Raw genomic sequence first — 71,792 nt, 5'->3', positions numbered from 1 at the left:
ATTGGCAGGGCATCTAACTAGTGCATGTTCCATCCACAGTCAAATGGCGAAGCGGAACGTTTTGTGAGAACCTCCAAGCAGCAGATGTCCAAACTTCGCACCGCAGACACCAGGGACCAAGCACTGCAACTGTTTCTCGACTCGACCATCGCCTCGGGAACTGCTCCACAGCGGCCGCCATCGGACACTGCTCCACCCGCTGCACACTCCTGAGCATCCGGCGCCGAAGGAAGGATGCAACTATCGCTTCGCGTCACATGATAATGATTGTTTCAGGGATTTTAGAGGCAACAGACAGTGGGCGCGAGGTGAGATCCGCAACAGACAGTGGGCGCGAGGTGAGATCCTTCATGCATCCATGCACCTCATTTCAGGCCCTGACGGACTGCAGCGCCGACATCACAATCATGTTCGCCACTTTCAGGTGCACGATGTGGAACGTTATTTCTTTTTTAACTGCAAATTCCTTAACCTATACTGTAAAGGGAGTGGAAGGACTTGACCCATACAGTGAGCATTTGATTTCAACATATATTTGCATCATAGATATATCATAAATCAGATAATAATTTCTTTAAGAAACGCCACTCAGGCAAACTTTACAAACTGCTTGTTGTAAAACCACAAATGAATTAATCTCTGAAAACATTTATAAACCAGTCACTCAGCCTTCACTGCCAACCTTAGCCTGGCGTTCTCTCATGGTGTGGCCAGGGAGGAGAACCAGTTGGGGTCATATTTCTTAGAATTGAAGTTAGACTTTGCCCGCTTAGAGACTGCTGGTGGCGGACCACCAGCAGTATATTACCTACTACGCTTCGTAGCGTGTCATCCGCCCTGATGCCACCCACTCCGACCAGAGGCCCTCCCCACGGGCGCCACCCAGCCTCAGCAAGGGCCACCTGACAGGATGACCATTGCTGGGAGTCCCGATGCCCCAAGGAGATGGGCATCTACTCCATGGCATGCGTGGGGAGTTAACGGGGCAGGCATCAGCAGGGCGATCCCTGTCAGAGGTCTACAACCAACTGGGTACTTGGCGCTCCCAATGCAACGGACTGGATACCGTGCTGGGTATCAAGTGCTAAGAATTCCATGGTCATCGTCGGCGCAGAAACTGACACTGCATAGTGTGTGGTGGAAAACGCACCCAGGGCGGTGTCCTCGCCCAGGAGATGAAGAATGAGCGGTACTGCAATGCGACGACGAGAAAGTGGGCTATAGATCACAATGCATGATGGACACGATGCACTATGTAAGGTGTCCTTCCCCACTAGGCTCCCTCTTCGGTAAAATTTAGAAAGATGGAAGTCAAACCCGACATGGGTCCATCACATAAAGGCCAAAAAGTGTGAGACTCCTCCTCTTACAACAGGAGGAATACCTCAGGCCTATTCTAACCACCAGACCCGCTAGGTGTACCTTTCCAGAGGTCGACACCCATTGACTGTCGATACTTTTAGAGAGGTCGATGCATTTGTATTTGCTGATGCCTTTTATAGGTCGATACTTTTCGAAAAGTCTATGTTTTTGGAGCTGTCTATATTTTTCGAGTGGTCGACACTTTTCGAGAAAGTGTTATCCATTGAAAGATCGCCTTTTTTATGTGGCCCGTGTTTTCCGATAGGTCAGTAATTTTCGTTTTGTCGATATTTCCAGAGATGTCAATATTTTACGAGAGAACGTGTATCAGAGTCGATATTTTCTGATTTATTCTCACCCCGAATTCCTCTCAGAAATTTTAACATTCCAATCACTGTGTTTTCGCTCCATGCCAAGTAGGAGTCAGCAACTTTTTCACTCTGCTGCCAAATGTGCTTTCCTCTGTCATTTTATTCCCAATCTGAACTCGTATTTTCTGTTGTAGGTATAGGTTCTTAATCAGCCTTCAATCCCTGTAGTAGACACCATTCTTTCTTAAAACCTCCATTAATTCATTCCATTGTTCCCTATTAAAGGCTGTCTCCAAATGAATGAAAACAAATCTTCCTCTTAGTTCTAAATCAATCATCTTTCGAGAGGTCGACGATATTCGAGACACCGGTATTTCTAGAGAGACCATGTAGTTTGGGGGGCCAACGTTTTTTGAGAAAAGTTCCTGTTGGTGCGGCATTACATGTTGGCTTGTCGGTTGCAGTATGTACTTTCTGAGCTGCTATTCTTTTTCCTCTCCTTTGGGGGAACATGTCTGGGATGTTTTTGGGAATGTGATCTGCATATTCAGTAACCGATGTCAGAAAACTCCATCCACTGTTTATCGTTCCTTTTTTCTTCCTCCGTTCCTCTTCTCCTATCCTTACTCCGCTTCAGCGTTTTCTTCTTCCTCCCTGTGCGCTCCTCAGGTTGACACACAGAGTTTATTAGGCGAATTGCCGAATGGTCCCTCTGTCAAATCGCTGTTTTACGGGGGGTGAGTGCTTTTTGCGGGGGTTGGTGCTTTTCACGGAAGGTGGTTAGTTTTGTATAGGTCGACACGCCCCGACACGTCGACACGCCCTGAGACGTCGACACTTTTCCTGATCTTTCTGATCAGCGCCACTCTTAGAGATGTCGACATTTTACAAGAGTACGGCATTTTTCGAAAGGACGACGTTTTTTAAACGTCGGTTTTTTCAAGAAGTCTACATATTTCGAGGGGTCAAGTATTTGAGATTTCCATTTTTCCATAGATAGCGGCATATACAGAGATATCGTCATTTTTCGAGAGGTCGACATTTTTCGAGAGAACGTTATTTGTGAAGACCACATTATTTGAGATGTCAGTTTCTTCAAGATGACATTTTTCGTTATCCCCCGACGTAATACGAGGAGTGGACGTACGCCGAAAAACGGGCGTCCTCTGAAGAGTCGGCGTCCTCCGAAGCGTCAGCGTCCTCCGAAGCGTCGGTGTCCTCCGACGTGTCGATATTCCCCGACATTCTTCGACATGCCTACATTCTTAGACATGTTGACATTCGTCGACACGTCGACACTCGACGACATGACGACATTCTTCGAAATGTCGACATTCTTTGATATGTGACATCCCTCTAAATGTCGACATTCTTCAGAGTGTCAACAATTTTCCGCACGGTTGACATTTGCTCTGAGGTCGACATTTTTCACTGTCCCTACATTATACGTGAGGTCGACATTTCTAGACGTATCGCCTGATTCCGAAGATCGACGTTTTCAGAGAGGACGACATTTGTTCGGAGTCCAACATTTCTCGGAACTTCGATTTTAACTGAGTTGTCGTGTATTGGAGGTGCCAGTATTTGTCTAGATGGCGACGTTTATCGCAATATCGTCATTATTCAACAGGTATTTTTTTTAAAGGCCATTCTACGAGATGACGGCATTTTTCAAGACGGCATTTTTCGAGGCGTCCATATATTCTGACGGAACGATGGTTTTCTAGGGCTCCGTTTCATGAAAGGGCGATGTTTCTCGTGAAGCAGATATTTTTCGAGACATCGATGTTTTTAGAGATATCTGTTTTTTTCGAGGTTGTTTGTCCCCGATAGGTTTTCAAGAGGTCGTCTTTTTTTATATGTCATTATTTTTCGAGTTGTTGACAATCTCCGAGAGGTCGCTATTTTAGAGAGGTTTACCTTTACCATATGACCGACTTTTTACGAGAGGAAATTCCGGCATTACGACACTACAAAAACCAATTACAAAATGGTATGTTTTCTTAAGATTTTATTTGAAATTAGCACTGTTCGCATTTTGGCGTGTAACGTTCCTGGTGCACGTCGTCTCGTGACAAATATTACAGTCCTAGGTCAACTGATGGCACTTAAAACTGTCAATGGGAGAGTTTAAGATAACCAAATATGAGTTGTAATACGACATACTTGTCGATTGCATTAACATAGTAGCTTCTATTTTGTACAGAACGAAGAGCCCGGATACCTTAGTGTCTAAAATTTTCGAGTGGTCGATATCTTCCCAATGGTTGACTATTTTCGTGATGGTATCGTAACTTAGAGGGCGATGCTTTTTTCCAATTGGTCATATATTCCGAGATGTCGATGTTAACCATGTCGGTACTACTTTCAGGTAGGACGATATTTTCGAGAGATCGACACTTCCTCGGGGAGTCGAAAATACCGATGTGCCGTCATGTTTGAGGTACCTACAACTTTCGAGGTGGCGATACCTATCGAGAGGCTGATGCTCTTCGAAAGTTCGACTGTTTTCTGGAGGAAAATTCGCGACAAGACGGCATTTCTGGAGAAGAATGACGGCATTTCTCGAGAATAAAGATGATATTTTTCAATAAGACGATATTTTTAAATAAGTTGACAATTTTCGAGAGGTCGATTTTTTCATAGGGCTGCACTTTAGTGGATGGCGATAGATACAAATTACCTTTTAGTCATGTCATGATCAGTCATCACTGCCGGAACGTTTCGCGCTTCGATACTTTTCAACAGTCCGATGTTTTTCGAGATCACGTTAATTTCAATGAATCGATAATTCTGCAACTATCAACACATTACGAGTGGTTGCAATATAGCGACAAGTCGATATTCTTGGACATCTACGCATGCCGAGAAGTCGATACTGAATGTGAGGCCTATATTTCTCGAGATATAAACAACTGTCTAATGGTCGACGTTTTTCGAGACGTCGGCACATTTCGAGACGTCGAATTTCTTCTAGACGATAACATTATTCATGGCGACATATTTCGTGACATTGACACTCTTCGAATTGTGCCGGCCGCGGTGGTCTAGCGATTCTAGGCGCTCAGTCCGGAACCCCGCGATTGCTACGGTCGCAGGTTCGAATCCTGCCTCGGGCATGGATGTGTGTGATGTCCTTAGGTTAGTTAGGTTTAAGTAGTTCTAAGTCTACGAGACTGATGACCTCAGATGTTAAGTCCCGTAGTGCTCAGAGCCATTTCTTCGAATTGTCGACATTTCTCGAGATATCTTCATTTGTCGTGAGGGTTGCATTCTTCGAGTGAACGACATTTTTCGGAGGACGACGTTACTCGATAGCACGGCATTTTCTCTAGAGATCCAAATTTTTCGACAGCGCTGAATGTTTCCATACGTCGACATTTACGAGAGGGACATTTTTCGAGAGGTGGATGTTTTAAGGATGTTGATACCTACATATATTTCAATATTAGTGAGGTAACATCCTCTTTCGTGTGGTCGACTTTTCGCGAGAGCACGACATGTATCGAGTAGACATCATTCCTCGAAATATCATTATTTATCGTGGTGTCAATATTTTTATAGAGGAGCTTGTTCTTCGAGATGTCACTTACTTTGAGGAAGTCCATGATAGAGATGTCAGTTTTCAAGAGATCGATATTATTCGATAGGACTAATTTCTTCTAGGGGATGTTAATTTCCGAGGTCTATTTTTTGCAGAGGTCTATCTTCTTAGAACGGCAAAAGTTTTTCGATGACGTTTTTGAGAGGTCGATTTTTTGTGACACGCCGACACTTTCCAAGACAACGACATCTCCCGAGAGGCCGATATTTTTCCAGATATCGGTATCTTTCGAAGGATCGGTAACAGTCAAGACGTCGATGCCCTACGGGGTGTCGATACGTTTCGAGACACCGACACATTTCGAGGGGTAGGCATCTTTCGGGTGGGCTACACTTTCCGAGGCGTCGATATCTCCCGAGGCCTCGGCAGCCCCTGAGGCGTCGGCAGCCTCCGAGGCGTCGATATTTTTCGAGGCGTCGTTATTTTTGAGCGTTCGATATTTTACTGGATGTCTATCTTCGATAGTTCCTTGTTTCTCGATAAGTCGGTTTGTCGGTATGTACACTGTACTCGAGAGGTCGATATTTTTCTTGTAGTCGTCAATTTTCTGGATGTCGTCATTTTGGAAGGTTGATATTTTTTGTGGGTTGATGATTTTTTTTGGGGGGGGGGGGTCGATATTTTTCGTGGGTCGTCATTTAACGTGTGCACGACTTCTTTGAGAGGATGTTCTGGCATTACGACACTACAAAAACATATTACAAAAAAGAAACTTTTCCTTAAGTTTTTGTTACAAATTAATACTTTTTGCATTTACTCATATAACGTTGTTGTTGCACCTCGTCTCGTGCCAAATATTACGGGCCTAGGTAAATAACATGGCATTTAAAACTGTAAGTAAGCGAGTTTCCGATAACCAAAACATGATCCGTAATATGGCGTACTTATTGATTGCATTAACTTAGAAGCTTCTATTTTGTACAGAACGAAGAGACCGGATCCCTTAGTAAGTGACATACTTTCCACACATTAAATCTAACCAGTCTTGAGAGAAAGGCATGTAGTGGTAGGTTGGTTGGTTTAAAAGATGTGGGAGACGAGACCAAACTGCGAAGTCATCGGTCCCTCGTTCCAGGTAAAATAATTACGCAAGGGAAAGAAGAAAAAGGAGATGTACGGCACAATGACAGCAGAAAGGGAGAACCAAAAGAATGGCACAAGGACAACCAACATTACCATGGATAAAACAGGAAAAGAAAAGCACAGAACCAAGAAACAGGTAGAAGAAGTAAAAACATGAGAACAGATGACCGTGGCGGACCGACGACGAGAATAAAAAGGAAAAGCGACACATTAAAAGATCCACCCTAAAGGTATTGGAGTGGAGAAGACAAAGGGACAAAGGACACGCGCTAAAACTTATATAGCATGATAAAACCCACCGTCACGTATGAAACGTAAAACTAAGGCCCGCTTCACACTGGGACGCTGGTGGCAGTCGCCAGTGATGGTCACCGGTGACTGTGGTGAACACTCTACACTCTCGGATCACTGGTGTCCGACACTGCAGGTATTGTCAACTGAAGAGTTAATGAAATGGACACGTACTGGAGTAGCAACTAAATTTCGCTGGCCGTTTATGGTCCGAAAAATAAGGTAATAAATTTGAAAAAAGAACATATAACTTACCAATTTTGTGTTTCTTATCCATGCTCTTCTCATTGAAATCAGGCACAAACTTCGTTATAATTTCTTCCCACGGATTCCTTTCCATCACTTTGTTGCTATAGTCGTCACTTTTCACATCCCAAATAGCAGGACGGCTTTCTAGTTCACTTATAAAATCTTCCGTGCTAATCAAATCTAAACTCAATGGTACAGTGTGTACAGTATAATATACGAGGGTCACTCCAAAAGAAATGCACACTATTTTTTTTAAATCCATATTCTATTCTACATCTTTGAAAGTTTTACAGTGTGTAGATACATCCTGCAGGAACAATATTTTCAATTCTCCACATAATTTCCTCCCTCTGAACTGCCTTACGCCATCTTGGAACCAGCGCCTGTATACCCGCACGGTAAAGTTAAAATTCTGGACCAACCTGTTGGAGCTACTGTTAGGCAGCGTGCACAAGGGAGTCATCATCTTCAAACTCTGTTCCATGAAGAGAGTCTTTCAGTTTCCCAAAGAAATGATAGTCACATGGAGCCAGGTCAGGACTGTAAGGCGGGTGTTTCAGTGTTGACTGGAGTGAGTGCAGTACGAGACCTGCCGCTGTGAGGACAATCCTCAATATTGCCGTGCCCGCTTTCATCACATAACCTGCTTGCCCACCGAGTAACTGTACTGCGATCGACAGCAGCATCTCCATACACCTTTTTCAACCTCTTGTGGATGTTTCCCACTGTCTCCTTTTCACAGCTCAGGAATTCTATGACAGCACGTTGCTTCTGACGAACGTCAAGTGTAGCAGCCATCTTGAAGACATGCTACGACGGCGCCACTCACGGGAACAGGTTGAACTAAGTTTGAAAACAAGTGGGAAGGATGTATCTGCACACTGTAAAAGTTTCACACATGCACAATGAAAACTGTATTTTTACAAAGATAGTGTGCATTTCTTTTGGAGTGACCCTCGTATAATGAATGTTTCTCAGCACTGTCCTAGTAACGACTGCCTGTCTGTTGGCAAATCTGCAGCGCTGTGTCTGTGATCAGTGTTACAGTGAGAACACTCCAATTCAAACTAACGCATGTCTGGCGGTGAGTGCTGTAAACACAGTGACCTCGTCTGTCACATGTGGCGAGGCTGAGTCACTGCTGGCTCACAGTGGCTCGGTGAGGCAGTGTTCAAACGAATGTATCTCAGTCACTGAAAGTCGCTGGCGACCGTCACCAGTGTCGCTATATGAGCAGATGAGGCGTTGTTAGCTGAAATTAATGGCAACGAGTCTGGTAACTGGAGAGTCCATCGCAGGGCAGCCAAAGAATGACAGCTCACCAAGATAAGGGCCACTGTCAGCCGGGTGCCTGACCGAGGTGAGTCATCACAGCACAGGAGGTAGCCGTGTCACCCAAGCGTGGCCAATGCGGAGCCGGCAGAGAACCACAGAGTCCCTGCGAGGGGTCCTCATCAAGGACTTCCACACATTCGTAGTCTCCTTAATGGCACGCAGTTTGTTGTGCGCGCTGAGGTTATGCCATTTCGTCCCCCAAAGCTGCAAAACCTTGCAGCGATTTGTGTACAAAACAACTTTAATTTTTACTTTTGACGTGCTAACACGTCATTCATGTCAGAATCCCTGCATGGATTTAATGGAAACAATTTGTGTGTAGCTGGCACGAGAGTTTTCAAATGTTCAAATGTGTGTGAATTCCTAAGGGGCAAAACTGCTGAGGTCATCGGTCCCTAGACTTACACACTACTTAAACTAAGTTACGGTAAGGATAACAGACATACTAATGCTCGAAGGAGGACTCGAACCTCCGGCAGGAGGGGCCGCGCAATTCGTGAAAAGGCGCCTCTAACCGCGCGGCACAAGAGTTTTATAAGAATCTGTACGAAGATATGTTGCCATAGATTCCTCTATGGGTTAATCTGGAATTTTTTGCTAAACAGTTTGTAGCACGTAAATACTGTGTGCTGGACCGAGACTCGAACTCGGGACCTTTGCCTTTCGCGGGCAGTGCTCTACCAACTTTTTTTTTTTTAATCTCATTTTGTTCGTTTTTGTTCGTTGAATCTGATCGGTGCGGATGTCCTAAGACACCCTTTTAAGTCTTTGTTGATCTATTAACTCACTTTTTTTATTACAGGGGCAGCTAACCCTCTGACCGAACACGCTGAGCTACCGTGCCGGCGTCCAACTGAGCTACCCAAGCACGACTCAGGCCCAGTCCTCACAGCCTTACTTCTGCAGTACCTCTTCTCCTACCTTCCAAACTTTACAGAAGCTCTTCTGCGAACACTCCGCTGCACAGTGAAAATCTCATTCTGGAGTTCGTAGCACCTTTCGTAATGTTATTAAACATCTGATGATGGCAATATAGTTTTAGCGAAACAGGTCATCCGCTATACAGTGTTTTATTGCGATCTTGGCTCGAAGTTTTTCTTCTCCTAAGGAAGTAAATATGGACACCCTTTCACAGTCAGTATCAATAAACTAACAAATAACAATACGTTGGTCGTCCTTGGACACATATGGTAATAACGTCGCCTCAATTCACATTACCGCATTTGGCACTCGCACGTCGGGAAGACACGAATGTCACACTAATCCCTTGCTACATGTCAATGCTTATATACCAGCGCCAGCGTCTGTGACCGAGCGATTCTAGGCGCTTCAGTCTGGAACCGCGCGACTGCTACGGTCCCAGGTTCGAATCTTGCCACGGGCATGGATGTGTGTGATGTCCTTAGGTTAGTTAGGTTTAAGTAGTTCTAAGTTCTAGGTGACTGATGACCTCAGATGTTAAGTCCCATAGTGCTCAAAACCATTTGAACTATTTTTAATCGATAGGGTGACGGCTTCTCATGCAAGAGGTTGCGGGCTTGAGACTCATCAGTTGCATTAATTTGATTTTTATTTTTAAATCTTTATAAAAGTGACTTTGATCACCATTTTTGTTCAGTTAAATAATTTAAATGTAGCTTTTTATTTCCATTCCTTTACCGCGTCACTTTAATCATAATATCAGCTTCTTCATTTGCTCTCATTTTTCTTCCAATAATTCTTTTTCCAGTGAACACATAGTGCGTAGTGGGGCGATCACTCTGTTGTAGAAATAATTCAAAAGGTAAGACCCGATGAATGCACCTTGAAACCGGTTATCCAGTAAACAGTATTTAAGCGATCTCGGCTTTTGAATTATTTCTAATTCTTTTTCCACTTGAAACCGTTGTTCGTTCGTTTTTAATTAATTATATGTAATAATTTCGATATTATTTCCTTTCTTTTTATCATCTAACTTTTTCCGTCCAGGTTATTGCATTCACTGTATCAATTCCTCATTTTGCTTGAATTTCGATTTACTCATCAGTCCTTCCTTGGAGTAAATCGTTATCTGCCTTATTTTGTCCATAGTGAATTGGAATTTAGGCTATAATTCAAATGTTTCTATGACGATTACTATGCAAAAGAAAAAAACTACACAGCTTATATCGAAAAATACATTTTTCAAGTCATTGCACAGTCAGTATAAATACACCACTGGCCATTAAAATTGCTACACCAAGAAGAAACGCAGATGATAAACGGGTATTCACTGGACAAATATATTATACTAGAACTGACATGTGATTACATTTTCACGCAATTTGGGTGCATAGTTCCTGAGAAATCAGTACCCAGAACAACCAACTGTGGACGTAATAACGACCTTGATAGGCCTGGGCGCTGAGTCAAACAGAGATTGGATGGCGTGTACAGGTACAGCTGCCCATGCAGCTTCAACATGATACCACAGTTCATCAAAAGTAGTGGCGACGAGCCAGTTGCTCGGACACCATTGACCAGACGTTTTCAATTGGTGAGAGATCTGGAGAATGTGCTGGAAAGGGCAGCATTCGAACATTTTCTGTATCCAGAAAGGCCCGTACAGGACCTGCAACATGCGGTCGTGTATAATCCTGCTGAAATGTAGGGTTTCGCAGGAGTCGTAACACATCTGAAATGTAACGTCCACTGTTTAAAGTGCCGTCAATGCGAACAAGAGGTGACCGAGACGTGTAACCAATGGAACCCCATACCATCACTCCGGGTGATACGCCAGTATAGCGATGACGAATACACGCTTCCAATGGGCGTTCACCGCGATGTCGCCAAACACGGATGCGACCATCATGATACTGTAAAGAGAACCTGGATTCAACCGAAAAAACTCACGTTTTGCGATTCGTGCACCCAGGTTCGTCATTGAGTACACCATCGCAGGCGTTTCTGTCCGTGATGCAGCATCAAGGGTATCCGCAACCATGGTTGTCTTGCAAACGCCCCCATCTGTTGACTCAGGGATCGAGACGTGGCTGCACGATTCGTTACAGCCATGCGGATAAGATGCCTGTCATCTCGACTGCTAGTGATACGAGGCCGTCGGGATCCAGCACGGCGTTCCGTATTACCCTCCTGAACCCACCGATTCCGTATTCTGCTAACAGTCATTGGACCTCGCCCAACGCGAGCAGCAGTGTCGCGATATGATAAACCGCAATTGCGATAGGCCACAATCCGACCTTTATCGGAGTCGGAAACGTGATGGTACGCATTTCTCTTCCTTACACGAGGAATCACAACAACGTTTCACCAGGCAACGCCGGTCAACTGCTGTGTGTGTATGAGAAATCGGTTGGAAAATTTCCTCATGTCAGGACGTTGTAGATGTGGCCACCGGCGCCAACCTTGTGTGAATGCTCTCGCGTCTGTAGCACGTCATCTTCGTGGTGTAGCAATTTTAATGGGCAGTAGCGTAGATTATTTCGTCTTTTCTTTTTAAACCCATAATGCACCTGACGAAATTTGAACCCACTACCTCCAGTTTGTGACGCACTTATTCTCTCCATTACACCGCCCAACCGGTCTAATTAACACAACTTTTTTTTAACGCCATCGTGCGTCACGCAAAATTCCGAAACTCTTTTCGTCAGTTGCTTGCAAAGGAGGGTCACGAGGCCACGGTATGATACCTGGCATCTTAACCTACATCTCCGCTCATATGTTTCCAAAATGTCGATCCCGCCGTTGGGGAACTCTCCCCATGAGAACCGCTGGAGGCACCTTCCCCCCTTGGCTCGGGCTGCAGTTTGAAGCCCATTACTCCACACCGCTCCAGAGAGAGGCCAATCTAGTCTCTCAGGGGCCCTGACTGGTTCGTTGTCAGGTGAGCCTGTCAAAGAGCTTCTAAGTCAACAGAAACACAAGTGGATGACCTGTGCTCGGAATCGGTGTTGAGCACAGGAAATAAATATACACTCACGTTACACGATTATACAGTTTCACTACAAAACGTTTTTATTTTAGCTAAAGTTACATACACACAGTGTATAGAAACTAAACAAAGATGTACATGGCTGTTTATCTATTTACAACACCGCTATGTTGATCCGCGAAGAGCCGAAAGGTATGATGGCTGACTATGCAGAATGCGATGGTGAGGAAAGCGTGACGATGATGAAACATGAAAGTGATACGGGTGCATTAATGCCGCGACGTTAATCTTCAAGGATGTGGGACCCCGCAGATTCTGCTAGGTCTCGTCGTCGATCTGCAATAGAAATTTAAGTCTTAGTGTTGGTATTTCGCTTTTAAAAACATAAAAAATGACAAACAATTGTAGCACATATGGCAAAAGGCCATTTGTCATACACTGAAGCGCCAAAGAAACTGTTATAGGCATGACTATTCAAATACAGATATATGTAAACAGGAAGAATGCGGCGCTGCGGTCGGCAGCGCCTATATAAGACAACAAGTGTCTGGTGCAGTTGTGACATCGGTTACTGCTGCCACAATGGCAGGTTATCAAGATTTAAGCGACTTTCAACGTGGTATTACAGTGGGCGCACGAGCGATGAGATACAGCATCTTCAAGGGAGCGATGAAGTGTGTATTTTCCAGTACGACCAGTTCACAAGTGTACCGTAATGTCAGGAATCCGGTAAAACATCAAATTTACGACATTGCTGCGGCCGGAAAAAGATCCCGCAAGAAAGAGATCAACGACGACTGAAGAGAATCGTTCAACGTAACAGAAGTATAACGATGATGATGATGATGTTTGGTTTGTGGGGCGCTCAACAGCGTGGTTATCAGCGCCCGTACAGTTACCCAATCTTTGCTCAGTCCAATTGCGCCACTTTCCTGGATGATGATGAAATGATGAGGACAACACAAACACCCAGTCATCTCGAGGCAGGTGAAAATCCCTAACCCCGCCGGGAATCGAACCCGGGACCCCGTGCTCGGGAAGCGAGAACGCTACCGCGAGACCACGAGCGGCGGACAGAAGTATAACCCTTTCTCAAATTGTACAGATTTCAATGCTGGGTCATCAACAAGTGTCAGCGTACGAACCGTTCAACGAAACATCATCGATATGGGCTTTGGGAGCCGAAGGCCCACTCGTGTACCCTTGATGATTGCACAACACAGATTTACGCATCGCCTTGGCCCGTCAACTCCGACATTGGACTGTTGATGACTGGAAACATGTTGAATGGTCTGACGAGTCTCGTTTCAAATTGTATCAGGAGGGTGGAAATGTACAGGTATGGAGACAACCTTATGAATCCATGGACTCACATGTCATCAGGGGACTGTTCAAGCTGGTGGAGGTTTTGTAATAGCGTGGAGTCTGTGCAGTTGAGTGATATGGGACCCGCGATATTTCTAGATACGACTCTGACAGGTGACACGTACGTAAGCATCCTGTCTGATCACCTGGAGTTATTAGGTCCAGTGTGCATTCTGACGGACCTCGGAAGTTCCAGCACGACAACGCGACACTCCATAAGTTCAGAATTGCTACAGAGTGGGTACAGAAACACTCTTCTGGCCATCAAACTCCCCATACAAGAACATTTTTGAGCATATCTGTGATTCTTTGCAAAGTGCTGTTCAGAAGAGATCTTCACTCTGTCATACTCTTACGGATTTATGGACAGCCCTGCAGGATTCATGGTGCCAATTCCCTCCAGCACTACTTCAGACATTAGTCGAGTGTATACCACGTCGTATTGCGGTACTTCCGCGTGCTCGCGGGGGCCCTACACGATATTAGGCTGGTGTACCAGTTTCTTTGACTCTTCAGTATATTTAATAGTAAGAGGAAGTGAAAAAGCTGGCCATTATAAATGAATCTTTCACCATTCTAAAAGTTTATAACTCCTCCAGTGCGCGATATGATCTTGCCTGACATTCACAAAGTGGTGGCTCATTCTTTCATATCCGAAGCCAGTAACGTTACTGGTACAAATTTCTTGTGAACCTTGCCATAAACCACTGGCCCACTTTCTTTAAATAAAGAAAATCAACAATGCAACACTGGAATTTGCTTAATTTTTCAGCTCTTCCAGGAGCTCCTCGACAGAGTAGAAGGAGAGCCATGAGGAAACTCTTTAGTTTAGACTTGAAAGTGTTTGGGCTACTGCTAAAATTTTTGGGTTCTTGTGGTACCTTATTGAAAATGGATGCAGCAGAATACTGCACAAGAGTCAAGGAAGTGCACTCCACATGCAGATTTGATTTCTGCCTCGTATTAACCGAGTGAAAGCTGCTAACTCTTGGGAATAAGCTAATATTGCTAACAACAAACGACATTAAAGAAAATATATGCTGTGAGGGCAATGTCAGAATTCCCAGACCATTGAATAGGGGTCGACAAGAGATTCTCGAACTTACACCACATATAGCTCGAACAGCCCGTTTTTGAGCCAAAAATACTCTTTTTGAATCAGAAGAATTACCCCAAAAAATAATACCATACGACATAAGCGTATGAAAATATGCGGAGTAGACTACTTTTCGTGTTGAACTGTCATTTATTTCAGATACTGTTCTAATGATAAATAAATCAGCATTTAGTTTCTGAACAAGATCCTGAACATGGGCTTTCCTCAACAGCTTACTATCTATCCGAACGCCTAGGAACTTGAACTGTTCCGTCTCGCTTATAATATGTCCATTCTGTCTGATCAAAATATCGGTTCTTGTTGAATTGTGAGTTAGAAACTGTAAAAACTGAGTCTTACTGTGATTTAGCATCAAATTATGTACTCAAGATGGATATACCGGCCCCAAGATTCAGATGAAACTCACCTCCTGCGATGTGCACAGCTTAGGGCAGATTAAATTATTGGTGCATCTCATAAGGCCGGTACCTTTTGCGATATATATGCGGTAGACATCGTCGTATGCTCGGTCAGGACCTTTGCAGACAATGTAGTTGTGTGTAAGAAGGGATCAGAGCCGGAACACTGTAGCAAAATGCAGGAAGACCTGTAGATTGTCAGTGATTGGGGCAGGGAGTAGCAGCTGACCCTAAACGAAGACAAGTGTAAAGCACTGCACGTGAGTAGGTGAAGAGATGTACTACGGTACTGTTTGATTACGCTATTGGCCAAAAGTCAGTGGACAAAAATTATGTAGAGTAAGATACCTTCGAGTGACCACGTAGATCGACCTAAAGTGGAATGAACACGTAAAACAAATAGTAGGGTTATCAGATGCCAGAGTCGGATTGACTGGGAGAATCTGAAAGAAACGCAGTTCATCCACGAAAGAAGTGGCTAAAAACGCTCTCGTTGGAGTGGCAGACGCTACACGAGAGGTGTTGTACATCACGGAGAGTTTGGCACGTCTATATTTCTGAAACTAATAACCATACGCAATGAATTTTGCTGTTTGATGAACGGGAAATTCAAAAAGTTATTTTTTCATACCTTCTCACAGGTGTTCAGTATGACCCCCTTGAGATGCATGGCATGTGTCAGTGCGGTGCTCAAATTGCTCCCACACTGCAGCGAACATGTCTTGAGTTACAGCTTCCACAGCTGCTGTTATGTCATGCCTCAGAGCATTCATTGTTGTTGGTAACGGAGGCACATTAGCAGAGTCTTTTTATAAAGCCCCACAAGAAATAATCTCACACTGTCAGGTCAAGTGACCTTGGAGGTCGGTAATGTAAGGTTGAATCGTTTGGTCCAGTGCGACCGATCCATCGCTCAGTAATCCTATGATTTAAAAATTCACACACTTCCAGATGCCAGTGTACTGGTGCCCCATCCTGTTGGTAAATGAAGTCACTTGTATCAGTCTCCAACTGTGGGAAATGAAAGTTCTAAAGCATATCGAGATACGTGCTTCCTGTAGTAGTGTTATCCGCAAAGAAAATAAACCGAACACCTTTTCCAGTGAAACTGCACAAAACACATTAAATTTTGGGGAGTCCCTCTCGTGTTGTACTAATTCATGTTGTTGTTCTGTACTCAATATTCTCATATTATGATGGTTCACTTTTCCATTTAAATGGAATGTTGCCTCGTCACTAACCGACGTGGAAGGAAACTGGGAAACTGTCATCCTCCATCTTGCCGAGAACGAAGTTACAGAACTCCACACACTGTTGTTTTGCACCTTCACGAAGAGCTTACAGTTGCTGACTTTTATATAGTTTCATGTGTAAACGTCGACACAACAGACTCGACACGGACATCGGGGGCACGTTGAGTTGTCGAGTTACACGGCGAACGGATTTCTGCTGACTTCTCGTGAAAGTACGGTGTATGCGTTGGGCGTGTGTTTCAGACACCCGGCGACGGCCCGGCGATTTGCCTTTGCACAAACAACCTGTTTCTCGGAATTGATCATGCCATCGTCTAACGCTCCGTGTTAAAGGAGGATCCACACCATACTTAGTACGAAAGTCACGCTGAACAGTTATTACTGACCCGTACTGCGAGAAACGTAGAACACATTGTTACTAGAATTGAAGTGGACGAACACTGCTGCTACCTAGCGGGAATCATGTAAAGCTCGAGAATTTGTTCTTTCCAACAGTACGTTGTTCACACACATATCTCAAATGACATAATAATTACGATTTTTTAAAATCGGGTGATTCTTTTTGATACACCCTGATTTCCTCCCATATACACTGTGTGATTAAAAGTCTCCGCACATCGACAAAAACGTACGTTTTTCATATTAGGTGCATTGCGCTGCTGCCTATTGCCAGGTACTCCACATCAGTGACCTCAGTAAACATCGTGAGAGAGCAGAAGGGGGCGCTAAGCGGAACTGACAGACGTTGAACGTGGTCAGGTTATTAGGTGTCACTTGTGTCATACGTCTGCACGCGAGATTTGCGCACTTCTAAACATCCCTATGTCCACTGCTTCCGATGTGATAGTGAAATGGAAACGAGAAGGGACACGTACAGCACCAAAGCGTACAGGCCGACCTTGTCTGTTAAGTGACAGAGACCGCTGACAGTTGAAGAGGGTTATAATGTGTAATAGGCAGATATCTATCAAGACCATCAAACAGGAATTCGAAACTGCCTCAGAATCCACTACAAGTACTATGACAGTTAGGTGGGAGGCGAGAAAACTTGGAATCCATGGTCGCGCGGCTGCTCATAAGCCACACATCACGCCAGTAAATGCCAAACGACGCCTCGCTTGGTGCAAAGGGCGTAAACATTGGACGATTGAACAGTGAAAAAACTTTGTATGGAGTGACGAATCACGGTACGCAATGTGACGATCCGATGGCAAATTGTGGGTATACCGAATGCCTGGTGAACGTCATCTTCCAGCGTGTGTAGTGTCAACAGTAAAATTCGGAGGCGGTGGTGTTTCGGTGTGGTCGTGTTTTTCATGGAGGAGCCTTGCACGTCTTGTTGTTTTGCGTGGCACTATCACAGCACAGGACTAATGTTATAAGCACCTTCTTGCTTCCCGCTGTTGAAGAGCAATCCGGGATGGCGACTGCATCTTTCAACACGATCTAGCACCTGTTGAGAATGCACGGCCTATGGCGGAGTAGTTACACGCTAATAATATCCCTGTAATGGACTGGCTTGCACAGAGTCCTGATGTAAATCCTACAGAACATCACTGGGATGTTTTGGAACGTCGACTTCGTACCAGCCCTCACTGACAGAAATCTATACGTCTCCTTAGTGCAGTACTCCAAGAAGAATGGGCTGCCATTCCCCGAGAAACCTTCCAACATCTGATTGAACGTATCCAGAATGAGATTTTCACTCTGCAGCGGAGTGTGCGCTGATATGAAACTTCCTGGCAGATTAAAACTGTGTGCCGGACCGAGACTCGAACTCGGGGCCTTTGCCTTTCGCGAGCAAGTGCTCTACCAACTGAGCTACCCAAGCACGACTCACGCCCCGTCCTCACAGCTTTACTTCTGCCAGTACCTCGTCTCCTCCCTTCCAAACTTTACAGAAGCTCTCCTACGAACCTTGCACAACTAGCACTCCTGAAAGAAAGGATATTTGGAGACATGGCTTAGCCACAGCCTGGGGGATGTTTCCAGAATGAGATTTTCACTCTGCAGCGGATTGTGCGCTGATATCAAACTTCCTGGCAGATTAAAACTGTGTGCCGGACCGAGACTCGAACTCGGGACCATTGCCTTTGGCGGGTAAGTGATTGAACGCATGCCTGCAAGAGTGGAAGCTGTCATCAAGGCTAAGGGTGGGCCAACACCAAATTGAATTCCAGCATTACCGATGGAGGGCGCCACGAACTTGTAAGTCATTTTCAGCCATGTGTCCGCATACTTTTGATCACATTGCGTACATCTAACGAAACGGCAACAACGAGAAAATCAGTGGAGCTCATACTGATGCTAACAGATACTGATTCTTCCCTTGTGAGATTCATTAATGGAACAGGGAAGGGGTGATTACACAGGTAACAGAAGTACCCTCCACCATAGAACAACAGGTTGCTTTTGGAGTTAGATGTAGACTGAGTACAGGTTGCTCTCTAGTCAGACTTGGGGCACCAGTGGGGTGCAGAGTGGTAACGCACCTGGTCAGCCCTTGATCTGGACGGCCTGTGGGTGGGCTTGCTGCTGCAGCTGCAGCTGCTGCGCGCCCTGCGGCTGGTGCACCTGCTGCAGCAGCTGCTGCGCCGGGCTGAGCGTCTGCTGCAGGTAGGCCGCCAGCTGCTGCTGTGCCTGCGACTGCAGGTTGCTCTGGATCTGCGCCAGGTACGGCGACTGGTAGATCTGGACGCCGCGGCCCTGAGGGACCGCGCCGGCTGCCGGAGCGGCAGCTGCGGCGGCGGCGGGCTGGTAGCTGAGCCCCGCGGCGGCGTCCGGGATGTACATCAGCAGCGGCTGTAACACATGTACAGTTCCACAGTTCAGTCGCTGTGCTGGAACTTGGAACTCCGATCAGGCCAGGCATGGGCCCGAGGGGTCGGAACCTCCTCACAAAAAAAAGTTCAAAACTATTTATATTCATACACCACTGGCCATTAAAATTGCTACACCAAGAAGAAATACAGATGATAAACGGATATTCATTGGACAAATATATTATACTAGCACTGACACGTGATTACATTTTCAGGCAATTTGGGTGAATACATTCTGAGAAATCAGTACCCAGAACAACCACCTCTGGCCGCAATAACGGCCTTGATACGCCTGGGCATTGACTCAAACAGAGCTTGGATGGCGTGTACAGGTACAGTTGCCCATGCAGCTTCAACACGGTACCACAGTTCATCAAGAGTAGTGACTGGCGTATTGTGACGAGCCAGTTGCTCGGCCACCATTGGCCAGACGTTTTCAATTGGTGAGAGTTCTGGAGAATGTGCTGGCCAGGGCAGCAGTCGAACATTTTCTGTATCCAGAAAGGCGCGTACGGGACCTGCAACATGCGGTCGTGCATTATCCTGCTGAAATGTAGGGTTTCGCTGGGATGGAATGAAGGGTAGAGCCACGGGTCGCAACACATCTGAAATGTAACGTCCACTGTTCAAAGTGTCGTCAGTGTGAACAAGAGGTGACCGAGACGTGTAACCAATGGCACCCCATACCATCACGCCGGGTGATACGCCAGTATGGCGATGACGAATACATACTTCCAATGTGCGTTCACCGCGATGTCGCCAAACGCGGATGCGACCATCATAATGCTGTAAAGAGAACCTGAATTCATCTGAAGAAATTACGTTTTGCCATTCGTGCACCCATGTTCGTCATTGACTACACCATCGCAGGCACACGCCCGCGCGGGATTAGCCGAGCGGTCTGGGGCGCTGCACTCATGGACTGTGCGGCTGGTCACGGCGGAGGTTCGAGTCCTCCCTCGGGCATGGGTGTGTGTGTTTGTCCTTAGGGTAATTTAGGTTAAAGTAGTGTGTAAGATTAGGGACTGATGACTTTAGCAGTTAAGTCCCATAAGATTTCACACACATTTTTTTGCAGGCACTCGTGTCTGTGATGCAGCGTTGAGGGTAACCGCAGCTTCGGTCTCCGAGCTGGTAGTCCATGCTGCTGCAAACGTCGTCGAGCTGTTCGTGCAGATGATTGCTGTCTCGCAAACGTCCCCATCTGTTGCATCAGAGATCGAGAGGTGGCTGCACCATCCGTTACAGCCATGCGGATAAGATGCCTGTCATCTCGACTGCTAGTGATACGAGGCCGTTCGGATCCAGCACGGCGTTCCGTATTACCCTCCTGAACCCACCGATTCCATATTCTGCTAACAGTCATTGGATCTCGACCAACGCGAGCAGCAATGTCGCGATACGATAAACCGCAATCACGATAGACTACAATCCGACGTTTATCAAAGTCGGAAATGTGATGGTACGCATTTCTCCTCCTTACACGAGGCATCACAACAACGTTTCACCAGGCAATGCCGGTGAACTGCTGTCTGTGTAGGGGAAATCGGTTGGAAACTTTCCTCATGTCAGCACGTTGTAGGTGTCGCCACCGGCGCCAACCTTGTGTGAATTCTCTGAAAAGCTAATCATTTGCATATCACAGTATCTTCTTCCTGTCGGTTAAATTTCGCGTCTGTAGGACGTCATCTTCGTGGTGTAGCAATTTTAATGGCCAGTAGTGTAAATACCAGAAGGTTCGAGAACTTGTACAGAAACTGAAGGAGATGGGAAATGGATTTTAATCCAACGACATTGAAATACAGAAGGTGTTCAAAATGTTACGGCACAAGGTCAATCGCCGGCACGCTAGTCGGGAACGAGAGGGACGAGAAGGCCGTGACAAGAAGTCAGCCAATCGCACACTGAACAACCTCCCTTCCAGGACGACAACGCGACAGCAGCGTCCCCTACGTAAAGCCGATGAAATCGCCGCAATCTACTGGTGGCGACCAACTTCAAGATTAGCCGTCTAGATAGCAGCGTCAACGATAGCGGCTTGTACAGCAGTTCAGGAAAGACTTTTGTCAGTTAGAAATCAGCAGTCATTGCAAAGGCTGATTATTTTGTATATCGCCCTCTGCTTGCGACACATCTGTGTAATTGTCAAAGTTAAGTAATAAAACTCATTAATACGAGTTATTTGTCTTTTTTTCTAGCGAACCGAGTATGCAAGGCTTCCTAACTTTTTTTTACTCGCGTTGACTGTACAGTCTACAGAGATTTTTTATTTTTGTTTTCCTGTAATCGAATTTTTATGTTGTTCTCAAGCTGCAATATTTTCTAAACTTTGCACGTTAATTAATTTTCCGAATTTACTTCTGACCGAGATTTTCGTTCATCCCATCTGCCGAGTTCTTGTAGTGATACTTCCATGGAAACTTTCATACCTTAACAAATATTTATTTAGAAGCCAACAATAGATTGTCATAGATTTAGCTTTAAAATCTTTTAATATAACGAAATATTTTCATAAAAATTTTTTTTGCCGGCCGCTGTGGCCGAGTGGTTCGAGGCGATACAGTCTGGAACCGTGTGACCTCTACGGATGCAGGTTCGAATCCTGCCTCGGGCATGGGTTTATGTGATGTCCTTAGGTTAGTTAGGTTTTAGCAGTTCTAAGTTCTAGGGGACTGATGACCTCAGATGTTAAGTCCCACAAGTGCTCAGAGACATTTGAATCATAAAAATTTTCATCCTCTATTTCACCTGTATAAGTGTCGAATTTTCAATAACACTGAAACATTTTTTTTTCCTTAAAGAAAAAGCCATATACAGATTTTCATAGCCTTAGCTTAAGAAATTATTTCATTGTGAAATACTTTTATAAAAAATTCCGCCCCTATTTCACCCTCTTAGGGGTTGGATTACCAGAACAACTGAAAAACGTATTTCTTTTATTTCTAACACAGAATACCGTTATCAATTTTCAAAGATGGGGCTTCATAAATGCTTTATTAGTATATTAATAATTACTTATTTTTTTAAAAAAATTCAGCGGTTTCCTTAGTGGTAGTATCTCCAAAAACACTGAAGGAGCAATCTTTTATTTTTATTTTATTTTATTTTTCCTTCTGATTGCGAAACCAAATACCAGTTTTGGTACGACTGACTTCAAAATTACCTTAACAGCGTCATGCTTTTAACAATCTTCTAATCCCCTACTGCAGCCCTTCTGGGGTAAAATTTCGAAGTCGCTTACTAAACGATGCCTATACTATGAGATCAACACCCTCTACATATTTCTAGTTTTTAACCTTAGCGGTTTGGGCTGAGCGGTGATGGGTCAGTCAGTCTGTTCAAAATGGTTCAAATGGCTCTGAGCGCTATGGGACTTACATCTGAGGTCATCAGTCTCGTAGACTTAGAACTACTTAAACCTAACTAACCTAAGGACATCACACACATCCACACCCGAGGCAGGATTCGAACCTGCGACCGTAGCAGCCGCGTGGTTCCGGACTGAAGCACCTAGAACCGTTCGGCCACAGCGGCCGGCCAGTCATTCAGAATTTTGCCTTTCATGTACAGAGAAATATAAAAGGCTGTCCTAACAGTCTCCTCATCGTCCAACCAAGACCGCTAAGGATAGAAACCAGAAGTTTGGAGAGGGTGTTGATCTTATACTACAGGCATCGTTTAGTAAGAGACTGTTCGAAATTTTACCCTAGAGGGGCTGAAGTAGGGATTAGAAGATTTTTCAAAATATGGCGCTGCTCAGGTAATTTTGAAGTCAGATGGTTGAAAACTGGTATTAGGTTTCGCAGTCATAAATAAAAAAGAAACACCTGCTTCAGCACTTTTGGAGTTCAGCCACTAAGGAGGTCGAATAATAGCTGAAAGTGTTCTTTGAAAATGAGTATTTATTACGATACTAAAAAAGCATTTTTAAAGCTACATCTATGAAAACTGCTATTTGACTGTTCTTTTAGCTACAAAAAATACGCGTTTCAGTGTTTTTGGAAATTAATCCACTGAGGGGGTGAAATAATAGGGGACCAAAATTTTCTTTATATTAAAATATTTTTAAACCTAAAACTGTGACAATTTGTATTTGACTTTTAAGGAAATAAGGGTTGGGGGATGAGTTTCTATGGAAATATCACCACAAGAACTAATAAGAAAGGATTAACAAAAATCCCCGACTCTGCGTTTTGGTCGGATTTACATTCGGAAATACTTGTATGGCGTTAACTGACGTGCGAAGTTTAGGAGATGTTGCAGTTTGTGAAAAACATAAAAATTCAATTAAAGGGAAACAAAAAGATCAGTGCAGACCATACTGTCAAAGCGAGTGAATCGGCGGGAGCTAAGATAATTACTTACATACAAATGGAATAAAAAGAAAAAGTGCTTCACTTTTAGAAAAGTACACATTGGTCATTTGCAAGAAATTAAAACTGTAGATCAGCCAATGATCCAAATTGTAAAACAAGTTTTTGGTTATTGCCATTGTGATTCAGGGAAAGAACGTATGAACCACTTCCACAACTTGGGTGCCAGCAGTCTATCTCTCAAAGCCGTTGGACTGCAGCTAACCCTGTCTCCTCCCAAGGTTGCTTTAATAACTTCTGCAGGAGGATGTCCACCTGCCTAGCTGAGTGGTAACGTGCTTGCCTCCCATGTAGCGGGCCCGGGTTCGATTCCCGGCCGGGTTGGAGATTCTCTCCGTTCGTGGACTGGGTGTTCTCTTGTCCTTACCATCATTTCATCCTCATCCCTGGCACTCAAATCGCACAACTTGGCGTCAACTGACACAAGATTTGCACTCGGCGGCCGAACTTCCCCGTTGGATCCTGTCAGCCAAAACCGCCATACGCTCATATCGTTTTGAAGGAGGATTACGTGAAATCTGGAAACAGGAGCCGGCCGGAGTGACCGTGCGGTTCTAGGCGCTACAGTCTGGAGTCGAGCGACCGCTACGGTCGCAGGTTCGAAACCTGCCTCGGGCATGGATGTGTGTGATGTCCTTAGGGTAGTTAGGTTTAATTAGTTCTAAGTTCTAGGCGACTGATGACCTCATAAGTTAAGTCGCATAGTTCTCAGAGCCATTTGAGCCATTTGGAAACAGGAGAGAGGTACAGGCAGTATGTAAGTTTGGGAGGACAGGTCCATGACCTGCGCCTAGACAGCTCAGGTGGGAGAACCACACCCGAGAAAGGCAAAGTCTTGCTCCCCCTTTTGTAGTTTTACATACTGGTCTATTACTGTATGTTTAATTCTTCCGTGATCGGATTTTTAAGGAAGTTGACTTACAACAGATCACGTTCTGTTAGTGAAATATTTGTAATTAATAGCCATCAGGATCTGTTATTAATCACAATAAAAATTAATTTATTTCTTCCCCGGAATGAATCTTCGCAACTATGAATTCCACACTGAGACTACTGTAAACCACGCTGATAATTTGTCATTCTGGACAACCCACGATTTAACGGATGTTGTAGAATTTTAGAACATGTTTTTTTGCTCGAGTATCATGTCGTTTTTGGAAACCCAGAATCTACTCTGTAGGAATCAACATGGATTCCGGAAACAGCGATCGTGTGAGACCCAACTCGCTTTATTTGTTCATGAGACCCAGAAAATATTAGATACAGGCTCCCAGGTAGATGCTATTTTTCTTGACTTCCGGAAGGCGTTCGATACAGTTCCGCACTGTCGCCTGATAAACAAAGTAAGAGCCTACGGAATATCGGACCAGCTGTGTGGCTGGATTGAAGAGTTTTTAGCAAACAGAACATGCTGTTCAGACATGTCGTTATCAATGGAGAGACGTCTACAGACGTTAAAGTAACCTCTGGTGCGCCACAGGGGACTGTTATGGGACCATTGCTTTTCACAATATATATAAATGACCTAGTAGATAGTGTCGGAAGTTCCATGCGGCTTTTCGCGGATGATGCTGTAGTATACAGAGAAACTGCAGCATTAGAAAATTGTGGCGAAATGCAGGAAGATCTGCAGCGGATAGGCACTTGGTGCAGGGAGTGGCAACTGACCCTTACCATAGACAAATGTAATGTATTGCGAATACATAGAAAGAAGGATCCTTTATTGTATGATTATATGATAGCGGAACAAACACTGGTAGCAGTTACTTCTGTAAAATATCTGGCAGTATGCGTGCGGAACGATTTGAAGTGGAATGATCATATAAATTAATTGTTGGTAAGGCGGGTACCAGGTTGAGATTCATTGGGAGAGTCCTTAGAAAATGTAGTCCATCAACAAAGGAGGTGGCTTACAAAACACTCGTTCGACCTATACTTGAGTATTGCTCATCAGTGTGGGATCCGTACCAGATCGGGTTAACGGAGGAGATAGAGAAGATCCAAAGAAGAGCGGCGCGTTTCGTCGCAGGGTTATTTGGTAACCGTGATAGCGTTACGGAGATGTTTAGCAAATTCAAGTGGCAGACTCTGCAAGAGAGGCGCTCTGCATCGCGGTGTAGCTTGCTCGCCAGGTTACGAGAGGGTGCGTTTCTGGATGAGGTATCGAATATATTGCTTCCCCCTACTTATACCTCCCGAGGAGATCACGAATGTAAAATTAGAGAGATTAGAGCGCGCACGGAGGCTTTCAGACAGTCATTCTTCCCTCGAACCATACGCGACTGGAACAGAAAAGGGAGGTAACGACAGTGGCACGTAAACTGCCCTCCGCCACACACCGTTAGGTGGCTTGCGGAGTATAAATATAGATGTAGATGTTAAGTCTTTCATTCATACAGTTTTCGATTGTTACTACCATATTACACAGGTCGTTAAGCCACGTAATTTCTAATGAGTAACTTTAGTTGTACCCACACTAGCAAAACTAACGCTCACTCTTGTAGCTCAAGTTATACACTGAAGCAGCAAAGAAACTGCCATACGCATGCGTATTCAAACACAGAGACATGTAAACAGGCAAAATACGGCATTGCGGTCGCCAACGCCTATGTAAGACAAGTGTCTGGCGCAGTTATTAGATCGCTTATTGCTGCTACAAATAGCTCTGAGCACTATGGGACTCAACATCTGAGGTCATCAGTCCCCTGGACTTAGAACTACTTAAACCTAAGGACGTCACCCACATCCATGCCCGAGGCAGAATTCGAACCTGCGACCGTAGCAGCGCGGTTCCGGACTGGAGCGCCTAGAACCGCTTAGCAAACGCGGCCGGCTATTGCTGTTACAATGGCAGCTTGTCAAGATTTAAGAGACTTTGAACGTGGTGTTACAGTTGACGCACGAGCGGTGGGACATAGATTCTCCGAGGTAGCGATGAAGTGCGGATTTTCCATTAATAACATTTAACGAGAGTACCGTAAATATCAGGAATGCGATAAAACATCAAATCTCCGACATCGCTACTTCCGGAAAAAGATCCTGCAAGAACGACGACTGAAGAGAATCGTTCAACGTGGCAGAAGTGCTGCAGATTCCAATGCTGGGACATCAACAAGAGTCAGCGTGCGAACCATTCAACAAAACATCGGAGCCGAAAGCCCACTGGCGTGCCCTTGATGACTGCGTGATATAAGGTTTTACGCCTCGCCTGACCCGTCAGCACCGACATTGACGACTGGAAACATGTTGCCTGGTCGGACGTGTCTCGTTTCAAATTGTATCGAGCGGATGGACGTGTACGAGTATGGAGACAATCTCATGAATCCATGGACGCTGCATGTCAGCAGGGGACTGTTCAAGCTGGTGGAGGCTCTCTAATAGTGTGGGGCGTGTGCAGTTGGAGTCTAGAGACGACTCTGATAGGTGAAACGTAAGCAAGCATCCTGTCCGACCAGTTGTATTCATTCGTTCCCATTGTGCATTCCAACGGACTTGGGTAATTCCAGCAGGGCAGTGCGACACCACCCACGTCTAGAGTTCCTACATAGTGACACCAGGTACACTCTCCTGAGTGGCCCCAAACGCCCCAGACATGAACATTATTGAGCGTCATCTGGGATGCCTTGCAACGTGCTGTTTAGATCTCCACTCCCTCGTACTCTCACGGACAGCCATGCAGGACTCATGGAATCACTTCCCTCCAGCACTGCCTCAGACATTAGTCTAGTCCATCCCACGTGGTGTTGCGGCACTTCTGCATGCTCATGGGGGCTCAGGTGTATCAGTTTCTTTGGCTGTTCATTATATATATATATATATATATATATATATATATCAGTTTCTTTGGCTGTTCATTTTATATATATATATATATATATATATATATATATATATATATATATATTAATGGCCACGCGTAGTGGCCGTGTGTTTAGAGGCGCCATGTCACAGATGGCGCGACCCCACCCGCTGGAGGTTCAAGTCCTCCCTCGTTCATGGATTCTTGTTGTTGTTCTTAGCATAAGTTAGTTTAAGTAATGTGGAAGTCTATGGACTAGTGACCTCAGCAGTTTGGTACCTTAGGAATTTACATACATTTGAACATTTGATTATTACAGTAATCAATACTGCTCAAATCCTTAATACAACTCTTCCTCTCAACAACATTTTAGCTTTTACTGAAACCAATTACCATATTTACGATCCGACCAATCCTTATATCTCCAGACACGTGTGTAGTTGCAGGGCCACTCACTCACCACATACTGGAAAAATGCCAGTGTGGCTCGAGTTGCTTGTGCAACAAAAGATAGGCACATAACGTATAAAATATTTCAGATTGTAAGACTTTATGGCAAGTGCATGCTAACCGGAGAGTGCAGGTGTAACAGGCACAATACTCCTACACCGTTTGGCACACAGATGGTTCAAATGGCTCTGAGCACTATGGGACTTAACATCTATGGTCATCAGTCCCCTAGAACTTAGAACTACTTAAACCTAAGGACATCACACAACACCCAGCCGAGGCAGAGAAAATCCCTGACCCCGCCGGAATCGAACCCGGGAACCCGGGCGCGGGAAGCGAGAACGCTACCGCACGACCACGAGCTGCGGGCAGTTCGGCACACAGTTTTAACATAAAATGAATTACGAACTTCGATTCTATAAGTACACTATGTGTTCAAAGTATCCAGACACCAAAACCGTATGTTTCTCATATTAGGTGCATTGTGCTGCCATCTGCTGCCAGATACGCCATATCAGTGACCTCATAGCAGAATGGGGCGCTACGCGGAACTCACGGACTTCGCACGTGGTCAGGTGATTGGGTGTAACTTGCGTCATACGTCTGTAAGTGGGATTTCCACACACATAAACATCCATAGCTCCACTATTTTCTGATTTGATAGTGAAATGGAAACGTGAAGGGACACGTAAAGCACAAAAGCGTGCAGGCTGACCCCGTCTGTTGACTGACAGAGACCGCCGAGAGTTGAGGGGGGTCGTAATGTGTAACAGGCAGACATCAATCCGACCATCACACAGGAATTCCAAACTGCATCAGCATCCGCTGCAAGCACTATGACAGTTAGGCGGGTGGTGAGAAAACTTGGATTTCATTATCGAGCGGCTCATAAGCCACACACCACGCCAGTAAATGCCAAACGACGCCTCGCTTGGTGTAAAGGGCGTAAACATTGGACGATTGAACAGTGAAAAAACGTTGTATGGAGTGACGAATCACGGTACGCAATGTGGCGATCCGATGGCAAGTTGTGGGTATGCCGAATGCCTGGTGAACGTCATCTGCCAGCGTGTGTAGTGCCAACAGTAAAATTCGGAGGCGGTGGTGTTATGGTGTGGTCGTGTTTCTCATGGAGGGGCCTTGCACCCTTAGTCGTTTTGCGTGTGGCCGGCCGCTGTGGCCGAGTGGTTGTAGGCGCTTCAGTCCAGAACCACTCGATTGCTACGGTCGCAGGTTCGAATCCTGCCTCAGGCATGGATGTGTGCGATGTCCTTAGGTTAGTTAGGTTGAAGTAGTTCTAAGTTCTTGGGGACTGACGACCTAAGATGTTAAGTTCCTTAGTGCTCAGAGCCATTTGAACCATTTTTTGATGACCTCACATGGTAAGTCACACAGTGCTTAGAGCCATTTGAACCATTTATTTTGCGTGGGACTATCACAGCACAGGCCTAGGTTGACATTTTAAGCACCTTCTTGCTTCACATTGTCCTCGCCGACCGACATCGATACCTCTCCTCAGTGCAGCACCCAGTGAAGAATGGACTGCCATTTCCCAAAAAACCTTCCAGCACCTGACTGAACGTATGCGTGCGACAGTGTCATCAAGGCTGAGGGTGGGCGGCACTGTACTGAATTCCAGCATTTCCGATGGAGGTCGCGGTGAACTTGTAAGTGATTTTCAGCCAAGTGTCTGGATCCTTTTGATCACATAGTGTATCACACGTTATTCCACGGTCTCCATCCATTACATCTGTCCTCATTATCATTTTGAAGATGCCATCACACAGGTCTTCTCTGTGTAGGAAGACGGATGGCACAGAGTCCATTACCTGATGCTGGAAGAGGTTAGGGCCGAACACGGGAGACTGCTGCAGGCCAGCGCCGCCCAAGCCAGCCAGCTGCGCATAGGGCGAGACGGCAGCAGCTGAGGCGGCAGCTCCCAGGCCCAGCTGCGAGTAGTCCGGCGCCTGCAGCTGCGGCTGCACAGCTGTGGCCGCCACGGATGCAGGGATGCCGGGCCTCGGGGACGTCGCGTACTTGGCGTACAGCTGCTGTGGCGACAGCGCCTGTGGGTGATGGAGAGTGGCGTCATATCTGCACGAGATTTGCTACAGTCAGGAAATTTAGAATAATGTTGTTTCAACTTTTCAAGCTACATCTCTCCACTACAAAAACTCAAGCATTTGGTAACTACGAGGTGCATTCAAGTTCTAAGGCCTCCGATTTTTTTTCTCTGGACTGGAAAGAGATAGAAACATGCGCATTGTTTTAAAATGAGGCCGCGTTCATTGTCAATACGTCCCAGAGATGGCAGCACCGTATGGCAGATGGAATTTTACCGCCAGCGGCGAGAATGAGAACTGTTTTAATACATAAAATGGCGACCTTTTCCTTACTGGAGCAGCGTGCAATCATTCGTTTTCTGAATTTGCGTGGTGTGAAACCAATTGAAGTTCATCGACAGTTGAAGGAGACATGTGGTGATGGAGTTATGGATGTGTCGAAAGTGCGTTCGTGGGTGCGACAGTTTAATGAAGGCAGAACATCGTGTGACAACAAACCGAAACAACCTCGGGCTCGCACAAGCCGGTCTGACGACATGATCGAGAAAGTGGAGAGAATTGTTTTGGGGGATCGCCGAATGACTGTTGAACAGATCGCCTCCTGAGTTGGCATTTCTGTGGGTTCTGTGCACACAATACTGCATGACGACCTGAAAATGCGAAAAGTGTCATCCAGGTGGGTGCCACGAATGCTGACGGACGACCACATGTCTGCCCATGTGGCATGTTGCCGCACGAATGGGACTTTCTTTTCGTCGGTTGTGACAATGGATGAGACGTGGATGCCATTTTTCAATCCAGAAACAAAGCGCCAGTCAGCTCAATGGAAGCACACAGATTCACCGCCACCAAAAAAATTTCGGGTAACCGCCAGTGCTGAAAAAATGATGGTGTCCATGTTCTGGGACAGCGAGGGCGTAATCCTTACCCATTGCTTTCCAAAGGGCACTACGGTAACAGGTGCATCCTACGAAAATGTTTTGAAGAACAAATTCCTTCCTGCACTGCAACAAAAACGTCCGGGAAGGGCTGCGCGTGTGCTGTTTCACCAAGACAACGCACCCGCACATCGAGCTAACTTTACGCAACAGTTTCTTCGTGATAACAACTTTGAAGTGATTCCTCATGCTCCCTACTGACGTGACCTGGCTCCTAGTGACTTTTGGCTTTTTCCAACAATGAAAGACACTCTCCGTGACCGCACATTCACCAGCCGTGCTGCTATTCCCTCAGCGATTTTCCAGTGGTCAAAACAGACTTCTAAAGAAGCCTTCGCCGCTGCCATGGAATCATGGCGTCAGCGTTGTGAAAAATGTGTACGTCTGCAGGGCGATTACGTCGAGAAGTAACGCCAGTTTCATCGATTTCGGGTGAGTAGTTAATTAGAAAAAAAATCGGAGGCCTTAGAACTTGAATGCACCTCGTATCACCTGCCTGTATTTAAAAGTGGTGAATCTTCTTAACTGCTATACTTTCACCAACTGCGACATGATCGCTTATACAAACAGTGATCCAATACTGTTAAATGTCTTTTTTTATTCTAGTCTTTGATCACAAAATGAATTCTTTAGACGATGACCGGTTTCAGTCCGTAATGGTCATCCTCAGGTGTAAAAAAGATCTGAGGATGGTCATTACGGACTGAAAACGGTCATCGTCTAAAGAATTCATATTGTGATCAAAGACTGGAATAAAAAAAACATTTAACTGCTAGACTTACTATGCCGAATTCTCTTGGACAAGGCGATTTGTTTGCAAAGGTATATCCCTAGATATGCCACAGACCAGTCTTCCTTTTTTGTTTCTTGCAACCTGTGTGGCTTTTTTCAGTCTCGTGTAGTTCTGTATGCAACTGTGTTAATGTTGTTTCAGTCTATTCCTGAGCAATTTAACCATCTATTGTTTCACTCACCAACTCGACATAGCTTCCAGGTGGGTATAATTAAACTATCCCTATTTAACACGTTATAACACAGAAACTAATTACCGTGTGAGTACCACACTCGGTATCATTAATGTGGGACACATATCGAAGAGAAATAATGCAGAATCAGCTAAATTGAAAAACTTATGCACCAGTGTCCAGAAGCGTCTGAAAGTGCAGGATTGCATTCTGTACAACAGAACTGGCTACCTCTCTTGATGTGCTGCGTTTCAGATCAGCATACGTGTGGATATTCCCCTGGTTAATCCTGTCCTCCAGGTAGCCCCACAACCAGAAATCACAGGGAGTGAGATCAGATTATCGTTCCGGCCAAGCATTTGGAAACGATCGGCTGATAATTCGATCGTTTCCGAATGTGTTTGGGAGAAGCAGGTCAAATTCATGAGCGATGAACGGTGGGACCCCATCTTGGATGAAAATTCTGATTTCAATGCGCCTCTCCTCTGCAGGGCGGGTATGGCCTCCTGGCAAAGCATATCGCAGTCATGCTGGCCAGTCACACTGCAGGTCTTTGGGTCCTGAGCGCCACCCTGTCCAAAAAGGAATGGGCCATTGATGAAAGTAGCCGTGAAGCCACACCATACGGTTACACGTTCACCATACAGTGGAACTTCATGCACAGTTGCTGGAGGTGAAGATCCCCACACTCGGCAATTCTGTGTGTTCGTCTCTCAGAGAAAAATGAGATTCGTCTCTCCATAGGATGGTCCAGGGCCAGCCCTCGTCAACTTCAATCCTTGCGAGAAAGTGGAGAGTGAAGTCAACACACTCGGCAATTCTGTGTGTTCGTCTCTCAGAGGAAAATGAGATTCGTCTCTCCATAGGATGGTCCAGGGCCAGCCCTCGTCAACTTCAATCCTTGCGAGAAAGTGGAGAGTGAAGTCAACACGTCATTGTGCGTTCTGTGGTGTAAGCTGCTGTACGATATGGATCTTGTACGGATACCATTTGAGAATAGTTCAAAGCAGCTTCCATACAGTGGACCACGGGGTGTTCAAATGTCGTGACACAGCACACATTGTACCTGACTGTCGGGAATTTCTTTGTCTGCCACAGCAACAGCCATTTCATCAACCACCTGTCGTCGGCTGGTCGTCGGCCTCTTTCCAGAGCTACGCCAAGTTCTTCAGTTGATTTGAACTTCTTCATCATGGTCAAGTAGAGAAAGAGGACAATTCCATAATCCTTTAAGCTGGCGATATTCTCAAAGTGCAGCTGCAGTTTTGCTGTTGTTTTGATAATAGAGCTTCACCTGCTTCTTTCATCCAAGCTCGTGTTGTCGTGTCAACAAGTATACTGTGACTGTTCAGGTGCGTGAGACTATGAACTGTGGGCCATAGTTGGAAATGGACGTTGGCGCTGTGACGTTTGGAGATTAATGCTACGAGGTTTGGTACTTGTACAGTAATTGGTTTCCATGTTATAACATGTTAAATAGGAAAAGTTTGATTATGACCACCAAGTATTTTGACCTATTGCTACTTCAGTCTTGTAGAAAGAAGACTTACGAGAACCATGGGAGGGCTTTAACTATATTGTTTATAATTAGACAAAGCAATCAGTCACAAGTATGGTTTATGAAAGATTGTTTCAATCAAATCGTTCCCAATCCCAAATTTCTTTCAAATCCATCTTTATATCGATCATTTACACTTCCTCTCGTCACTGTTACGCCTTGTACTATAATCATGACAGGTTTTGTGCGCTGAGATAGATAAAGACTTTTCCTTTCAAATTTTATAAACCTACGAGAGAAATTTTCTGTTCCTTACACAAGGACACAAAAGGTTAATAAAGTATGAAATTTGTTGGCACACTTTCCATGAAAAACAGTGAACTATCAATAATATAACTTAATTAAAAAACCACAGTCGTGACAGAATTTAAGGTGTTGGTTTTAATTTTGTAGGTGACCGATTTCGATCTTCTAAGAGCTACAGTGTTCTCGACACCAGCACGACATGACATTTTATTGAACGATTAAGACATGTGTGTGAAAGGTAAGCTTAGGATAAAGAATATACGTACAAGGAACGACTTATAGACGAGAACTATGTAATGAGATGTTTTGTGTTATATGCTGTGATCAGAGAAAGTATGTGAACGTTTACAGAGAACAGTATTGGACATGGCAATAAATGGTCGAGAAAATGTAGAGTACATAAGAAAAATAAAATATGATTTTCTGTTCTAGCGACAAAAATGAGTCTGAAAATCGAATGTAAAGCTACAGTGTACAGTATAAATAGTGTATCACGTATTTTACTCACTGACCACTTATAATGTGACAGGTTATCAGTAAAACTCTATATATCGGTCAGAAATTCAAAATTGGCAACGGTTTGACTTAAATAAACTTATTTAAACCGTACTTCTGTCCAAGTGTACTATTGCCTGGGCTGTTCTCTGCCACAACTGCTCTGCCTGATGATAGTTACTGCTCTGCTATGTGGAGCTGAGACAGGGATAGCGAGGTAACTTCTGAATGGGACGGTCTAGAGTTCGTTTATAACATACGAACCGTCAGGAGGAAGTAAGTGATCTGTATGAACCATTACAAACTATAATGAAAGTGTAGCAAGTACCATCCCTCCATCCAGCTTCTGGATATCTCTCACACGTTCTACAGACCCTTCAGATAACAGTACGGTAATACCGGGAAACCATTCCGCTGATGGAGAAGGAATCCAACTACACGAAAGTGTGCATTGTTTGCTCCCATACAAGAGGATCTGATGAGAAATGTTAAGGAAAGAAACAAGGCTTTATTGTAAAGAATACGATGTTTCTTTGCAGGTAACACCTTGCGTCAGGAAATACTACTCTGGAAATAATGTGTATACGAAGATAATAAGAATAAAACAAATGAAAATATGTGTGTATAGCAGTTTTTCTCACAGACTGATATAGCTTTGGTTAATTTTATACTAACATTTTGCCACATACTACGAGAAATTACAGCAAATAAAGCGAAATATGGACGGTTATATAGTTTAGAAAGATATAAATAACATTGTAAAAGGCTTAAAAGCTTTTTGAGCAGTTCTTTTTATGAAGGTGATCTGTTAAGGTACTAAACCACTCTATCAGCATTGTTACAGCTGTCCGAGTCAACAGAGTTTCAGTTCATGTTCTCGTTTCCAGTACCAAAGCGGGAGATCAATGACGCATAACGTGCGGTTGTGTCTGATCCTGGACTAATACACATTATGGAATGCAAAAGTTGTGGGCACCAACTTGAAAATGTCGCCAGATACTGATTACAGGATTGCCATTGTGTCTATTATAAAGTAAAAATTTAATTCCGATTTTATACTGCTTCAAATTCTGGAAAATGGTACTCCAGGTAGCGACTGAGAGAAACTTTGGAGTCAGAGATACTAAAGTTTAACATTCTGTCAACACTGAGGTTATCAACTGTAAGTGACTACCTCGGCAGAAAGAGAATGTGTGAAAGTATTGGCGGCGTTTGGTGTTGAAAGAACAAGTCTAAAATCCCACAGTTGTCTTAATACCTGTGCCACCAAACTCAGTGAAAATATAATTCTTCTTATTCTACATTATTTTAATTCGAGTATCACATTCAGCAACTAGGGGACCACGTTCCAACCAGCTGAAACACAAACATTTGCACAGTGGCAGTTAACCGATGCCTTTTGCATTCAGGAGTTAACAGTGGAAAATTCTTTGGTCCTCTGACTTTAAAAAGATGTTGGTACAATTTATTCGCCATTAGATTCCATGTGGTCTATTAAAATAGAATCCTCTTTCTAATGCCTTCATATGTCAGGACGCAAGTAAACGCTTTCCTTGCCATTGCCAGTCTACATTTTATATCCTCTCTACTTCGACCATCATCAGTTATTTTGCTCCCAAAATAGCAAATCTCCTTTACTACTTTAAGTGTCTCATTTCCTAATCTAATTCCCTCAGCATCACCCGATTTAATTCGACTTCATTCCATTATTCTCGTTTTGCTTTTGTTGATGTTCATCTTATACCCTCCTTCAAGACACTGTCCATTCCGTTCAACTGCTCTTCCAAGTCGTTTGCTGTCTCTGAGAGAATTACAATGTCATCGGCGAACCTCAAAGATTTTATTTTAAGAGAGTTGTGTAGATTTATGATTGAGAAAAATTGTGACAGTGTCCCAATAGACAAAAAAAGTGCTTGCAGCCGCACCAGTGTGATTAAATATACAGTATCTCTTGGAAGAGTGCTCCCCATCCATTTTGAAGTGGTATGTAACTGCCGTATCGTTGACGCTTCCATCCTTATGTGAGCACTGTACCATCTGTTACGTCAATGGTGCACACTCAAGTGACATGTAAGGTAATGTTTCCATTCCACACCCACCACACCCTGTTCAGCTCTCTGATGGCCAGGTCCCAATATGGGCCTAGCTGCTGACTACCATCTTTACAGATCATGCTGTCAGATAATTTTACCTCTGTCGCTTCTTTTTTTTTACACTACAGCAGACACCATTTGTCATTTAATGGTAAAAGTCTCGTGGAATGCAGTTCAGAGTCCCTTTTCCAGAGCATGTCCTACTAGCATTGATTTATCTGGGTGATGTTGACAGAAAAACCTCTCATGTTGTCCGCCCCCGTTAGCTGAGTGGTCAGTGCGGTGAAATGCCACGCCAACGCGCCCGGGTTCGATTCCCGGCTGGGGCAGGAGATTTTCTCCACTCAGGGACTGGGTGTTGTGTTGTCCTCATCATCATTTCATCCCCATCCCCGACGCGCAAGTCGCCTAATGTTGTGTAGATCGTAATAAGTACATGTCCTCGGAACCCGAACTTCCTCGAATGGGGGACTCCCGGCCCACAATACCGTACGCTCATTTGCGCCTCTCATGTTCCGTGCAGCCCTATTCAACAATGTGTGCACTCTGATCAGCACAAAACTGACCTCACGCACACAGTATTTTGTACACTCCTGGCGTTCTGAGGGCTAGCTTTCGGAGGCATCGTCAGCTGTCGAAATTTTGCGGGAGGATAGAAGACAATCTATTTTATACCTTTTCTGGAGGAGTAGAACTGCCAAAACAGACTTACCCTCGTTGGAAGCCGTTTGCTTCTGTGTGTTGGGTAAATTAACTTGTGAAATCTGTCTTTCGGCCTCTAGCAGAAATTTCACAACTCATGAGACCACAGAATGTGCACAGTATACAAAACACCATGAAGGTGTGGACAGTTTTGTGTCATGCACTGTTGAACAGCACCATATCCAACATGAGAGGCACAGCTATATGAGGATCAAGCAATGACACCACTTAAGAGTGACCGAGAAACACTCATCTGAAGCCTGTTGGGTACTTTACCACTTTACACAGCTGGGAGACTGCGAATATGCTATTACTTTATACACTCCTGGAAATGGAAAAATGAACACATTGACACCGGTGTGTCAGACCCACCATACTTGCTCCGGACACTGCGAGAGGGCTGTACAAGCAATGATCACACCCACGGCACAGCGGACACACCAGGAACCGCGGTGTTGGCCGTCGAATGGCGCTAGCTGCGCAGCATTTGTGCACCGCCGCCGTCAGTGTCAGCCAGTTTGCAGTGGCATACGGAGCTCCATCGCAGTCTTTAACACTGGTAGCATGCCGCGACAGCGTGGACGTGAACCGTATGTGCAGTTGACGGACTTTGAGCGAGGGCGTATAGTGGGCATGCGGGAGGCCGGGTGGACGTACCGCCGAATTGCTCAACACGTGGGGCGTGAGGTCTCCACAGTACATCGATGTTGTCGCCAGTGGTCGGCGGAAGGTGCACGTGCCCGTCGACCTGGGACCAGACCGCAGCGACGCACGGATGCACGCCAAGACCGTAGGATCCTACGCAGTGCCGTAGGGGACCGCACCGCCACTTCCCAGCAAATTAGGTACACTGTTGCTCCTGGGGTATCGGCGAGGACCATTCGCAACCGTCTCCATGAAGCTGTGCTACGGTCCCACACATCGTTAGGCCGTCTTCCGCTCACGCCCCAACATCGTGTAGCCCGCCTCCAGTGGTGTCGCGACAGGCGTGAATGGAGGGACGAATGGAGACGTGTCGTCTTCAGCGATGAGAGTCGCTTCTGCCTTGGTGCCAATGATGGTCGTATGCGTGTTTGGCGCCGTGCAGGTGAGCGCCACAATCAGGACTGCATACGACCGAGGCACACAGGGCCAACACCCGGCATCATGGTGTGGAGAGCGATCTCCTACACTGGCCGTACACCACTGGTGATCGTCGAGGGGACACTGAATAGTGCACGGTACATCCAAACCGTCATCGAACCCATCGTTCTACCATTCCTAGACCGGCAAGGGAACTTGCTGTTCCAACAGGACAACGCACGTCCGCATGTATCCCGTGCCACCCAACGTGCTCTAGAAGGTGTAAGTCAACTACCCTGGCCAGCAAGATCTCCGGATCTGTCCCCCATTGAGCATGTTTGGGACTGGATGAAGCGTCGTCTCACGCGGTCTGCACGTCCAGCACGAACGCTGGTCCAACTGAGGCACCAGGTGGAAATGGCATGGCAAGCCGTTCCACAGGACTACATCCAGCATCTCTACGATCGTCTCCATGGGAGAATAGCAGCCTGCATTGCTGTGAAAGGTGGATATACACTGTACTAGTGCCGACATTGTGCATGCTCTGTTGCCTGTGTCTATGTGCCTGTGGTTCTGTCAGTGTGATCATGTGATGTATCTGACCCCAGGAATGTGTCAATAAAGTTTCCCCTTCCTGGGACAATGAATTCACGGTGTTCTTATTTCAATTTTCAGGAGTGTATTCATGTGAGACTACACATTCCTACAAAAGGAGTAGTGGATACATTCTACTACTTCATATGTTGTTATGTGTTAGGCATCAATGACACTGAAACCAGGAGGCAGGGACTTAACCCTGAAAACCATGGAATTCGGAATCGAGTCCTAGTCTGTCACTAATATTTTCAACTGTCTCGAATACTCTAATCAGCTTTACATGGAATAAAATTGCCACTAACAGGAAGAATCTCGTGCCCTGTGGAGTGCTGTATGTTACGAGGCTGCAGCAGGTACCTGGTGCGGCTGCTGCTGCGGCTGCTGGTAGTAGGTGACCACTGGCTGCTGCTGCTGCTGCTGCTGCTGCTGTTGCTGCTGTGGCTGGTAGAACAGCTGCGCCGGCTGCTGGTAGTACTGGGGCGGCAGGAATGCCAGCTGCTGCTGTGGCAACAGCTGCAGCTGTTCGGGCTGCAGGTACTGTACTTGCTGTGGCTGTGCGTCCAACTGTACCTGAAGCCACAAAGAACATTGCTTGCAATTGTATGCCACTGCAGAACCTGCAATCCTGACAGACAGTAAGTCAGACCACAATATGTTCAGTCACTAATACAGATTGCTGCAAAAAAACGAATCGAAATAGCATGAACGAGTATGAAGGGAATTTCTCCAATCCAATCTGCAGAATATGCTCTCATCAGTTGTTTAGCTAGGCTGATTACTTCATGAGATTTTGGCAGTGCATGTATAACTTCACTATTGGAAAGAATGCAATAGAGCAATACAATTTTCTTCCCTCTCTGTTCCATCTGCAGAGGAGCATGGGAGAACTACCTTCAAAATACATCAAAATTTCCTCTAGTCTTCCTGTTCGATGTCATTATTGAATATGTTCGCCCCTGGTAGTTGAGTGGTCAGCACAACAGAATGTCAATCCTAAGAGCCTGGCTTCGATTCCAGGCTGGATCGGAGATTTTCTTCACTCAGGGACTGGTGTTGTCCTAATGATCATCATTTCATCCTGTTCGACGCCCAAGTCGCCGATGTGGCGTCAACTCGAAAGACTTGCATGCGACGAAAGGTCTACCTGGCGGAAGGACCTAGTCACACAACATTTATTTATTGAAGATGTATGGTGAAGCATTTCTTTTATTTTTCTGTGGTGTGGTACTAAGTATAGAAGCCATGCTGAATTATGCAATTCTTCTCCAAATATTCTCTCTCTCTTATTAATTCAGTCTGGTAAGGTTCTCACAGGTACAGCATTCCAGAAGGGGTGCAATCATGGGTTTTTTAACAGTCTTCATTGAGACCCAGTTATCCTTCATAGAATTTTCCCGAATCTGCTGACTGGCATCTAACTTTTTCTCAACTAGATTAATCTGAACTTTTCACATTAAATCTCTTGGGACAGGCAATACTAGGTACTAGATGCTTGTCACTGAAAGTGTACCAAGTAGTCAAACACTATCTCGCTTTTTCGTCTGTACACATTCGCTATCCTACCATTATTTAATTTGAGTATCAGCTCTTACTCTTCCCGACATTCCCCGAGCGTCTTAAAGTTTTCCAACAATTCTTTGACCATTTAGCCTGTCTAGGTACCTGTGTGTCACAAATATAGCCTTACAGAGCTAAAAACGTCATCAACCATATAGTTTGTACAATGTAAGGGTATGTAAAACATAGCAGTGCTATCACACTTCCTCGATGTTCTACTAGTCTCCGTCATAAAGATACAGACTCAGTTCTGTTTTATGGCAAAAGACAAATACTTGTCAGTAATTTCTTTAAGGTCAGTACCGCCAATAGACTTTTTTATTTGCAGTGTTGGACACTCTGTCTAATAGTGTATTTTGAATACGACAGTATGCAATTTTAGGTACTGTATAACATGAAACACTTGATAATGGCACTTTAAAGCCGAAATCATGATCTTGTAAATGTAACACTGCAAATAAAAAACAGTCTAATGGCGGTACTGACTTTAAAGAAATATATTATGACTGTGGACCCACATTATTAAAAAATTATTACTTGTCAGTAAGTTCAGTAAGCACGTTTTGTTTCGACTGGATGCCAGCGATGAACTATACGAGACGCTTTTCATAAATAAAGGAAGTAGAATGAATTTAGGTCCCAGTGTCAAAATTCCATGAAACGTAGATGCGTAGGCTTTCCATGAAAAAATGAAACATAATTAATTTGGGTTCCAGTGTAAACACGCCCTTAAGCTCACGTAGTTGCTTCAAACTGCCCAACCACGTTCCTCTGGTGTTGACCATACCGGCCGCGGTGGTCTGGCGGTTCTAGGCGCTCAGTCCGGAACTGCGCGACCGCTACGGTCGCAGGTTCGAATCCTGCCTCGGGCATGGATGTGTGTGATGTCCTTAGGTTAGTTAGGTTTAAGTAGTTCTGTTCTAGGGGACTGATGACCACAGATGTTAAGTCCCATAGTGCTCAGAGCCATTTGAACCATTTTTTGTTGACCATGGGCTACTAGCAACAAATTGTGAAAACTGTATGAAAAAGTTGTCACAAAGCGACAGCTCCTGCAGGTCATAACAGATAAGTTTATGTGATATGACATATTTTTCTCCTGCTTTCTTTGTTTCCAAACAGCTCTGGATGAAGCTAGAGGATGTTTTGTGTCACTGCGAGTCAGATACATCCATTTGTTTCGTGCCTGACAACAGAACATATCTGTGTCAGAAAGTTTCGTGTTAGATTGCATGGACGAGCTTAGAGATGGGGAATCTCATGCAGCATTCCTCAGTCTAATGTACTGAAATCGTGGCACGTCCTATCTGTTCTATCCGCTCCACGCTTGACTGTAATTCTTTAAGTCTGTGGAAGGTCTGATCACATTCCAATCATATACCGGAACTCGAGGGAAAATAAAACTGTAGAGGGAAATTTTATTAAAAAACTTTTTACTGGGAAACCTACATTTCTAGTAACATAATTTTCCTCTACAATCTTCCTCAACCTTCACATACTTGGTACATCTCTTGACAAGATTCTTAATTCCATCCTAGCAGAAGCTTTGCGGCTTCTTGCACCACCTCCGCAATTTCTTGACGGTGCTCCTTCATCCAGCCAGAAAGTTTGCTTAGGACTGTGTAGTGCTTTCTCTGGAAACTCAGACCAGGGATTTAAAAACCACTTAAGTGTTTACCGAGCTGCGGGAAGACAGGGATTATCCTGAAGCAAAGATTCTGTCTCTTCTTCGTCTTCAATTCAGTTTTACGATTTCACAATAGCTCACAACAGCCATCAACACTCGCTGTTTGACTTTTAGAAGCATAATGAATCAGCACTGGAGCTTTCATATCCCAAACTTCCACTGTCCTATTCTTCCCAGAAAGATCTCACGAAATTTCAGTAGTAAACCTGTTCTTGATGCACAACGCCTCTCTTGTAGCGTCTGTAACTGTAGTTTGTTGAGCATCTCTGTAATTCTCTTGCTCTGACTAAACTTTGGAACAGAAAATAAAAATTGCCTTTGAAACTTCTTGGCAGAGTAAAACTGTGTGCCGGACCGTGACTCGAACTCTGGACCTTTTCATTTCGCGGGCAAGTGCTCTACCCACTGAGCTACCCAAGCACGACTCACACACATCGACCTCACAGCTTTACTTCTGCCAGTACCTCGTCTCCTACCTTCCAAACTTTACAGAAGCTCCCCTGCAAACCTTGGAGAACTAGCATTCCTGAAAGAAAGGATATTGCGGTGAGCCACAGCCTGGGGGATGTTTTCAGAATGAGATTTTTCACTCTGCAGCTGAGTGTGCGCTGAGATGAAACTTCCTGGAAGATTAAAACTGTGGCCCTGCACACAGTTTTAATCTGCCAGGAAGTTTCATATCAGTGCACAATCCGCTGCAGAGTGAAAATCTCTTTCTGGAAAATTGCCTTTATTTATTGGCTGGTGCTCCTATTTCAGTTGCTGTAGCGACAGGAGGACACTCTCTGGAAAGCAGACACTATCTGTAATTCAGTTTCTCACAAGTGTGTGACACAGTGTCAATCGATGTTCCAGAGGATTCTTTAAATAATGGCCGAAACTGCTGCACCTCATAGGCCACACCTGGAGAGGTCAACTGGATGGCTGCTGTATGCTGTTGTATCTGTTCGCCTATCGCTGTCTGGCTTCTGTACATACTGTACTTGTTCCTCCTATTGCACACTGGCTGCTGTTTGCTTCTGTTCCTGTTGCTCCTACTGCTGTCTTGCTGCTGTATGGTATTGTACTTGTTACTTACATTGTTGTCTGGATATTGTATGCTGCCATATCTGTCGCTATTACTGCTGTCTGGTTACTGTATTCTGCAGTACCAGTTGCTCCTACTGCTGTGTGGCTGCTGTATGGGAATGTACCTGTAACTTCCATTGCAGTGCGGCTGCTGTATGCTGACGTACCTGTTGCTGCTGCTGTTGTTGCTGCTGGACAGCGGAAGCGACGTATCTGGCGCTGGAAGCGGGAGTGGCAGCTGTTTTGGCGGTTCCCCTCTTCTCCTTGGCCACAGATGCCGCCTCGGCAGCCGACACTTGTCGTGACTGCGCTGCAGGCGATGACGTAGGAGCTGGACTCAGTGCAGTGCCGGCAGCTGCCACGGCAGCAACCAGCAGAGATACCACCAGTACCTGTCGCAGACCAGACAGCCACTGTATTTGTGGATCGTGTGGAGTAATCTATATTTACATCTATGCTGATACGCCGAAGTAACTGGCATAGGCATGCGTAATGAAATACAGATACAGGGTGAAAAGTATTTAAACCGACAAACTCTGAGAGGTTGTAGGGGGACATCAAAACAAATATTTTTCCCTAACGTCATTTTTTCCTATGAGGAGTATTTAAACCGGTGGAGGAAGACTTCCCTGGCGACAAATTAATTAAACCAACAAAAAAGTCCAGAGGGGACATATCTGGGGATCGTGCAGGCCATGGTACAGGACCACCTCTGCCAATCCACGTTTCTGGGAATCGTCGGTCCAGGAATCGACGCACACGACGACTGAAATGTGCCGGCGCCCCGTCATGTTGGAACCACATGCGTTGTCTTGTAGGGGGCGGGACGTTTTTCAGCAATTCTGGCAATGCTCTGGCGGGAAAATTGTAATAGTGCCTGCCATTTAATGGCCTAGGCAGCAGATACGGCCCAGTTAAACAGTCCCCAACAACGCCGACCTACACATTAACGAAGAACCGCACTTGATGAGCGCTAGTAACTGTGGCATGTGGCTTATCCTCACTCCAAATATGCGAATTGTGCACGTTGAAGACTCCATCACTCCCGAACGTTGCTTCATCGGTAAACAACACAGAGGATGGAAATGTAGGATGCATTTCACAGTGTCCCAGGTACCACTGCGAAAACTGTGCTCTGGGTGGATAATCAACTGGTTTGAGGTTGTGGACACGCTGTAAGCGAAATGGACGTAACAATTGCTCTCGAAGGACTGTTCTTACATTCGTCTGATTCGTCCCCACGTTACGTGCAATTGCACGAGTGCTGATTGAATGATGCCGCTCCACATGCTGCAAGACAGCTTCCTCAACTTGCAGCGTTCTTACCGTGCGACGGCGTCCCTGTCCAGGTAATCTGCTAAATGACCCGGTCTCACGCAGGCGTTGGTACACAGCAGCAATGGTCGCATGATGCGGGATACGGCGATTAGGATATTGTTGTTGATAAACCCGCTGTGCAGCTCGTCCTTTTTGGTGCGCTACGTAGTACGCACCAACCATATCAGTGTACTCACTCCAGGTGTATCGCTCCATTAGTAAACAGAGACAATCCACTACTACACTGGTGGACAGCAGTTACCTACAACTGAAGAGCGTAATACGTCGTCTAACAACTGAAGAGCGTAATAAGGCCTCCACCGGTTTAAATACTCCTCATAGGAAAAAATGACATTAGGGAAAAATATTTGTTTTGATGTCCCCTACAACCGCCCAGAGTTTGTCGGTTTAAATACTTTTCACCCTGTATACGTAAATGGGTAGAATAAAGCGCTCCAGTCGGCAACGCCTATAACGATAAGTGTATGGCGCAGTTATTAGAATGGTTACTGCTGCTACAGTCACAGGTTATCAAGATTTAAGTTAGTTTGAATGTGGTGTTATAGTCGGCGCACAAGCGGTGGGACACAGCATCTCTGGGGCAGCGATGAACTTGAGACTTACCCGTACGACCATTTCACGAGTGTACCGTGAGTATCAGGAATACACTAGAACATCAAATCTCTGACATTGCCGTGGCCGGAAACACATCCTACAAGAACGAGAACAACAACAATTGAAGAGAATCGTTCAGCGTGACAGAAGTACAACCCTTCCGCAAATTGCTGCAGATTTCAATGCTGTGGACATCAGCCGAATCCATCCCAAGTCGTGTTGCGGCACTTGTGCGTGCTCACGGGGGCCCGACACGTTATTAGACAGGTGAGCCAGTTTCTTTGGCTCTTCAGTGTACATCTACAAGTACATGACTCTTCTGCAATTCACAATTAAGTGCCTGGCACAGGGTTCATCGAACTACCTTCAAGCTATTTCTCTGCCGTTCCACTTTCGAATAGAAAATGGGGAAAACGAATACAAATCTTTCTGTACGAGCACTGATATCTCTTAATTATTACGATGATCATTTCTTCCTAGGTGGGGTGGCGCTAACAAAATATTTTTTTGTAATCAAAGAAGTTTGTCGTTTACATTTATGCTCTGCATCTCAGAATAAAGCTGAAGTTTTTGCAAAGCAGGAGAATATGTAATGGCGGAAGAGAACCTGAGAGGGAAGGTGGTGGGTCGTTGTTGGACGGCTCAGTAGGTAGAACGTTTAAGCATGAAGACATCGATCTAGCTCTGAGTCCTGGTGTAGCACATTTTTAATCCTCCAACAAGTTTCACTGTAGAAAGGGTTGGCAGCCTCATTTTTCTACTGTATGCTGTTGGTCCTTCCCCTTTCAGTCAGGAATCCAATGACCACAAGGGCTGGCCGTGCAAGTCGATTATATCATTCACGAGCTGGAACACAAACCAGGTGCAGACATAGAGTGGATGACCATTGCTGCGAAAGTATCCTACTGTAATGTTAAAACTACGGAAACTGATCTGCAGAGTTTTGCAGTGACAGTATAGCGAAAGTAAATATAGATTGCGCAGACACAGTCAGTAAGGATGCTGCGTATAGTAGGAATTTTTAGAAGTTCAACCACTAAGGGGGTAAAATAGTCGGTAAAGTTTTTTTGAAAAGAAATAATTACTAAAGGGTCTTTAAGGTTGCACCTGCGACAACTTGTATTTGAATTCTCTATTAGAAATAAAAAATTAGGTCTTTCAGTGTTAGTGCCAATTCAGTCCCTAAGTGGGTGCAATAAGCAATGAAAATTTTTAAGAAAATATTTCCTTACATTAAAATAATTTTGCAGATAAATTAATGGAAACTGGTATTTCACTTTTCGGTTAGATGCAAAAAAATATTTCTTAGGAGATGAAAGTTGCTGTGAAATACCAGTACAAGAACGCAAAAGGCAAGGTTAACAAAAGATTTGGACTGCAGCTTCCAAAACCGGTTTTTGCTCAGAATTGCATTCGGAAAATACTATGCTTACACGGCCTTTGGTGTTGCCGTTGTTGCCGTTTGTGAACAACATAAAAGTTCTATGAAATAAAAACAAAACAAAACAAAACACAAATCTAATGGCCATATAGTCTATGCGAGCGAAACAGAGGGTGCTAAGCAAGTATTACAAGTAAAATCAGTCAGCTCTACATATGGCGGAGGCTTCTTCACAGATCATGGAATTCTTTCAGGCTCTTCCCGGTACATCAAATGTATAACAGTGGATTTTGCTGCTAATAAACTCAATTTATATTGAACAAATATTTTACACTATACACATTACAGGACACAGAAATAACTTCCATGTTGACTTTGCTGTATTATCTATGGTTGAATAAGGATTCTGCATTCTGGTGTGAACCAAAAAAGTTAAAAATAGGAGTGTATTATTCACTGCCTCTTCAAACGTACATCTATAATCACATGACTACTCTGCTACTCACAGTTGAGTGCCTGGCAGAGGGTTCATCGAACCACCTTCAAGATACTTGTCTGCCGGTCCACTCTCGAACGGTGAGCGGGATAAACGAGCACAATCTTTCTGTGCGATCTCTGATTTCTCTTATTTTATCATGATCATCAGCTAGTGGATAGCATCTGAAAAAAGGGGGAAAGAAACAGCAGACCACTCTCCCAGCCATCTGGTTATCTAGATGCAGGGGGTTAACAGTCAATGTGGTTACATGATAAGAAATAACTACCGTGTTGCCACCGAGAATAGGCAGTTATTGCTCTGTAAAAAACATCAGTTAGCCGTGCAATGGGAGGTCAATAGAAGTAATTTAATATACGAGGGTTGGAACTTAAATAGTGGCAACTATTTATTCACAACCGAAACAAAATAGTTACATGTTTGCACCCGTTCCTGTCCTTCGGAGTAGTCACCAGTGTTGTGTATAACCCGTCGCCAGCGATGTGGAAGACGTAGTATACCGTTAGCAGAGCCTGTTCTGTTGATGGTGCGAATGGAGCGGTCTACTGCCTATCGAATCTCTGCAACAGTTCTGAAGTGAATGCCACGAAGCAGTTCATTCATCTTCGGAATCATATCAAAGTCACAAGGACTTAAGTCCGGGGAGTATGGTGGATGGTACAGTACTTCCCAGCCCCATCGACCGAACAGAGCAGCCACAGCTTGCGCTGTATGCGCCCGCGTATTGTCGTGTAAAATGATGGGTGGGTCGTGCAGAAAGTGTCGCCACTTCTTTCGCAAAGCTGGTCGCAGATGATGCTCCAAAAACGAACAGTAATACTGTGCATTGACGGTCTGCCGTGGAGGAACGTAATGTGTTAGGATAACAGCATCACAGTCGTACACGAGAAACACCATAACTTAAGACCGCTCCATTCGCACCATCAAAGAACAGGCTCTGCTAATGGTACACTACGCCTTCCACTTCGCTGGCAACGGGGTCTACACAACGCTGGTGACTACTTTGAAGGACAGTAGCAGCCGCATACATGCGACACTTTTGTATCGGTTGTGAATAAATAGTTGCCACTATTTAAGTTCCAACCCTCGTAAATGAGGAAGAAGTAACTTTTGCTTCTTCGAAATAACGGCCTTCTTTTAAATTTTAATACACTAAAAGTTACTTGTTTAAGTGCAGATAATTTGTAGCAAATTATCTAGAGTTAACTAGTGATACACTAACGATACACACTCCACTTTGTTAGTCTAAACATGGACTTGTAACACCTTCCTGAAGGTTGTCTATTACGATGGTGCCTCCAGAACATGCTGAATGAAATAAATGAACCGACGATGATGGTAAAAAATATACAGTCCCCGTATGTAAAATGTAGAGACTTGAAAGAACTCGTAGAGGATAGAACACGGGAATTCATATCAAATGACAAAAGTTATGGGAGAATCTCTCAATAAAATTCCCTTACACGCAATAGTATACCAAGTGCTCTGCATGAGGTCAAACTCTTTTAATATCTGGGAGTTTTCGTGTAAAAGGGCGCTTGTTGTACTAATCAAATCGGTTGTCCAACTGACGTAGCTGATTGGAATTACGACAGGAAGTACGCAGATACGTGGGGAGAAGTGTATTCTCAAGATCTCTGCAGGTTACTTAGACTGCTTTTAGGATGATGGAAAGAAAAATAATTTCAATAGTTAATATGAATGGCAGAAATTTGTACAGTAAGGAGTTTTTATAGAAAATGTTTAATAATATTTGAGTTGTGGTGCCGGTGAAGGCATCACGAAATCATTTAATAAATGATACAGATGACAGAAACAAATTGTCTTGATCTTCCTCTAAAACTGTTTCCCCCACACACAGTAAACAGAGTGACGATTCCTTCAAGTCTCGGCATGGGTTCAATCAAGCGAACTCTTCATTTAGTCAAGTTGTGTCACTTACATTCAGTACCTCTCCATTAGTTACTCGTTCTGTCCGTCAAATCATAAGCATTCTTTCGTAACGCCACATTTCAAGAGCTTCTGTTCTCTTGTTTTCTAAACTTCTTATCGCCCACATTTGACTTCACATAATGATGTAATATATAATTAATATTATACAGGGTAATTTAAAAATCATGTCCCATAGAACAAAGTCTACATTGGTAATTCACTAGTATTGGCTCATCGGACGTGGGGTCTAAAATGGTACCTGAAGAGCCACGAATGCTTATTCATCTTCGATACAGAACCTATTTTACTTCGAACTCTTTGGTTTCCACATTTCGGGAGGAGTTAGGGACCAAAACAAAAAATAAAAATTTCCTGGTAAACATCGGTCCTACAATGCATACCTCAAGTGGTATGAGAACAACTTGGTCAGTAAACGAGATGTATTGCACAGTAGCGAAGAGGAACAAGTTTTCATACCTGTTAGTGGTATGCACTTTAGAGCCCATGTTCCCTCGACTTTTTTCTTGTTTTTTTTCCATTTTACTACTTCTCAAAACTAATTAGATTGCAGCAGAAGAGATGAAGAAGTGCTCGTAACTCTTGACGCATGAAATTTAGAACCTTCTTTGCTCCGAATGATCGTTCCTGTCATATCCGTAAGGACTGTTTTGTAGTATGGGCCAAAACTATTGAGTTCTCAGCGCAGGCTTTGTCCTCTGGGGCTTGACTTTTCACTCACCCTAGCAGTTTATAAGGAAGGATGCATGGGAAATGCAGAACGGGAAAATGAACACAATCGATTGACGACTTGGAGATCAATAAATAATATTCACAGCTGATGGAAGTAATAGTAACTGCAGTTCATTAATATGTAAGGACCTCAATCTGAACCTGAGGAGGTATGGATTAACCGCTCTGACCGTCTAAGTACTTCCCAGCAAGCAGAGCACCGTTGATGACGACAGTGGAAACCAACTTCCAGTTTCGATCTGCGTGTACCATCACCAAACATATAGCAAGTGAGTTGTGCAGTTCTTTTACAAAAATTCATCCGATTGCTGCCTGTTCCTGTACCCCACTAAGCCTAAAACTATACTGTGCGTAAACATTTGAAGATCTGAAACTTCCTACCAGATTAAAACTGCGTATCAGACTAGGGTTCCAGGTTCAACCTCGTCTTTCATGAGCAATACAAGGCGTCACTCGTGCCTGGACTGTAAAAGTATTGCCGGCCGGTGTGGCCGAGCGGTTCTAGGCGCTTCAGTCTGGAACCGCTCGATCGCTACGGTCGCAGGTTCGAATTCTGCCTTGGGCATGGATGTGTGTGATGTCCTTAGATTAGTTGGGTTTAAGTAGTTCTAAGTTCTAGGTGACTGATGACCTCAGATGTTAAGTCCCATAGTGCTCAGAGCCATTTGAACCATTTGTAAGAGTATTACCCACTAAAGGCAGGATTCTGGACTTAAGCACCGGTCTTGCTCCGTAGTATAAATCTGTTTGGGAATTTCAAATCTTCATATGTATAATCAAAGTATTACTTTAGACATAGTAGCTAGAGAAAGTTCGGTCTCGAAAACCGTCATGCGGCTGGGACAACGGTGTGCTTACCACATGCCTCTAGATACCCGCATCCAATGACGCCTATTGGCTGAAGATGACACGGCGGTACCGTTGGGCGTTCATGGCCAGTTCAGGTGGAGTTTAGTTTTTTTAGCTAGAGAAATAGACAATACGCAAAACACCTTACGGAAAAGTGCACATCCAGCTACAGATATATAGACAGGATATGAAGGTTTCTTTCTGAAAGAAACAATCTTATCCAACTTTTTTCATGATTAACTTACAAGGGTAGTTTAGTAGATAAATCTCCAATTTTTTACACCTAAAAGCAAATGTAAGAAAACATACTTGAAGGAGTGTGGTATCTGACGTTTCTTCAGAACGTCGGCGGAGTTTCGAACTATTCCGACAGAGAGAAGAGTCGTAGTGAATGATCAAAATGATCTACGGAAGACGTTCATTACTAGAAACGTGCTGTAATTGAGTTGTTGATAGTGGAAAAAGAAAACACCGTGAACATCCAAAAACCTCAAGTACGCTGTACGGCAGTGGTGCCTCTGGTAGTAGTACTGTTGGGCTGTCGGTTAAAGAGAGTTGGAGCGTCAGGAAGGGCAGAAACTGAATTCCACAATCGGCCACGTTCGAGACGTCCTGCGACAGCCTCTGCTGACGACACGATCGATCGCGCGGTTGCCAGTGCTGGTAGACACCAGGGCAGCGGCTATCCACAAGCTACTGGTGAACACTGCAAGGGCGTGTGCAGTGACTCACATCCTCTGATATTTAGAGGTATGCTCAAGATGGGCTCCACTAATTCTCTCAACATATCACAAGACTGAAAGAAAATCCACTTGCCGCCGCTGTGACCGAGAGGTTCTAGGCGCTTCAGTCTGGAACCGTGCTGCTGCTACGGTCGCAGGTTCGAATCCTGCCTCGGGCATGGATGTGTGTGATGTCCTTAGGTTAGTTAGGTTTAAGTAGTTAAGTCTAGGGGACTGATGACCTCAGAAGTTAAGTCCCATAGTACTTAGAGCCATTTGAACCAAAATCCACTTAGTCCCAACTGTTGCAACTGTTGAAGTACTTTGAGGCCAATGAAGAGGTGTTTCTGTTAAGGATCGATACAGGTGACAAAACAAGGGTGCGTCAGTTTCAGCCAGAAACAAAAAGGCGGCCACTGGACTCGCACCACCTACCATCAAAAAAATGAAAGTTCGAGGCAGGACGACAGTCTTTTGGGATAATTATGGTGTCATTCTCGTGTTTCCAAAAGGATGAGCCATTAATTAAGATGCATGTGTGAAGACTCTAAAGAAACATAAGAACCTTTTCTGATCTGTTCAGGCAGAGAAGCATCCAAACAAAATCTTGCTCCAGCACGACAGTTCACAGTGACACACAAGTACCACAACCCAGCTGGACATCGTTGCAGGATACACAATATAACCCAGACCTGCTGTCCGCAGGCTTCCTTCTATGTGGTGTAACTACGGATGTTTAAGAGCACGTGGAACACTCTTTTAAGATGAGGACACCACAACTGAAGCAGGGGAACCGTGTCTGTGAGAACACACGAGATTTTACCAACAGAGAATGCAAGCTCTTACACAGCGTCGGTATAAGGCTATACAACGTGAACGAGACTATGCAGAAAAATTGTAGATGTTAAGGAAATATTAGCTGAAACTGTCACCTAAGTCCAGTCCTCAAGAGTGAATATAATACGTTCTGAAGAAAATAAATTGTGGGGTGTATTCAACGAGCCTCGTAACTGTGAAAATGAACACTCGGGTATCGTATTAACGACGCACCACTGAAAGTACATCCTTTCGTGAGTAGAGACGTCCTTGCACGGTCGCCAGCGGTACTCACCGAGACGGTGTGCATGGCGGCCAGGGGCGGGTTTGGCGGCGACGGCAGCAGCGGCGGCGGACCTTGGCGAGGTGTGACCGTGGCGGCGGCCGGCCGCGCGCTCTTATAGCCGCTGCCGGCTGCTCCACTTTCACTGAGAGGCGGGCATGCTGGGGCTGCGTCCCCCTCACGGGAGGAGCGGCGCCTCTGATGTCGCCCAGACCAGCGGCCGGCCGGTCCACGCCCTGGCAGCAGCAGATTTTCCTCGCGAGCTTCCGCCGGCGCGTCTCCGCCACGCACGCCACTACAGCGCCGTCGTCCTTACTGTAGATAAGCCTTCTAAGCGCCTCACGTGTGGGACCTACGTTGTTGTTGTTGTGGTCTTCAGTCCTGAGACTGGTTTGATGCAGGTCTCCATGCTACTCTATCCTGTGCAAGATTCTTCATCTCCCAGTACCTACTGCAACCTACATCCTTCTTAATCTGCTTAGTGTATTCATCTCTTGGTCTCCCTCTACGATTTTTACCCTCCACGCTGCCCTCCAATACTAAATTGGTGATCCCTCGATGTCTCAGAACATGTCCTACCAACCGATCCCTTCTTCTAGTCAAGTTGTGCCACAAGTTCCTCTTCTCCCCAATTCTATTCAATACCTCCTCATTAGTTATGTGATCTACCCATCCAATCTTCAGCATTCTTCTGTAGCACCACATTTAGAAAGCTTCTATTCTCTTCTTGTCTAAACTATTTATCGTCCACGTTTCACTTCCCTACATGACTACACTCAATACAAATTCTTTCAGAAACGACTTCCTGACATTTAAATCTATACTCGATGTTAACAAATTTTTCTTCTTCAGAAACGCTTTCCTTGCCATTGCCAGTCTACATTTTATATCCTCTCTACTTCGACCATCATCAGTTATTTTGCTCCCCAAATAGCAAAACTCATTTAGTACTTTAAGCGTCTCATTTCCTAATCTAATTCCCACAGCATCACCCAACTTAATTCGACTACATTCCATTATCCTCGTTTTGGTTTTGTTGATGTTCATCTTATACCCTCCTTTCAAGACACTGTCCATTCCGTTCAACTGCTCTTCCAAGTCCTTTGCTGTCTCTGACAGAATTACAATGTCATCGGCGAACCTCAAAGTTTTTATTTCTTGTCCATGGATTTTAATACTTACTCCGAACTTTTCTTTTGTTTCCTTTATTGCTTGCTCAATATACAGATTGAATAACATCGGGGATAGGCTACAACCCTGTCTCACTCCCTTCCCAACCACTGTTTCCCTTTCATATCCCTCGACTCTTATAATTGCCATCTGCCTTCTGTACAAATTGTAAATAGCCTTCCACTCCCAGTATTTTACCCCTACCACATTCAGAATTTGAAAGAGAGTATTCGAATCAACATTGTCAAAAGCTTTCTCTAAGTCTACAAATGCTAGAAACGTAGGTTTGCCTTTCCTTAATGTTTCTTCTAAGGTAAGTCGTAGGGTCAGTATTTCCTCACGTGTTCCAACATTTCAACGGAATCCAAACTGATCTCCCCCGAGGTCGTCTTCTATCAGTTTTTCCATTCGTCTGTAGAGAATTGGCGTTAGTATTTTGCAGCTGTGACTTATTAAACTGATAGTTCGGTAATTTTAACATTTGTCATCACCTGCTTTCTTTGGGATTGGAATTATTATATTCTTCTTGAAATCTGAGGTTATTTCGCCTGTCTCATACATCTTGCTCACCAGATGGTAGAGTTTTGTCAGAACTGGCTCTCCTAAGGCTGTCAGTAGTTATAATGGGATGTTGTCTATTCCGGGGGCCTTGTTTCGACTCAGGTCTTTCAGTGCTTTTTTTGAGACGTTTGTATTCCTTTTTGCCTGCTTCATTTACTGCATTTTTATATTTTCTCCTTCAGTATTTCTTCTGTTACCCAAGGATTATATTTTCTCCTTCAATATTTCTTCTGTTACCCAAGGATTTCTACTAGCCCTCGTTTTTTTACCTATTTGATCCTCTGCTACCTTCACTACTTCATCTCTCAAAGCTACCCATTCTTCTTCTACTGTATTTGTTTCCCCCATTCCTGTCTATTGTTCCCTTATGCTCTCCCTGAAACTCTGTACAACCTCTGGTTCTTTCAGTTTATCCAGGTCCCATCTCCTTAAATTCCCACCTTTTTGCAGTTTCTTCAGTTTTAATCTACAGTTCATAACCAATAGATTGTGGTCAGAGTCCACATCTGCCTCTGGAAATGTCTTACAATTTAATACCTGGTTCCTAAATCTCTGTCTTACCATTATATAATCTATCTGATACCCTTTAGTATCTCCAGGATTCTTCCATGTATACAACCTTCTTTTATGATTCTTAAATCAAGTGTTAGCTCTGATTAAGTTATGCTCTGCGCAAAATTCTACCAGGCGGCTTCCTCTTTCATTTCTTAGCCCCAATCCATATTCACCTACTATGTTTCCTTCTCTCCCTTTTCCTACTCTTGAATTCCAGTCATCCATGACTATTAAATTTTCGTGTCCCTTCACTATCTGAATAATTTCTTTCATTTCATCATACATTTTTTCAATTTCTTCGTCATCTGCAGAGGTAGTTGGCATATAAACTTGTACTACTGTAGTAGGTGTGGGCTTCATGTCTATCTTGGCCACAATAATGCGTTCACTATGCTGTTTGTAGTAGCTTACCCGCATTCCTATTTTTTTATTCATTATTAAACATACTCCTGCATTACCCCTATTTGACTTTGTATTTTTAACCCTGTATTCGCCTGACCAAAAGTCTTGTTCCTCCTGCCACCGAACTTCACTAATTCCCACTATATCTAACTTTAACCTATCCATTTCCCTTTTTAAATTTTCTAACCTACCTGCCCGATTAAGGGATCTGACATTCCACGCTCCGATCCGTAGAACGCCAGTTTTCTTTCTCCTGATTAGAACGTCCTCTTGTTTAGTCCACGCCCGGAGATCCGAATGCGGGACTATTTTACCTCCGGAATATTTTACCCAAGAGGACGCCATCATCATTTAATCATACAATAAAGCGACATGCCCTCGGGCAAAAATAACGGCTGTAGTTTCCCCTTGCTTTCAGCCGTTCGCAGTACCAGAACAGCCAGGCCATTTTGGTTAGTGTTACAAGGCCAGATCAGTCAATCATCCAGACTGTTGCCCCTGCAACTACTGAAAAGGCTGCTGCCCCTCTTCAGGAACCACACGTTTGTCTGGCCTCTCAACAGATACGTTGTGGTTGCACCTACGATACGGCTATCTGTATTGCTGAGGCACTCAAGCCTCCCCGCCAACGGCAAGGTCCATGGTTCATGTAAATAGACTTCTGGCCATTAAAACTGATACACCATGAAGATGACGTGCAACAGAAGCGAAATTTAACCGACAGGAAGAAGATGCTGTGATATGCAAATGATTAGCTTTTCAGAGCATTCACACAAGTCTGGCGCCGGTGGCGACACCTACAACGTGCTGACATCAGGAAAGTTTCCAACCGATTTCTCATACACAAACAGCAGTCGTCCAGCGTTGCCTGGTGAAACGTTGCTGTGATGCCTCGTGTAAGGAGGCGAAATGGGTACCATCACGTTTCCGACATTGATAAACGTCGTATTGTAGCCTATCGAGATTGCGGTTTATCGTATCGCGACATTGCTGCCTGCGTTGGTCGAGACTGGTGGTCGATGACTGTTAACGGAATATGGAATCGGTGGGTTCAGGAGGGTAATACGGAACGCCGTGTTGGATCCCAACGGCCTCGTATCACTAGCAGTCGAGGTGACAGGCATCTTATCCGCATGGCTGTAACGGATCGTGCAGCCACGTCTCGATCCCTGAGTCAACAGATGGGGACGTTTGCAAGACAACAACCATCTGCACGAACAGTTCGACGACGCTTGCAGCAGCAGGAACTATCAGCTCGGAGACCATGATTGGGTTACCCTTGATGCTGCATCACAGACAGGAGCGCCTGCGATGGTGTACTCAACGACGAACCTGGGTGCACGATTGGCAAAACGTCATTTTTTCGGGTGAATCCAGGTTCTGTTTACAGCATCATGATGGTCGCATCTGTGTTTGGCGACATCGCAGTGAACGCACATTGGAAGCGTTTGTTCGTCATTGCCATACTGGCTTATCACCCGGCGTGATGGTATGGGGTGCCATTGGTTATACGTCTCAGTCACCTCTTGTTCCCATTGACGACACTTTGAACAGTGGACGTTACATTTCAGATGTGTTACGACCCGTGGCTCTACCCTTCATTCGATACCTGCGAAACAGTACATTTCACCAGGATCATGCACGACCGCATGTTGCAGGTCCTGTACGGGCCTTTCTGGTTACAGAAAATGTTCGACTGCTGCCCTGGCCAGCATAATCTCCAGATCTCTAACCAATTGTAAACCCCTGGTCAATGGTGGCCGAGCAACTGGCTCTTCACAATACGCCAGTCACTACTCTTGATGAACTGTGGTATTGTGTTGAAGCTGCATGGGCAGCTGTACCTGTACACGCCATCCAAGCTCTCTTTGACTCAATGCCCAGGCGTATCAAGGCCAAAGGTGGTTGTTCTGGGTACTGATTTCTCAGGATCTATGCACCCAAATTGCGTGAAAGTGTAATCACATGTCAGTTCTATATTTGTCCAATGATTAACCGTTTATCATCTGTATTTCTTCTTGGAGTAGCAATTTTAATTGTGAGTAGTGCAGCCTCACTAAGGCGCCAACGAAGCTGGTATGGGCGTTCGTATTCAAATACAGAGATAATTGAACGTCAGAATATGGCGCTGCTGTCGGCAACGCCTAGATAAGACAATAAGTGTCTGACACAGTTGTTAGATCGGTTACTGCACCTACAATGACAGGTTATCGAGATAGAAGTGAGCTTTAGCGCGGTGCTATAGTCGGCGCAAGAGCGCTGGGACACAGCATCTCCGAAGCAGCGATGAAGTGGCGATTTTTCCGTACGACTATTTTACGAGTGCACCGTGAATATCAGGAATTCGGTAAAACAACAAATCTCCGACATCGCTGTCTCGGCATTTCCGGAAATTGCTGTAGATTTCAATGCTGGGCCATCAACAAGTGTCAGCGAGCGAACCATTCAACGAAACGCCTTCGATATTGCCTTTCGGAGCCGAAGGTCCACAACTGTATCGTTGATGACTGCACGACACTAAGCTTTACGACTGGTGGTAACTACAGATATACTGCATGGTCAGACGAGACTCGATTCAAATTGTATCAAGTGGATGGACGTTTACGGGTTCAGGAACAACTGTTCAAACTGGTTGAGGCTCTTTAATGGTACGGGCGTGTGCAGCTGGAGTGATACGTCTATATATGTTTAGACACGACTCTGACAGGTGACACGTACGTATGCGTCCAGCCTGATCACCTGCATCCATTCATGTCCACAGTGCATTCCGACGGACTTGGGGAATTCCAGCAGGACCCTGCGACACCACACACGTCCAGAATTTCTACAGAGTTGTTCCTGGAACATTCTTATGAGTATAAACAATGGCCATCCTCCGCCCGAGACATGAACATTATTGAGAAAATTGGGATACCTTGCAATGTACTGTACAGAATAGATCTCCATTCACTCGCACTCTTACGGATTTATGGACGACGCTGCAGGATTCATGGTCTTAATTTGCTCCAGTACTGATTCACACAGCCGAGTCGACGCTACGTCGTGTAGCGGCGTAGGGACCCCACACGATAGGTAGGTGTACCTAAGGCGTGCCTTGGCTCTTCAGTGTATTTCAGTGTGCTGTCATGCATGCCATCATCTCGCTCTTGAAGCACAGAGTCTTGCGTCGATGGAAGGATAAGTGGCTGGAAGTGACAGATGTAAGCTGCTTCCAGTAAAGCCCACTATGCGGCAGTGGAGCACCTCCTTTCAGCCACAAAGACGGCATGAGGCTTTCCTTACTTGTCTTCACATAAGCCACAGTCTTATGATGCATGGCTTCTTGCTACAGTGAGATGATATTCCAATGTGTGGTATTGGTGGCATATAGATAACAGACACATTTTAGTAGACTGTATTTTGTTTTCGGACCAGAGGGCAGTGGCACATTTGTCTCAGATTTGCCCTCTATTTTATGTGACATTGAAACGAATGTGGTCAGTGTTTTAAGACACTGTGATGTGTCCAACTTATTTACAAAAATTGTAGGGAGTCGTTCTTAATATGTTAACAGGATGACTGGCTTGCCCATGTATTTTGTAAGTTGTCCGCCAGTCATATTTCCCTGTACTTTTCTTTTATCTCGTCGGTGGTTTTACTTCTATTTTAACCCCATGAACAGCATCTTTCACCTTCCTCCGTTGTATTAATAAGTGTGGGACATAGTGACTGTCTGGGGTGAGAATGAGTAGGTGTGTCATTTTATAGATTTCCTCCTCACTATGTGACAACTATTTGAGCCGTTTCCTCCACATTCGTTTTCTTTTATATGCGTGAGGGCGCTGGTAACCTAAACGCTAAGCATCTGTAATCTTGAAACTTCCTGGCAGATTAAAACTGCGTGCCAGACCGAGACTCGAACTCGGGACCTTTGCTTCGCGGGCAAGTGCTCTACCAACTGAGCTACCGAGGCCAGACTTGGAAGGTAGGAGACGAGCTACTGGCAGAAGTAAAGCTGTGACTAGCGGGCGTGAGTCGTGCTTCGGTAGCTCAGATGGTAGAGCACTTGCCTGCGAAAGGCAAAGGTCCCGAGTTCGAGTCTCGGTCGGGCACACAGTTTTAATCTGCCAGGAAGTTTCATATCAGCGCACACTCCGCTGCAGAGTGAAAATCTCATTCTGGAAACATCCGTAATCTTCACAAAAAAGAAAGGCTCAGTGAATTTAAATACGGACGTGCACTTTCTCTGGGCATGTCGCATTGTGATAATTCTTCATATAGAGAAATGTCCTGTTTCTACGCTGAAAATAATAAATATACACTGACGTGACAACAGTCATGAGATAGCGATATACACACAAACAGATGTCGGTAGTATGGCGTACATATCGTATAAAAGGGCAGTGCTTTGGTGGAGCTGTCATTTGTACTAAGGTGATTCATGTGGAAATGTTTCTGGGGTGATTATGGCGGCAAGACAGGAAATAACAGATGTAACGTTGTTGCTTTAATTTTCTTTGAAAGCGGTGCTGATAGACAATAAAAGCGGTTTAAAAGGTGTGAGCTGTCTGGGGAAGTTAACCTTGCATTACTGAGCAACTGTTTCACCAGGTATCCAGTCTAGCTTACCAAATTCCCAACCAGACTAACATTAATTGTAATATTTTAATAGTCATACGACAACCGGTGATATATATATAAAAGAGGACTTAAATAAAAAGAAATAAATGAGTTTATATTTGGAAATTTATTTTAACATTGATCATTGAAATTTCAGCATATTAAACTTGAGTCATAACTAAGCTGGTGCCTTATTTATGATTGTGTAAATGTGAGTTTGTAATCTTATGGAACACATCAAATAGGGAGCCAAGATTGGGAGACTACATACAACACTGCATTCATAAAATAACACACGAAGAACGCTGAAACATATGCAAGAGGAAATTAACCACAACCAACCGATTCAATTTTCACCCAAAGAAGTTACGTTCGTAGCGCAATCCTGTCCGTCATGTAATTACCACACACTGGTATACTAAATACATACTAACTCTCTGTGAAATCTTCCCGAAAAGAATAGCTGAGGGCTACTTTGATGATTACACCACATGCTTCACGTGGTCAACTTGGTTTACACAAAGAGTGTAACTCCACAATAATTTTAATAATTAAAATAAATTAGATCGAAAAGCAATTTACAAAAGAAAAACCTCGAACTGGTTACTAACGTCTTACTATTAACCTGATGGGTCAAACAATTGTATAAGCACGTGGTACTGGTCTCACAAAGTACACCCCACGTGGGTTGAACATAAAGAAAAGTTGCTATATTGAAAAATATTGTCAAGACGAGACGTTATAATCTCACGCACATTCGCATTTAAGATTGATGATCTTAGTTAGAGTCACTGATCAACACGTAGTTCCACTTTACTCACAAAGTAGTGACAAAGTAACTACTGGAAGATATTCTGAACTTCACACTCGAAATACACTGCGTTGCAATTTAAGATAACATTAGATATTTTAGAAATAAAGGTGATTAAATTTTCAGTTAGGCTGAACTTAAGAAATCCATTGTCCTACGGACTTAGCAGACACGCGCTTAGCCGGAGATCTTACCACTTCAGACGTTCGCCACGGACAGACTGCCGTGGTCCCTTCCTGAGGGTGGCTCACCAATACAAATGGAAGTGACCAGAGAGGCAGCTTCCTATACCAACATGACAAGGGACGGACAGGACCATACTAAGAATAGAAACCTCTCTGCTTTTAGAAAGCGTAGCTACCTGTTCCGACGTTGGTCCTACTGTTCTCTAGCAGACAGGCTTGTCTGCTACCCTCAAGCATGCAACTAGAAATACATTTGCTCATTCATCCTCTCACACAGAAGGGAAGGGGGATGACAGTATCTTATCATATACAGTATATAAAAGAAAGCGGATGTAGGTTCTGTATGAGACTGTGTGACATGAATGACATATAAACTGTGTTTTAAAGTGTAGTAGTGTGACAGATCGTTCTTGTTTATGTGTAAAAGTAACACGTTCCACTGCTCAGTCTCCTCCCAGATAGTCAGAAACACCACAGTAAATTTAGAAGAGGAATTTATGCCGTAAATGACAACAGATTTAAGAAATTAACATGAAAGGAATCCAGCAGAGACCTTTCAAGGTGATTCATGTGGAAATGTTTCTGGGGTGATTATGGCGGCAAGACAGGAAATAACAGACTTTGCATGTGGAATGGCAGTTGGAGCTAGAAATCATTAGGGAATTCAATATGCCGGCCGCGGTGGTCTAGCGGTTCTAGGCGCTCAGTCTGGAGCCGCGTGACCGCTATGGTCGCAGGTTCGAATCCTGCCTCGGGCATGTATGTGTGTGATGTCCTTAGGTTAGTTAGGTTTAAGTAGTTCTAAGTTCTAGGGGACTGATGACCACAGATGTTAAGTCCCATAGTGCTCAGAACCATTTGAACCATTTTTTTTAAATTCAATATTCCCAGATTCACGGTGTCAAGAGTGTGCCGAAAATACCAACTTTCAGGAGTTACCTCTCACCACGGACAATGTAGTGGCCGATGGCCTTCACTTAATCACCGAGAGCAGTTCGAAAATACAAAAGCGTTGGTTTATGCATCTACATATTGGGACTTTGTTATGGAGGAAGCGGCCGAGAATTGTTTAAACAACAATTTCAACAGAGACCACGGATACACTGTCAGCAAGGCATGGGGGCGGGCGTTGGACATCGAAAGAAAGCAAAGACAGACGCGCGACGCGGGAGCGGCGGCTTCAAATGTTTTTTCAAAGAAAATTCCGCCTTGGCTGTATGAATGATTTTTATTAAATCTGCGACAGGTTTCGCATCACTTATCGGTGCATCCCCAGGCAATATATATTGGACGTGAATAGTGGGGAGTGGCTACAGGTCAATGTAGGTCGTTACTATGTTATAAATAGCGTGCGTATATTGCCTGAGAATGCACTGATAAGTGGTGCGAAACCCGTCGCAGATTTAATAAAAATCACTGATACAGCCAGTGCGGAATTTTCTTTTAAAAAATGTCTAAGTTTGGCTGTGGTTGCCCGCCCTATAAAACGACCTGTTTCAAACGTGGCGCCTGACCCTGGCGCCACCTGACGTCACCGGTGCTGCCACGGGCAACAGCTCCGCTGGCCGACCGGGTCGACTTAAGTGCGCACAGCACATTGGGTCTATCTGATTTGCTACTGATGATGTCGTCATGCTGTCAGTGAACTCCTGACGACGATGGCGAAGGTGGTCATCCTTTTTTTTTTTTCTTTATTGCATTTCAATTCCCCATCGGAGCGGGCTGGTAGCAGCATATGCGCTGCTCTTCAGCCGAAAGACATAGAAGACATTTAAAAATAACAAAGGAGAGAATATGGTGAACATAGATATAAAAAAGGGGGAACATCATGGAAGGCAATAGACAAAAAAACGGGGTGACCGTAAAATGGAGATAAAAAACTGTGAAAACTGTTTAAAAGTAGCACACACAAAAGGCCACACACTGCGACAATTAAAAGAACACAAGGCACAGTATGACTGGAGCATAAAATATGAGGGAGACTGGAAGAAGGGAGGGAGGGGAAGAGATGGGGGAGATGAGTGGGGGGCGCACGGAAGAGTGCCAGGTAGGGAGGGATGTGGGAAGGAAAGAGGCAAGTATGGGGTGCAGGGTCTCAGGGGAGGGGGGGGGGAGAAGGAAAATCCGCTCTGGGAGAAGGAAGGAAGAGGAAAAAAAGGGCGGCCTGGGGAAGGGGGGAGGGGAAAGGCCAGGTTATAGTTGGAAGGAAGGTTATATGTCACGGCGAAGTTCGTCATCCGGGTGGGGGAGGTGTTGGAAATTGCTCTGATGAAGGAGATGGTGTGGAGGTGGAGGGATACAGCGATAGAGGCGCGGCAACGGGCGGGGGTGGAGAGGAAGGAGGAAATCAGAGGGTGGGGGGGATCAAGCCTGCGGACAATGTAAAAGATGCGGAGGTGTTGGAAGAACAGGAGGAGGTGGGGGAAGGGGATCAGTTCATACAGGAGCCGTGTGGGGGAAGGAAGGCGGATATGGAAGGCAAGGCGGAGTGCATGGCGTTCAAGGATTTGGAGGGCCTTGTAAAAGCGGGTGGGGGCGGAGATCCAGGCAACGGTGGCATAACAGAGGATAGGACAGATGAGGGATTTGTAGGTGTGGAGGATGGTAGAAGGATGCAATCCCCATGTCCGGCCAGACAGGAGTTTCAGAAGGCGGAGGCGGGAATGGGCTTTCTGCTGGATGAGATGGTCATCGAAAGCTCGAGGATTTTATTCGCATTGACGCGGCTTGAGAACCGAGAACGTGTTATTCAGTCTCGTTTCGTACAGTTTCCGGTGGTAACAGAAAAGCAACACTGCATAAAATACACACAGAAATCAATGTGGGACGTACGATGAAGTATCCGTTAAGATAGTGCAGCGAATTTTGGCGTTAATGGTCTGGCAACAGACGACCCATGTGAGTGCCTTTGCCAACATCACGACTCCGCCTGCAGCGCCACTCCTGGGCTCGTGACCAACTCGGCTGGACGACTAGGAAACCATGCCGTGGTTAGATAACCCCCGATTTCAGTTGGTAAGATCTGATGATAGGGTTCGAGTGTGACGCAGAACCCCGAGAAGCCATGGACCCAAGTTGCCAACAAGGGACTGTGCAAGCTGGTGGTGGTTCCATAATGGCGTGGGCTGTGTTAACGTGGCATGCTCTGGTTCAAGTGATGAATGAAAATAGTTCAGTTCGGCTAGTTTGAGACCATTTGCAGCCATTCATGGACATCATGCCCCCCAATAAGAACGCAATTTTTATGGATGATAATGCACTGCGTCAGCAGGCCGCAATTGCTCGCGATTGCTTCGAAGAACATTCTGGGTAATTAAAGTGAATGATTCGGCCACCCAGATTACCCGACATGATAACGTTTATGGATCATAATAGGGAGATCGATTAATGCACAAAATCTTGCACCGTCCACACTTCCACAATTATGGACAGCTATAGAGGCAGCATGGTTCAGTATGTCTGCAGTGGACTTCCAATGACCTGATGTTCCGCTTCATGTTTGTTGCAGCGTAAGAACTGTTCCATAAAATTTCGGGCTTGCAGCCGCATAAATTCAGCTTCTTCTTCTAATATTTCGGCTGAATACTGTCCAGCCATCTTCAGAGCGAGCCGAGGTGACTGACGCTCCAGCACTTGCTCCGTCCTTTTAAACTCGAGGACAGAACCACTGCGGATGCGGCCAAAGCTACGCAAGGCGCCAGAGACGTTGATAGGCGACAAAGAGGTGCAACACATGCAATAACTTGTTGAATCCATGCCGCGTCGAGATGCTTCACTACGCCGGGAAAAGGAGACCGACACGATATTAGGAGGTATCGAATGACTTTTATCACCTCAGCGTTAGCTTATATGAATATGAAGTTTCAGTCTACGCATCCCGCAGGCACGAAAATACTAAAGTATCCCTTTAGTAGCACTTTTTACTGCTATTCTACATCTACATCCGCAATTCACGGAGGGTTCACAGAACAAGTTTTAGGTTATTTCTCGATCGTTCAACTCGGGAACAGCACATAGGAAATGCGATTCGTCTCATTTAATAACGAGGGTCATTTCTCCATTTATAGATGGGAGTCAAAAATGTATTTTCGCAATCTAAGGACAGAGTTCGTGACTGAAATTTCGTGATAAGATCTCGCCACAACGAAAAAAACCTTTGTCTCGGTAGTTGCGACTTCTGCTCAAGTAACACATGTTACACAATCTCTCCCTAGTTCATAATACAAAATGAACTGCCCTTCTTTGAACTTTTTTTTTAATTTTCTCCGCCGATCCTGTGTGGTAACGAGACCGTACCACACATCGGTAATCCAAAAGAAAACGGAAAAATGTAGTGCAGGCAGTCTGTTTAGTAGAGTTGTCGCATCTTCTAAGTGTTCTGCCAAGAAAACGCAGTCTTTTCAAAAACAATTCGGGGATGGCGATAGAATCTTTCAACACTATCGACCACCTGTTTATAATGCACGGCTTGTGGCGGAGTGTTTATACGACAATAACGTCCCTGTAATGGACTGGCCTGCACAGAGTCCTGACCTGAATCCTACAGAACATCTTTGGGATGTTTTGGAACGCCGAATTCGTGCCAGGCCTCACCGTCCGACATCGATACCTCTCCTCAGTGCAGCACTCCATGAAGAATGGGATGCCATTCCCCAAGAAACCTTACGGCACCTGACTGAATGTACGCCTGAGAGGGTGGAAGCTGTCATTGAGGCTAAGAGTGGGCCATCACCATATTGAATTCCAGCATTACAGATGGAGGGCACCACGAACTTGGAAGGCATTTTCAGCCAGGTGTCCGGATATTTTTGATCACATAGTGTATGTGCCGCTGTAAGCGTTGGTCTTTTCTCGAGGTAACTGAATCCAAATGTATATTGGATGCGTTTCCGCACCCCATGTTCGTTCGTAAATTGGTTGAAATGGCCTTGCATTTACCGGTAACAGCTGTCAGATTTGAAGCCAGTATACACTGAGCTTATAATACTCCTGTCTGCTACTACTGTACCATAACCTTAAGGTTGTAGGCAGGTCGTGAAATATAACTATATAGTTAGAACAATTATGGTATAAAGCAACAGAACAGTGTTACCCTCTGAGAGGAATTTTGTTATGTTGACCGTGTTGTACCTAACGGTGGTGGCTTATCGGAAATGAAAGTCAGAATTACGTAAATATTTGAACAGTACAAACAAAATTTTGCCTATCTGCACTGTTTAACTGATAAAGAAAACGGTCGCCAGCCTAACTAGGCAAGAGAATGATTAACATTCTCGTTCAAGAAAATAGTTATCAGTAACTTTAACGGACAAACACAACCTATACTTGGCCACACGCGAGTGCAATGAACTCTGACACATACATATGTTTACGGTAAGATTGAAACTAACAGTTAGAGAAGCACAAACTATTTGCAAAATTATAACAGATACCGAAACACACTATTACTTTCAGGGCTTACACAAACTGAATGGTTCAAATGGCTCTGAGCACTATGGGACTTAACATCTGTGGTCATCAGTCCCCTAGAACTTAGAACTACTTAAATCTAACTAACCTAAGGACATCACACACATCCATGCCTGAGGCAGGATTCGAACCTGCGACCGTAGCAGTCGCGCGGTTCCGGACTCAGCGCCTAGAACCGCTAGACCACCGTGGCCGGCCAAACTGAATGGTCTTTATAACATTATTATTAACATTCCCTCCAGGATCATAAATTGGACATAGGTTAAGTCTCTCTCAGTTAAATACTGTACTATTTGAAATGGAAGTTAATTGGAATCCACTAACAGGTTGCTTGTCACTATCATTTGAATGAAGAAATTACGGTTTTCATAATTAGTGGTCTTTCCATTACTTGTTACCGAGCATTAACACAATAGACAAACTGTGGATCCTTTTATACTATTAATATGCACTTCTAATACACAAGAGAGACAAACACTTAGCAAACATGAGTATATAACGTTTCACAACCGCAGTTTTCCACTTTTACTACATTGAGAGGCAAAATTAACATGTATGTAAGATACTGACTCAGCTTCTGCGATTTACAACAGGCAGTAATGTGATCATTTACTAAGAAAAACTTTATAAGCCTCAGTCTTAAGAACTTTTAATTTGAAGTTGGCAACAACACATTAATAAGCAGTTTTACTAGGAAAATTATTTTCAGCAAGCATCATTAACTTTAAGTCACTCTCTTGCCACATTAACTTTAACTTTCTTTTTACTATGTTCAAGAGGCATTAATTAGCAAAAACACTGGTCTTTAATGTTCTTTCAGTAGGGACACTCGGTAATCAAACGGAGAGGAACCTGAGAGGTGTTATGATGAGGAAAAAATCAAGGTAGGTACATAAATTCAGTTATAAGTTACCTTATATTTGTGTACTCTAAAACATCCAATGAGCTGATTCTTCACTGTACATTATTGTAGCATTCCGATACAGTGATTGCGCAATGTGGTGGCAACTGCATGTTGGTAGGTGGATTCGCAGGCAGAATTGCTGGACTCTGTCCCTTCTTGGTGGCGATGATGAATACCAATTCCAGAATCGTTCCAGCTATATATCCATACATCCGAGGCATAGGAAGGTGGCAGAAAAAACCTCTCTCGGAACCAGCACAATATACAACATTAACATGGCAGTGCAGAGTTGGGTAGCTCGTCCCCGACTCGTAGCTCGTCCCCGACTCGTAGCTTGTCCCCGACTGACTCTTGTTCCACCTTTTGTACGTAGGCCAACCACAATTTGCGCGCGCTACACAGTTCCGTTCCCGAGGGGAACCACAACAACTTTTACATACAGAATAACTAAGAACCCTAAGCGAGGATCAGTAGTTTACATAACAGCAACCAAATATTTTAAATAAAACAGAACATTTGCACATAAATTATTCAGTTTCAAAGATAACCAAAGACTTTAAGTGAGAAAGATACACATATCATTTGCTCATATCGTACATATTACATAAGTCAAACTTCCCACATTCTAAAAGACATCAAGTTTATAACAGAGAAAAGAATAGACATTCTCATGGTATCTATTCAACCAAACACATTTACAGTAGCTCAACGATATAACGTTAAATGAAACAAAGCAAAATAAATCAGTAGGGCACTCGAGTTATGGTGTTACAAGCTGATAAAAGGAATGGGGATAATGACATGCGCGTATGCGGATTAGTATCGCGTACACACAGTATAAAACTGCAGTGCATTGACGCAGCTGTCATTTGTACTGAAGTGAGTCACGTGAAATGGTTACCAACGTCATTGTGGCCGCACGGCGGGAAATAACAGACTGCGTAGGTGGAATGGTAGTTGGAGCTAGGGAATTCAATATTCCAAGACCCGCAGTGTCAAGAGTGCTCTCTAGAATACCAAATTTCAGTCGTTACCTCTGATCACGGACAGCGCAGTGACAGATCACTTGACGACAGAGAGTAGCGGCATTTGCGCAGTCATCAGTGCTAAAAGACAAGCAACACTGCATGAAATAACCGCAGAAATCAACTTGGGACGTGCGACGAACGTCTCCGTTAGGACAGAGCGGCGAAATTTGGCGTTAATAGGCTATGGCAGCAGACGACCGACTTGAGTGCCTTTGCTGACAGAACGGCACCGCCTGCAGCGGCTTCGTGGGCTCCCGACCATATGGATTGGAACGTAGGCCACAGGATAGCCGTGGTCTGGCCAGATGAGTCCAGATTTCAATTGGTAAGAACTGATGGGAGGGTTCGAAAATGGTGCAGAACCCACGAAGCCATAGATTGGAACGTAGGCCACAGGATAACCATGGTCTGGTCTGATGAGTCCAGATTTCAATTGGTAAGAATTGATGGGAGGGTTCGAAAATGGTGCAGAACCCACGAAGCCATGGATTGGAACGTAGGCCACAGGATAACCGTGGTCTGGTCAGATAAGTCCAGATTTCAATTGGTAAGAACTGATGGGAGGGTTCGAAAATAGTGCAGAACCCACAAAGCCATGGATTGGAACGTAGGCCACAGGATAACCGTGGTCTGGTCAGATGAGTCCAGATTTCAATTGGTAAGAACTGATGGGAGGGTTCGAAAACGGTGCAGAACCCACAAAGCCATGGATTGGAACGTAGGCCACAGGATAACCGTGGTCTGGTCAGATGAGTCCAGATTTCATTTGGTAAGAACTGATGGGAGGGTTCGAAAATGGTGCAGAACCCACGAAGCCATAGATTGGAACGTAGGCCACAGGATAACCGTGGTCTGGTCTGATGAGTCCAGATTTCAATTGGTAAGAATTGATGGGAGGGTTCGAAAATGGTGCAGAACCCACGAAGCCATAGATTGGAACGTAGGCCACAGGATAACCGTGGTCTGGTCAGATGAGTCCAGATTTCAATTGGTAAGAACTGATGGGAGGGTTCGAAAATGGTGCAGAACCCACAAAGCCATGGATTGGAACGTAGGCCACAGGATAACCGTGGTCTGGTCAGATGAGTCCAGATTTCAATTGGTAAGAACTGATGGGAGGGTTCGAAAACGGTGCAGAACCCACAAAGCCATGGATTGGAACGTAGGCCACAGGATAACCGTGGTCTGGTCAGATGAGTCCAGATTTCATTTGGTAAGAACTGATGGGAGGGTTCGAAAATGGTGCAGAACCCACGAAGCCATAGATTGGAACGTAGGCCACAGGATAACCGTGGTCTGGTCTGATGAGTCCAGATTTCAATTGGTAAGAATTGATGGGAGGGTTCGAAAATGGTGCAGAACCCACGAAGCCATGGATTGGAACGTAGGCCACAGGATAACCGTGGTCTGGTCAGATGAGTCCAGATTTCAATTGGTAAGAACTGATGGGAGGGTTCGAAAATGGTGCAGAACCCACGAAGGCATGGATTGGAACGTAGGCCACAGGATAGCCGTGGTCTGGTCAAATGAGTCCAGATTTCGATTGGTAAGAACTGAAGGGAGGGTTCGAAAATGGTGCAGAACGCACGAAGCCATGGACCCAAGTTGATATGTGGGGAGGCGCCGGCGCTAGTCGCTTTCTCCCTTCGCTTCACCCGGATCGATTGTTTCCCTCTGGCGTCGCTTATCTTTGCCTCGTTGGCCGGTGGTGGTGCTGGTTGGCTGGCAGGCAGACTGGGTTTTGGCTTCGGAGCGGCCGGTGCGTGTCGCTGCTCAGAGAGTGAAATCTGTGTTTGCGTTGAGTTAGCAGGATTTGACCGCTGTATGTGGCTCGGAGTGCGGAAGCGGGCCTGTTATTGCAAGTTCTTGAGGCGTGACTGGGCCGGGGCCTTCTACACAGGACGCTGAGCAATGTGTTATACATGTTGGCTGGTGGAGTTGAACTATGTACTACGCTGCTGTCTATTGAAGAAGTATACATTCAAGCTTTATAGTTTTGCACTCGAGCCTACACGTGTTATCACTAGCTTGTACCTTTGCTTATGAGTGCCAATATTGTATTGGAACTGCTACCTACTGGTGTAATAATATTATGCTCTGTATTATCGTTGCCCTTTTAAAACTAGTCTGTTTGTGCTGGGACAATTTTACATATTTTGAAATTTGAGGTCTACAGTTAATACTTTTAACCATTTTTAATTTGTCTTTGTCTTGATGTGATCTATCTTTGCAGAATTTTATCTTACTGTGTTCTGGGGCTGTTAACATTGTTTCTTTTGGCTGTGGCTGTGTGCTTGTGCTTTTCTGTTGCAGCACTGCAGCGGGCACCCAGTCCGTGTCTAAATCGATGTCCGGAGTTCGACGCCATGGCCGACCAGTACCAGAGGGAACGGAGATTCTTTTGGCCTCGAGGAAAATGGCAACAGATACGGCGGCCACTGAGTTCTTCAGGTTGCAGTGAGTGGGGATCTTGCATTAAGTTAAGTTTCCTCTGCATTGGGACGCCAAGGCGTCTGTTCCGTTTGCTATACTGCTTATATATTTACATTCAAAACCATAAAGGAAGGAGACTAGTGTTCTGAATTATACCTTACGTGGAGCGGGAGTTGAAATTATGTACATGTTAAAGAGAAATACTTGATGGGTAGCGGAAATTGGAAATTGTGTGAATTGTTCTATTGCGCTTGCCCGGGTGACCTATTTAAAAGAAACTTATTTCATTTTTATTAGTCAAGTGCCCTTTGTTAAATGAAACTGATTTTACCTTTTATTTTTGAAGTGCTTACAGTTAGTGTAGAACTTATAAGAAGTTCTTGTTCGTAAATAATTCAATCAGAAAGGTTTTGTGTAATGTATTTTTCTGACTTGTGTATAAGAGACACTTGTAGAAAATTTTTGGTAAATACTGTGACCTTTGGGTTAAACTGTTGATCAGTAATAAATTAGTTGCATCTTGCAAGTCCTCTGTACTTGTTACTATTTCACTTGTCACCGGTTTGCACGTAAACTCCACGTATCACAAGTTGTCAAGAAGACACTGTCGAAACTGGTTCCCTAATGGTGTGGGATGTATTTACATGGAATGGACTGGCTCCTCTGGTTGCACTAAACCAATCACTGACTGAAAATGGTTATATTCAACCACCTAGAGATCATTTGCAGCCATTCGTGGACGTCATGTTCCCAAGAACCCGTATCATGTCACCAGGCCACAACTGTAGTAACAGGCTGTCCGAGTTTTCCCGGAAACTTTGTCTTGAAATTTCAATAGCAGACCTCTCCTTGATGCACAAAGCCTCTCAGGCAACGTCTAATAGTGGAGTTTGTTGAACCTGTTTGTAACGCTCACGCGCAGACTAAACGATACCATGACGAAACTCGCCACTCTTCGCTGAATCTTCTCTATCTCCTCTATCAGTCCCATCTGGCACATCTGTATCTACATGGATACTCTGCAAATCACATTCAAGCGCCTGGCAGAGGGTTCATCGAACCAGCTGCACAATAATTCTCTATTATTCCAATCTCGTACAGGGCGCGGAGGAAACGAACATCTGCATCTTTCCGTGCGAGCTCTCATTTCCCTTATTTCATTAAGATGATCGTTTCTCCCAAATTAGGACGGCGTCCACAAAACATTTTCGCATTTGAAGGACAAATTTGGTGATTACAATTTCGTGAGAAGATTCCGCTGCAATGAAATACGTCTTTGTTTTAATGATGTCCACCGCAATCCTGTACCATATCAGCGCCACTCTTCCCCTATTTCGCGATAATACAATACGTGCTGTCCTTCTTTGAAATTCCTCGACATAAACCGCCAGTCTGGTAAGGATCCCATACGCACAGCAGTATTATAAAAGAGGACGGACAAGATTAGTGTAGGCTGTCTCCTTAGTAGGTCTGTAACACTTTCTAAGTGTCCTGTCAATAAAACGCAGTCTATGGTTAGTCTCCCCCACAACATTTTCTACGTGGTCCTTCCAATGTAAGTTCGTAATTATAAATCCTAGGTATTTAGCTGAAGTTACCGCTTTTAGATTTGACTGATTTATCGTGCGACCGAAGTTTAACGGATTCCTTTCAGCACTCATGTGGAGGACCCCATGCTTTTCGTTATTTAAGGCCAATTGCCAATTTTTTCTCCAGACAGATATCTTTCCTAAATCGTTTTCCAATTTTTTTGATCTTCTG

General features: G+C 44.7%; 1 protein-coding gene and 1 non-coding gene across 2 annotated transcripts; both read right to left on the bottom strand.

Moving 5' to 3' along the window:
- Positions 1 to 12,202: 12,202 nt before the first annotated feature.
- Positions 12,203 to 51,993, bottom strand: LOC126106545 (transcription factor SPT20 homolog). The gene is made up of 6 exons (XM_049912884.1): positions 51,927 to 51,993; positions 42,921 to 43,145; positions 38,799 to 39,011; positions 29,552 to 29,788; positions 18,771 to 19,080; positions 12,203 to 12,481 (listed from the first exon to the last, which is right to left on the bottom strand). Exons 1-5 carry the CDS (start codon positions 51,939 to 51,941, stop codon positions 18,775 to 18,777), a joined length of 996 nt encoding a protein of 331 aa, XP_049768841.1. The 5' UTR covers positions 51,942 to 51,993; the 3' UTR covers positions 12,203 to 12,481; positions 18,771 to 18,774.
- Positions 51,994 to 58,479: 6,486 nt separating this feature from the next.
- Trnar-gcg (transfer RNA arginine (anticodon GCG)) lies at positions 58,480 to 58,554 on the bottom strand. Its single transcript has one exon. It is a non-coding gene; the product is annotated as a tRNA-Arg (tRNA).
- Between the last annotated feature and the right edge of the window lie 13,238 nt (positions 58,555 to 71,792).

Source organism: Schistocerca cancellata, chromosome 10 (assembly GCF_023864275.1).
Source record: "Schistocerca cancellata isolate TAMUIC-IGC-003103 chromosome 10, iqSchCanc2.1, whole genome shotgun sequence".
Classification (NCBI taxonomy): domain Eukaryota; kingdom Metazoa; phylum Arthropoda; class Insecta; order Orthoptera; family Acrididae; genus Schistocerca; species Schistocerca cancellata.
Note: the sequence above shows the minus strand (reverse complement) of the source record. Positions and strands in the feature narration are given on the sequence as shown.

Bases quoted from the DNA above. Each gene is read 5' to 3' on its own strand.
- LOC126106545 (XM_049912884.1), bottom strand. The intron at 39,012-42,920 runs GTACGTCAGCAT...TTGTGGCTTCAG, and splicing joins AACAACAGCAGCAGCAACAG to GTACAGTTGGACGCACAGCC. The intron at 19,081-29,551 runs GTAATGGACTCT...CATGTGTTACAG, and splicing joins CTAACCTCTTCCAGCATCAG to CCGCTGCTGATGTACATCCC.